This window comes from Equus quagga, chromosome 5, assembly GCF_021613505.1.
Source record: "Equus quagga isolate Etosha38 chromosome 5, UCLA_HA_Equagga_1.0, whole genome shotgun sequence".
Classification (NCBI taxonomy): Eukaryota; Metazoa; Chordata; class Mammalia; order Perissodactyla; family Equidae; genus Equus; species Equus quagga.
In genome coordinates, this window is record NC_060271.1 from 31502806 (window position 1) to 31574139 (window position 71334).

The following is a 71334-nucleotide window of genomic DNA, read 5'->3' on the forward strand; positions in this document are numbered from 1 at the left end:
TGCAGTCATTGTGAGGCGTGGTGTCCTCTCTCTCAGCACAGTGTCTTGTACAGAATAGAGACACAGTAAACACGTTCAGAGAATATGGGCGTATTTGGTGCCTTTTAGAAGGCTAGACAATACTAGTTAAGTTTGTTGTACATTTTTAATGCAACTGTTTACATTTTTGAAAATATTGACTCTCTCCGGAGAAAACCAGCTGAAATGCACGAGATCATACAGAGTGGCCCAGTCCTCTCTGCTCTCTGCCCCTCCTGCAGAGTCAGCCTGCTGTGCTCACCCCAGGCCGCCCCCCAGCTGCACCTCATCATCAGCTTTGCTGATCCACAGCCCAAGGCAGAGACAAACAGGCAGGAAGGCAAGGGGACCTAAGAGACTGTCCCTGCTCTGCTTCCTCCCCCTGCCACTCCACCCCCACACTCTTCCCTCTAGTCATACCCAATCCTGACCATTCTGCAACATGCTCTGTCTTTCACGCCTCCGTGACTTCGCACATGCTGTTCTTGAAGACTGGAATGCTTTCCCTCCCCTCGTTCTCCACCTCCAAGACTCCTACAGGCTTTGCAAGTCAGCTCAGATGTCACCTCCTCGGTGAAGCCTCCTCGCCTACCCCCAGCTGAGCTCGCCCCCTGCTCGGTGCAGACAAGCTAGCTCACCCGTGTAGCAGAGCAGCTGGACTGCAATGACTGTTCACAAGTCAGTGTGTCCCCCATGTCCCCAACTCCCTGTGCTGTGAGGAGGCTTCATCTCTGCTCCTAGCAGGGGTGAAAAGCCTGAGTCACTCCGATCTTTTTGATGTTCCTGGTATATTTGACAATGAAGCGATGACAAAGCAAGATCACAAACATTGAGGCATGTTTTTCAATGTGAACAAATTAATGCTCCTAATACCAAAAATTACAACATAATTGTGCTGCTCACAAGGTAATTATAGGATTTATTAAAATATAATTTATAGTGCTCCACAGGCACAGTGGTCGGTTAATAAGAAACAAGTTTACGCATCAGCAAGGAGGGTCTTGGGTCAAATTGGTCAGTAGATCCGACATAACATATAACGCTATTTGGAGATGATGTCAGAAGCCTAAACTGGAGACCGTGGCCGAATGGTTCCCCCGGCCCCTCTCCCCAGTGATAGGCTGTGTTGCTGCCTCTGCACTCAGTAGGTGCTCACTGTTTGCTGAACGATAGGAACAAATACAGCTTTCCCAGTTGGTTATTGAAAACTCATGCACAATAAGTATTCCTGAGAAACTATGAAGTCCTGAACAATGGGGCAGGAAGCCACCTCCTCCTCCAGTGACCCCAGCCCTCAGGGTCCAGCTGAAGGCTGCAACAGGAAGCCCCTCACCCACGGTCTTTCCTCCCCCTCTTCCCTACTACCCTCCCCCCACCCCCAGCCAGGGGCACCAAACGCAGTCCGCTTCCCATCCACTCTCTGCCTCTCTTCTCCACTCTCGGGAGGGTCCCAGGTGAAGAGAGAGAAAAGCACTTAGAGAAGGAGGCAAGCAGCCAAGCTGGGCTTAGAGAGGCGTCCTGCCCCCAGGCAGGCCTGAGGAAGAAAAGAAACAGCGAGAGGACAAAGGAGGGCTTAAAGCACAGGAACAAGGGGGAGAAAAGGCCCGAGAAAGTTTACAAAGCAATCTGTCAGAGAAGGACTGAAAAGGGAGGCCCGCTGGGCTGACGGGCCGAGGCACTCGCCTCACCTTAGGCGCGCTTGGAAACCTGCAATTACTTAGCCGAAGTCTGAACCAATCCCCCTCCTCCTCGTCCCAGATTTCCCTGAGCGTGAAGCCTCAGTTCGCTGGGTCTCTGGCAGCCCCAAATACCTCTGCTCAACTGGGCTCAAAACACCATTCGCTTGAACCCACCAAACTGGCCCAACTCCCAGATCCCTCTGAATTTCTAGCCGAAGCACTATGTGAGGAAAAGGTCACCAGCAGATCCTCACAGCTATGGCGCCGCTCTGACTTCCCAGACTTTCAGAGCCAGTGAAAACACCCACAGGCCTCTCTGGAAGTCTCCCCTGCTGCGAAAGGCAGGATTGATAATAATAACAGTTATCTGAGTGCCTATCCCGTGTGGAGCGCTTTGAGTCATCTCACTTAGTGCTCACCATCGCCTTGGGTATGGTTACCCCATTTTACAGAAAAAGAAATGGGCCTGGAGAGGTTAAATGGCTTTCCAAAGGATACACAGCCTAGATTCCAACCAAGTCTGTCTGCCCTTGCTGCCCACACTCTCCCCATTAGGGACACTGCCTCTTGGGAACCCTCTACGATTCCATTTTTTGTGGTACCCGCATCAATTTTAGATGGGGTAGGACGGTACAATTCTGTGCTATCTAAAGAATTCCTAGCCTCACAGTTGGGCGTGAGGAGTGGGAGAGTTTGCCTCATGGCTGGGTAGGGTCCTAGTTCTTTTTAGACACTTGAGTAATTTAACCATAAATAACTGGGCACTGGGAACAGGACACTCACTAATAAAAGCATAGCCTGGAGTCATGTTCGATAAAAAAAATTCAAGTCACTGAGTGGGTGGATGTATCTGCCAAACAAAAGAAAAGCCCCTTTCCCAGCCCAAGCAGAGAAGTCTCCTGTACAGTTAAGAGACAACAGGCTTCTGGGCACGTAGCCAAGGTTCTGGGGATATTTATAACTTGAAGAGGGTGGGAGTCCCTAATAAGCTGCTATATTCTTTTTCCATCACTTCCCTCTCCAAGGCTACAGCGAGCTCAGAGCTCTTCCCCACGCAGAATGCCTGCTTTCCCCAGTCCTCGGCTTCCATTGTCTAATTTTCTCATCCTGGCTGGGGAAAGGAAAGGCTGCAAGTCCTTCCGTTCGGAGGAACTCCAATTGAATGCAGCTTAGCTGCTGGTGGTGTTTCTTGGCTAGCTGCTGTGCTCTCAGGGATCTGCCTATGAGCCTGTGGTTTCTCTGAGTTGCCTAAGAGTCTGAGGTCTCGGGAATCTGCGAGTCTTTGGGATCTGCCTACGATCTCTGGGCTTTGCCTGCAAGTCTACGGATTGGAGAGCTACCTGCAGGTCTGAGATATCCGGGATCTGCCAGAGATCTCTAGAACCTTTCCGAACGCCTTAAGTCTCAGAGAACTCTGCCTGCGGATTTGGAATCTGTTCGAGGCCTCTCGGATCTTGGAGCCGCTGATCCAGCGGATTTTTTGCGGGCCAGGTGGTAAGTCTGTTGGTTCCCAACTCGGGTTTTCGGCTTCCTACCTCCAGCCGGTCAGGAACTGCTAACATCCCAAGGGCCCGCCCGGCTCAGGCCCTCAGAGGCGCACGATCCCAGCGGTGCGGGAGGCCACCAAGAACCCTTTAAGCAGACAACCCCTCAGGGATGATAAGGACAGCCCGTCCCAGCGCGGGGGCTGGCGCGCTCCTCCTTACGCGCCCTATCCCCCACCCTCGCTTCTGATTGCCCTTAGGGTCCCCCCTCCCCCTGCCCCACGCTGGGTGCAACTCAGCCCACTCCTCAAGGGGCGCCCTCTTTAGAAGGACGCAGTCGGACGCGCCTATAGGGTTAACAGCGATGGAGCCCGGACACAGCCTGGCCCAGCCGCTGACCGCACTCGCTCGCAGCGGGCCTTGCGGGGCCTCCTGGGAGTTGTAGTCTGCGTAGCGGGGAGCCAACGCCGCAGGCGCTGCCGGGAGATGTAGTGCATGGGCGGAGCTCAAAGTTCCAGCGCGGCCGCTGAGTCTCCCCCTGGGGAGTGGGCGGCTGCCGCTTTCCTCTCAGGCCTGGGCTGCCAAATGAGAGCTAATCCTAGCGGAACCCAACACAGGCCAGCGCCTAAATTAGGCCCGATGTCGCAGTTTAGGTCCGACTCAAGATAAGCTTCTAGTGAGGAGAGGAGAAGCAGGGCAACCGCCCTGGGTTAATCGGGCTGTGGTCTCCAAGAGAAGAAAGCAGCAGATACTCTGCCCTAGCTAGGAGGACGCGCTTCTTTCTTCACCCTTTTGTTCTTTTCCCTCTTTGGCTTTTGGCCTCCGACTGGCCTTTGTACGCCGGTACGGAACTCCAACTCCCGGCAGGCCATGGGGGCGGGCGCAAGCGTGGTAAAGGGGCTCAGCCGTGCTACAAGAGGCGGGCCTAGTGTTCGGCATCTAATTGGCAGAGCGTTTTCCGAGCTTTGCTCGCTGATTGGCTGAGGCAGCTGCCGGAAAGGGCCCAGCCTCGAGCTGAGGCGTTCTGAAGAGCGGAGGCGTTCTGTGGGCTGGGTTGAGAGCCTCCTCCCTGAGACAGCATCTGCTTGACCCCGGCCCTGGGAGGGACCGAGCCAGGGGGCTGTCTCAGTAAACTCCGGCATTGCCTGCACCCCATGGTGGCGGAGACACAGAGGGCGGGTGGCGCTCGAGGGTCAGGGAGGAGAGTGACCCAGCCCGGGTCCAGGGCCCTCCCCACCCGCCTGGCGGCCAGAACTCCAGCCCTGGGGAGTGGGCAGGGCCTGTTTTCTGTGCCTCACGCCCTGCTTTTCGCCTCCTCTAGCGCTGTCTGCTAGCTGCTTTTCCTGCTCTCTCTCCCGGGAGGCGGATCATTGAGCCCGAGATGGCAGCCACCCTGCTCATGGCTGGGTCCCAGGTAAGCCGGGGGTGGCTTCTCGGACCCTGCCTCTGCTTACCCATCTCGTCCCGGCGTTTCTTTGCTCTCCAAATCCCGATGGGAAATTCCCTGGAGTTAGTAATTCGCTCGCTTCGGTATTCTGCCTCCAGGGACCCAGTACCAGGCCAGTACAGCCACAGACATTTATTGAACACCTGCTGTATGCCTTTAAATAATGGGGAGACAAAAGATGGATGAAACTGGCCCGGGCTTTCCCCGCCTGCTATAATCTGTAGGGAGACAGACGCATCTAGTAAGCCGTGATACAACGTGATAACATTTGCCATGGAGCAAAGTTGTGGTGGTGTGGGAACCAAGAAGTGGGAGTGATTAATTCTATCTGAGGGGTCCAAGGGAGGAGTGGAGCAAAGCAGAGGGATGTGGGGCATTGAAGAACAGTTGGTACTGGAACAGGGCCTTAAAGAATAGCAGGATTTCACTAGTCTGAGAAAGATATTCCAGGTAAAGAGGAACATTGTGAGTAAAGGTATGGAGTGATGTAGCTGCTAAATGTGTTCTGAGAAATATATGACGAGGAGAAGATTCCAGAGTAGGGCAGGGATATCAGGTTATGAGGCCAGAGCAGTCAGCTTGTAAATTGCTCCCTTCTTTACCCCATCTCTTTTTTGCTTGTTTCTTTCTTCTTTGGACTCCCCAGATCAGATTTAATACCTTTTGCTTCCTCAACAATTCTAGCCATGTGTCTAATTTCAAGAAGAAAAGCTGGTACGAGCCTCCTAGATACCAGGTAATGAGGAAGCATTGTGTGATTTCAGGCACCTGTGACATTTGAAGACATGGCCATGTACCTCACCCGGGAGGAGTGGAGACCTCTGGACCCTACACAACGGGACCTTTACAGGGATGTTATGCAGGAGAATTATGGAAACGTTGTCTCTTTAGGTAAGTAAAGATTCTCCACCTTTCTTCAACCCACGTTTTTGAGACTGTGTCAAAAATGGCTTAGTTCTTTCAACACAACTTAGTAGTTTGATTTTTTTAAAGCGCTTACTTGGATATTGGCCTGAGTGGAGTCCTCAGGCAAATCTTTGAGTGTGGAAACATCAAGGTCATGTTGTCTAAAAGGAAAGAATGTTTCTGCACATGTTAGAAACGTTCAGATTTCTTGGGCCCTGAGTCATTTGCCGTTCTCCAGCCTGTTTGTACAGATCACTGACCAAACAGGTCTGACATAATGGTGCTTGCCAGGATATAAATGCCCCTGTAAACAGCGCTTTTACTAGAAGATGAGGGGGTTCAGACCCAGGTTCATGGGAGGGCAAAAGCCACCTCTTTGTGTTTGTTTTGGCTTCAGAGCCCCAGCTTTGCCTGAGGTCCTTTATTTACGTGGAGTAGGTACTTGTCTAGAGATGTTTCAGAGTTGATCATACATTTTGAGTGTGTCAGATGTTGTTCCAGGAGAATCTTGAACTAAATGAGATCACAAATTCTATTAGAGAGGGAAGCTAATTTTTTTGATCATCTGCAAACTTGTCTTTTGCCTATCCTTTCATCTGGGTGTAACTAGAATAGACAGTTAACTTCTTGAGCTGAACAGTCTTTGACTCACTTTATCTCCTGTTAGGACTTGACAGAAGTTAGCAACCATGGATGTTCACTGGGTCATCTGTCACTCATTAGGACTAATCCTTTTTCTGAGATCTTTATTCCTATAGCCTTTTCCAGGACAAAAGGCGACTGTGAAGGATTTTCTTTTTAACTTGAGCGCTCTCTGGTGTCCCAACTTTCTTGGATCCTTCCTTTAGAAAAGCAACTAGAAATGAAGTTATCTACCTAGATCTATTGCAGTCTGTAACCCAAATATTCCCTTCAATCCAACAAAAACAAGAAATGAGACTCTTAAAGAAATGTGAATTTATATGTGTATGGTCCAGCCCAAGGAGCATTTGTTAGAAGGATGGAAGCATGGAAGCACCAAAAAAAAAAAAGAGAAAAAAAAGTTTCTTGCCCAGATAAATTCAGGAGTGGGTTAAATAATGTTTACAAAGTTCCTTTACTTCAAGAGTCTTCAGACTCTTTAATGTGTTATGAGGCATTGTGAATTTCTAAGAAGAGGGACCCTTTTCTCCCAGCATACCTAGTAACCTCTTTCTGAAGAGTGTACCAAGAAACACAGCTTGTAAAATGCAGTGTCTGGTAGAAAGTCTCTTGTAGACAGTGGTTGTGTATTTTGATTTTCATTTAAAGACTGTACTTAGTCAATGCCAAGAATGTTCTGAGCCAGGTATCTTTTTTGCCTTCTCCAGCCTTGCCACCTCTATTTTCAATAAAAAGCCACTGGAAAGTAGCAAGTAACATTTGGCAGTCACTTTACCTGTCAACTAAGACTTGGTATAGGGGCCAGCCCCTTGGCTGAGTGGTTGGGTTCATGTGCTCCGCTTCGGCAGCCCCAGGTTTTGCTGGTTCGGATCCTGGGCACGGAGATGACACCACTCATCAGGCCACGCTGAGGCGATGTCCCACATGCCACAACTGGAAGGACTCACAACTAAAATATACAACTATGAACTGGGGGGATTTGGGGAGAAAGAGCAGGAAAAAAAAAAAAGATTGGCAATAGTTGTTAGCTCAGGTGCCAATCTTTAAAAAGAAAAAAAAGACTTAGTATAGATCGATAAAGATTCATTTTTCTCTGTGCTAACCCAGTAGGTTCTTAGTAAATATCATATAATAGTAATGATGAAGGCTTGACAAGAACATATACATACACACACATGCATTCACACAAAAGATATCTAGGCTCTTGGCTTTTAGAGATTCTAACTTAGAGTCTCTTCTATTTTCTATCTCTGGTTGTCTTCTTCTTTCAAAACCAGGAAGATATACAATTTTCATAAAGAACCATTTTAACTGTAATGATACAGAGCATGAACTTTTATTAGACATGCCTGGATTTGAATCCTAGTTCCACCATTACCACTAAATGACCTTTTGCAAGTCACTCCTTGGGTCTTGGATTTCTCATTCATAAAGTGGAAATCATCATAATGCCTCACTCTCAGGGTGGTTGAAATAATTCATGTAAAGAACTTAGCACAGTGCCTGGCACACAGTAGGTAATTTTTTGTGTGTATTTACCAGTATTATTATTTACCCTTTGTTACAGATTTTGAGATCAGGAGTGAGAATGAAGTGAATCCAAAACAAGAGATTAGTGAAGATGTGGAATTTGGGACCACATCTGAAAGACCTGTTGAGAATACTGAGGAAAATCCCGAAAGTGAAGAGGCCTTTGAAAGCAGGGATAGAGCAGAAAGACAATGGGGAGATCTAACAGCAGAAGAGTGGGTAAGCTATCCTCTCCAACAAGTCACCGATCTGCTTGTCCACAAAGAAGTCCACACAGGCATCCGATATCACATATGTTCTCATTGTGGAAAGGCTTTCAGTCAGATCTCAGACCTTAATCGACATCAGAAAACCCACACTGGAGACAGACCCTATAAGTGTTATGAATGTGGAAAGGGCTTCAGTCGGAGTTCACACCTTATTCAGCATCAAAGAACACACACCGGGGAGAGGCCCTATGACTGTAATGAGTGTGGGAAAAGTTTTGGAAGAAGCTCCCACCTCATTCAGCATCAGACAATCCACACTGGAGAAAAGCCCCACAAATGTAACGAGTGTGGGAAAAGTTTCTGCCGGCTGTCTCACCTAATCCAGCACCAAAGGACCCACAGTGGGGAGAAACCCTATGAGTGTGAGGAGTGTGGGAAAAGCTTCAGCCGGAGCTCTCACCTAGCTCAGCACCAGAGGACCCACACAGGCGAGAAGCCTTACGAGTGTAACGAATGTGGGCGAGGCTTCAGTGAGAGATCTGATCTCATCAAACACTATCGAGTCCACACGGGGGAGAGGCCCTACAAGTGTGATGAGTGTGGGAAGAATTTCAGTCAGAACTCTGACCTTGTGCGCCATCGCCGAGCCCACACGGGAGAAAAGCCGTACCACTGTAATGAATGTGGGGAGAATTTCAGCCGCATCTCACACTTGGTTCAGCACCAGAGAACCCACACGGGGGAAAAGCCATATGAATGTAATGCTTGTGGGAAAAGCTTCAGCCGAAGCTCTCATCTCATCACACACCAGAAGATTCACACTGGAGAGAAGCCCTACGAGTGCAATGAGTGTTGGCGAAGCTTTGGTGAAAGGTCAGATCTAATTAAACACCAGAGAACCCACACAGGAGAGAAGCCCTATGAGTGTGTGCAGTGCGGAAAAGGTTTCACCCAGAGCTCCAACCTCATCACTCATCAAAGGGTTCACACAGGAGAGAAGCCTTATGAATGTACCGAATGTGAGAAGAGTTTCAGCCGGAGCTCAGCTCTTATTAAACATAAGAGAGTTCACACCGACTAAGTCCTGTAATTATGATGACTGAGAAATGATTCATTTGAAGGTACAATTTTATTGATATCAAAGAGCTCTCTCAAGACAGCTCTCTCTCGGAGCTGCTTTTACCATACTGAGTTTCCTTGTTGTGGGCCACAGTTTAAAACGTCAAAGAAGACAAGCCACTTGAAATTCTGACCCACAGCTTTGGGAATGTTATCCGCTCCTCCAAAATAGTGATTTTTATTCACTCGAATTACTTCCTCAAAATCAGCCCCACGGGTAACTGGAAATCTGAAGACCAGGAGATGAATGATGATAAATTCTCAGGCCTGGAAATGGAGTAAATCTTTAAAAGTTCTTTCTCCTATCCTTGGCCCAGAGAACTATGCTAGGGGAAATATTGGACTGTGATAGGGTGGTCACAGCTGCTTTGGAAAAAGAAGCCAGAGACTTGGCCTGAATTGCCACACCTATTCACTCACCATGGTAGTTTGGTACACACATCTTCCCCTTCAAAGGGCTGTTTCCTTGAGTTGCTCATGCGTTTGTATCTTCCTGTCTTCCTGAGAGCAGGATTCTTCTGCACAATGAAGGCAATGATCATAACTTTTCTCCTCATTGTTTCTAATTAACTTTTTTAAAGCTTGCATCTTTGTGAAAGCTAACTGAAGATACAGATTGAAACAAAAAATGAGATACAGGTTTGGGGACCAAGGACTCATCAGCGGTGGTGACTTTAGCAAGAGATGTCCACTGTTGTTATTGCCATTAATCATAATTTATTAATTTTCTTTGGGGATCACTGTAGGGAACATTGTAGGGAAAATATCTTCAAGGAAAGATAGGACCATAAGTGATGATGGAGTGTAAGTGGAATTGACCACTTCAGGGAAGGAGGCACAGAGTCCCTTCCCAAGGAACACAGGCCATTTCTGTGTTCTTTCCCCTCTACCCTTTAAGATCAATTCTCCCTATACTGCTAACTCTCGAATTTGATAAGGGCCACATCCCAGTGTTTATCTTAGCTTGCGTAAGGGCATGTGTATGTACAGTAAAATGTGTGTTCCTGTGGTTTTTCCAATAGCAGAAACTGAATTCACACAGAATTAGCATGTTCTTGGGTGATGTTGATCATGTGACAGAACTACTCACGTAACTCCAATATGAGAAGTGTCCTTTGTTTTCATTCTTTATGAAAAAAAATTTCAACAGTAGTGCTCTAGTGTGCCCTCTCCTGTAAGATCTGTGTTTGTACTGAACTAAGCACTTGTTTATATGTATCAGTCGATTGTGGGAGATATGACCAAATAGGCTGATTGTCCTGTTCTCAGACTGAATTATCTTCTCTTCGGCCTAGTCACAAGGACTTAATAAACCTAGATAGGAATGTATTTCAATCCTTCCAGCCTACACATATAAGTGGTTAAAGTAAGAGTTGAACCAATTTAAACCCAGTAGTGTCAGTTTTCCTTATCACAGCCCAAATAGAAATTAAGAAATACCCCAAATGTTGATGGTTATCCAAGCATCTGGAGATGGGAGAAGGAAAGAATTTGATGCCCAGGAGATGGGACTGGAGTAAGGATTTTTTTTTTTTTTTTTTTTTTTTTGCGCGTGCCCCACGTTATTTCTACTGTGCTTTATTGTGAGTGTTGTAACATTTGAAGAATACTTTTGCCATAGCTCTTTGGTACTTGGTGTTAAAGGAACCAGTGGTCTCTCTTGGGTGGTGTACTCTAGTGAGTTATTAGGACCCACGGCTATGTGGGACTGCATCCCTTGCAAATAACACAACCCCGAAAGTAACAAAATAAAAAACCACTCCACCAAGGAGGTTTCTTTATGTTGCCACTCCTATTTAAAGACAAACTTGGGCAGGGAGCATGTTTTCTGTTCTATACAAAATCTAGCTGACTGTGGGTATTCCTATTTTAATTGTTGAGTGACTTACATGTTCTTGATGACTAAACTCAAATATGTCTTCTCGTATCAGTGTTGCTGATGGTTGCAGTGAATATCAGAGTTCTCCTGTTGTTTCTGTATGCCACTATGGGCATGAGCTTTGGAGTGGCCGTGGGAGACACCGTCTCCATGACCCAACTGTATTTCATCCCCTTTTCCTTCCCTACTCTCCTGCCCCACCCTAGCCTGTTCCTGCTGCTGCTTTTGGCTTCTAAATGCCCCAGCCATCTCTCCATACATCTACACTCCAGCTGAGAAGTTAAGAGGGCTAGGGCCAGACCAGCTCACTCTCCTCTCTTTCTGCCAGTTGCTGCCCATTTGCTGTGCTGAACTTTGTGTAGAAGTCATGCATTGGACTCTCTTTGCTAATGCTTTTTGCATGCCTTCTGCTCCCAAGTCGCTGCTGCTTCTGCACATCCCCTGAACACTTTGTGCCTGTTTTCTATGGTTGTGGAGAGTGAGTGAACAAGTAAGTATGTAGAGCAGTTTTCCTTATGGTATTGGTCACAGTTATCCTAGTGTCTATCTACATCTGTATTATTCTAATAATATTCTATAATTAAAAGTATAATTTTTAAAATCAAAAAACTGAGAATTATTTTAGTAATCCAGCACTGGTTCATAAAATGTCTTTTCATCAGATTCATTAAAATTGGGCACAATTGTCTTTACACGGATGCATTTGTACAGATGTTCTTGTGGAAATTTGGAAGTACAGTGTGTCTTCACACATTAGTGGGCTCTCTGGATATTGCCATATTTTGGGGAGATGCAAAAACTGGACAGTTTCCTATGAATATTAGGCTGGAGGCAAAGCAATGTGGAAATATTTGGTATGGGTGATTCATTGGCTTTGGAGAATGAAAAAAAAAGACAACAACAGAAAACAACCACATCCAAGAAGAAAAATGAGAGGAGGCCTTGTTGCTTTAAGGAGATTGTTTTTGAGTATCTGTTAAGAGTACTAAAACAATTTCTACGGAGCTGGTATTGGGATCCCAGAACAGAGATACTCTTAGAAACAGTCAAAAGCTCTCTATTCATGACATAATTGCACAGTCTGCCTAAGGCAGTGATTTGATTCTGTGCTACCAGGGTGTGGCCACAATTTTCAAATTACTTACAAGTAATTTTCTCTTATGAAGCCCTTTTTTTAAATGGAGAGCCAGTCTAGGCAGAGGTGGGTAGTGGAAGAGCTTTAAATTGGGAAAAAATGCAAATAGCAAAGAAAAAATTTCATTAACCCAATAGCCAAGACTTGGAAAAGAAAAAGATATTATCAAAACATTTTTTAAAACTCTTTTTCTCCTTTCTACATGTTCAGCATTTTTTATTTCTTGAGAAGGAAAGTTCAAGGAAAATGCTGATTCATCTGGAGAAATTCACCTGCAGCCTCCCCTCTAAGGGTATTTGATATGTTAATATTTCACCATTGTTATAAGGGTAGCAGGTTTCCTTCTGTGTGAGCTGTTCTCTAGGAGGCTAACAGTTGGTAGCGCTGTGCTTCCAGGCCATTAGGACACCACTGAGCGCACTGAAATGATAATTTGTTAAATGGTTCCCTAGTGTTTCAAAAGTTAGTGTTGTTCGAAAAGGAGTTCCTGTGCCCTGGGAGAAAGGGACTCTTTGAAGCCTTGGTTAGATGCCCATCTCTGCCGAGGAGTAGCAGGCTTGGCCTCTTATCTACAGGAGACTTCAAGATAAAAGGTCGTTAGTGGAAAACAATTGGGGAGTAAAATTAATAGAAGAAAACTACCCTGTAATGACCTAAAATTGTTTTGTAGCTAATCCTGTTGTATTATCTGTTTTCCTGAATGCTTGTGTCATTTTCAGCTTCTCCAAAAGTGGTTTTGTTTTTCCTTCTGGGAGAGATTGAGGCCGATGACATCAGAATCTCACTTTGAGTTTCACACCATCCCCTCCAGCTGCCTTGTGAACGTCTCCACTTGCAAATTACCCCCAGGCACCTTGAAATCCAACCCCACGCTGAATTGACCTGACCACTTTTTTCCACTACTGCCCGCCTGCTTCTCCTGCATTTCCTAACTCCATCATTGCCTAGGTATCCAAGCTAGAAAATTGCCTATCGTACTGGACAACAACTGCTCCTTTGGCCATCCTCCCAAAATCAACAATATAAGTAAAAATAATGAAAATTAATTGAATAATTAGTGATTCAGTCATGATCATACCACCTCCTAAATATTTCTCCAATCTGCTTAGCTCTCTCTCTATTACCATCACTTACCCTGAGACTTTGGGCAAGTTACTTTGCTTTTCTGTTCCTTGGATTTCCCATCCATAAAATGGGGATAATTGTATCTGCCTCACCGATTTGCAAAGATTAAATGAGTTAATGAGGCTCAAAACATTAGCTGCAATTATTCAGGCCATCAGCAAGCCACACCTCGGCTCGTGAAACAACCTCCTAACGAATCTCCTCGGTTCTATTTTCAACTCCTTTTGGTCTGTTCTCCCTTGCCGCAGCTAGAATGATCTTTCTGAAGGGCAAATCCCTTTGTGCTGCTCTTCTGTGTCAAACCTTCTCATGCTTCCCATTGCCAGCAGCACACGGTGAAACTGCTTCAGTGTGATTCATGAGGAGGTCGTCATCTGGCCTCTGCTGCCCTCCTCGGCTTCAGTTCTCTGCACCTGCAGCACTCTCCAGGCTGCATGTCTCTCCACTCTTCTGGTCAACTCCTGCTCTTCCTTCAGGTCTCATACCTAACCTGTTCTAAGAAACCTTTCCCGATCCCACAAGAGTGGGTCAGGTGTTCCTTTTCAGGGTTCCTTGGGTTCAGCCCAATTAAAGTGCTTTATCCCTGTTTTGTAATTGCTTGTTTCCTTTTTCATCTCCTCCATTAGACTTTGTTATCCTTGAAGAAGTCACTGTGTCTTGCTCACCCTTGTACCTTCAACCCTTGGCACAATTTGACTTAGAGTAGGCAAGCAACACGTATTTCTTGGATAAATGAGAGAAGGATATGTATAAACTTCATTCTCTTCAGCAGGGCTGGTGAATTCATTTCTTATTTGTCACCACACAAGCTACTCATAAAAGAACTGTAGAAATTCTGTCATTGTGTATCTGTGGGGCCTTATGCAAGAGGAAGAAGGCTCCCAGAGTCAATGTGACCCATCTAAGACACTGCCCCCACCCCCGCCCCAGGTGAAGCTGGGATAAAGACACCCTCACAGCTCCTGTAGTTGAGGAACCACTGTCATCTTTGGAGGGTTATCTAGGAATAGACTCTGACAACTTTGCAGACGTGTTGCAAGGCAGACGCTCAATACAGGGAGCTTGGGCAGGATTCTAAGCTCCCTGCTCTAGATTGGGCATTTGGTCAATCTCTGAATTCTCCAAGCTGAGCATATAAACCAATAGTTATTGAGGCTGGCCCCATGGCCAAGTGGTTAAGTTCGTGCGCTCCACTTCAGTGGCCCAGGGTTTTCCCAGTTTGAATCCTGGGCGTGGACATGGCACTGCTCATCAGGCCATGCTGAGGCAGCGTCCCACATAGCACAACCAGAAGGACCTATAACTAGAATCAACAACTATGTACTGGGGAGCTTTGAGGAAGAAGACGAAACAAACAAAACAAAAAAACCCCAATAGTTTTAATAGTATTAATATTTTGAGGAGGATCCAGATTCCTTTGAGAACCTAATGAAAGTTTTAGATCCTTTGTTTTTATTGAGTTTTGAGAGTTTTTTATATATTTTGGATACAAGTCCTTTATCAGGTATATGTTTCGCAAATATTTCTCCATCTTTAGCTTGTCTTTTCACTCTTAATAGTGTCTTTCAAAGAACCCAGGTTTTAAAGTTTGATGTCCAGTTTTCTGATAGGATTTTTACCCAAGGTTTCCTTTTCTAAATTTCTGTTGATACCTCTTGAGTCATAAAACTTTAACCTTTGGTTTTTAGGCAAGGGGGGGATGAAGCACGCTTTCAGTCTTGTTTGGTTACAGCTGCTCTATTGGAGTTTGGGTTTAGCCCGGGTAGTACTGCCATTAGACAGGGGCAATGGGGCCACGCCCCTGAGCCGGCTCTCCTCCAGTTGCACCTTTTCCCATGGGGCCAAGGGTAGATGGCCATCCAGAGCTCATACCTCTTTCTCCACTTCTGGATCACAAACTCCAAGTATCTAGGACCTTGGAATTATTTGCCCAAACAGCGTGCTTCCTCCCCAGGTTTGTTTTCTCGAGGGCAAACCAAGCCGCCTATGTGTATCTCTAGGCCTTCAGTTTGGGAGGATGGACAGAGCTGGGACTTGCAGGTTAGGTAGCCAGAGATGTGGACATGAGGGCCCTCCTGGAACAGGACAAAGCCAGAACAGGCTTCCCTTTGTGCTCTTGCTCCAGCCTGGTTCGAGGTATGCTATCAAACACTTCCATGAGTGACTTATGGTCAGGAGTCAGAACCTACAAAGTCCAGATTTCTGAGGTGAGTAATTTGTTGGATGGAGGAGTATGCTATGAATGGAACCAGGGCACACAAAGAGGAGGAGTCTGGGGCAGATATAAAGGTTACAAGTTAAGTCATTTAACAAAAATTTGTTGAGCACCAGCTTATGTACCTCAGATGTGACTGAACAAGATGAAGACTCTGCCCATATTGAACTTACATTCTGGTGGGGAGATGGACAATAAACAGACATATATAATGTCCAGTGGTAACAAGTACAATGAAGAAAAATTGAGTAAAAGAAGGGGAGTGAAAGGGGACGGCTATGTTAGAGACAGTGGTCAAGGAAAGCCTCTCTAAAGGGGGGACATTAGAGCAGAGTTCTGAATGAGTTGTCAGGACATCTGGGGGAAAGAGTTCTAAGTACTTAATTTCCTGAAGAGCGACTGTAAGGGGGCTGAGGCAGCGGCTGGCAGACTAGAGGAACCACCACCAGATTGGCATGGCTGGAACTCAGTGAGGAAGGAGGCATATGGTGAGAGAGAAAAACCATCTTTAGAGACGAGTTGTGAGTTGAAGGACCTGTCATACCCAAACATATATTCATATGCCCAGCAGGTAGTTGAAAATGAGTCCAGTGCTCAGGACCAAAAGCAGGGCTGCAGATAAAGAAATGGGAACAGCTAGAATGAGGATGGTAGTAGTGAAAACTATGCAAGGGAGTGGGTGGCCCTGATGGAGCATGAGAACAGTGTCAAGGATGGAATCCTGGGGACACCAAAAACGATAGGCAGAGGAGAGGACCTAGAAGGAAGTATTATTGAACCCAGAGAATCAGGAGAGGAGAGTCACAGGGTCAAGAATGTGACACATTTCAAGATGTCCAAAGGGAGCAAAGATGTCTAGTGAGATACTGTAGTTGAAACTCTTTGTACATGAAAAAATTCTACACAAGTATAAGATATTATATTATTGTCAATGATAATTAGAGAGCACTTGTCCCCTTCTTCTAATGGATATTTTAACTTAAGGGTAACGGGAATTTAGTTATGTACATAGTCTACTTATAATCTGTCAACCTTAAAAATAAAACAGCTCTGGGGCCGGCCCCATGACCAAGTGGTTAAGTTCGCATGCTCCACTTGGGTGGCCCAGGGTTTCGCTGGTTCAAATCCTGGCCACCGACATGGCACCGCTCATCAGGCCATGCTCAGGCGGCGTCCTACATGCCACAACTAGAAGGACCCACAACTGAAAATACACAACTATGTACCGGGGGGCTTTGGGGAGAAACGGGAAAAATAAAATATTTAAAAAATAATAAAACAGCTAGTTAGTTTACTAGGAAAAAGTGTTTATTTGGCAATACCTAAAGAATTGCAATTCAGGATATGCATGCTATGGCAGACTATAGGCAAATCCAACAAATGAGGGAGAGAAACATTATTTTACAGGGAAAAAGGAGGAAGTTGGGAGGGGTTGTTTTGAAGGAAAGTCCATTGGAGGAAAGTGAGAGTTTAGGGTGATAGGTTCTCATTGGCTTAGTTACTGGGGTAGCGGATTTCTGCTTGGGATGCAATGTACATTTCTTCCTGTAACTGATGATTCGTCTCTGTTGACTTCTTTCTGTTGGCGTCTATAACTGACTGTCTTCCTGTTAATGACTTCTTTCTGTTGGGGTCTGTAATTGACTATCTTTCCTGTAATTGATCTGGAGTGGTACTGCACGGGAGCTCCCCCTTCTGGCCTGCTGAGTCCATTTCAAATGAGATTTCCTTTTACTAATTTTCACAAATCAATTCTTCCTGTTTTATTGAATTTTCAGAACAAAACATAAGTAAGTTATAGTATGGAGGGAGCAGGACTCACAATCCTTGTTGAATCTGATTTGTGTTAAAAGTATATTTAACTTGTATATTTGAACATGAGTAATAATACTTACCTTAGAATTCTACTAGATTTTGGTTAAAAGCTTTTTTTTCTTTTTAGGAAGATTAGCCTTGAGCTAACTGATGCAAATCCTCCTCTTTTTGCTGAGGAAGACTGGCCCTGAGGTAACATCCATGCCCATCTTCCTCTACTTTATATGTGGGACGCCTACGTGGCGTGCCAAGTGGTGCCATGTCCACACCCGGGATCTGAACCAGCGAACCCCGGGCTGCCGAAGCAGAACGTGTGCACTTAACTGCTGTACCACCAGGCCAGCCCCTGGTTAAAAGCTTACAGTAACACTTCCATAAAAGATTTGCAGCGTATAGCTCTTCTGCCTGACTATAGGGAAGCCTTAAAATAATTAGAACTTAATGGACCAGATATTATGTTCAACAAAATCCTAGAATCTCATTTCTGGACTTTAGGAGCAGCTGCTGTTGCTGCCTATGCCTGTCTCTTTAAACAGCTGCAGAGTTCAGTGGCAGTGGGTAGATGCACCAAGGTCCTGCTGGTGAGCGGCCAGGGAATGCCGCTGCAGCCAAGCGAAAGAAGGCTGTGTTAAATTCTTCCATGAGACCAAGTGTCTATCACTCTTAAATTGGATTTAACAATCCTAATTGGACTCAAAAGTTGATTCTTGCTTTCTTGAGTTTGACTGAGGGAATGGAAGGTTGGAAAGGAGAGCTTACTCTGTTATCTTTCTTTTCTTACTTCACTTTATCCATAGTCCCTCAACAGAGTCCAAGGAGAACAGAGAACTCATGAAAAAAAAATTAAGGACAAAAGGAATTTTAAAATCAGAAACTACCAACATCAGGTTTGGAAATATAAAGACTTAAAAAGAGGGCAGTTTAACTTTATTCCTTTGAACTCACCCCTTCTAGCTGTGTAGCATGATGATTAAGAGATTGGTGTTTGGAGTTACGCCAGAGTTTGTCTCAGCTTTGACTCGGGCCTGGGTTTCTTCATCTGCAAAGGGGAGATGATATCTTTTGGTACTTGTGCTGTATGTTGTTGTGAGCATCCAATAAGATAACCTGGCAAGCACTCAACAAATATTAACTACTATTATGAAGTCCACGTAGTTATAATCTTTATGAGATGTCTTCTTTTCTAACAAACCTGCCCAAAGGACTGTCGCTCCTGAATGTTGAGACCTTGTGAGGCCACAATTTTGTTCTTGGATACTGTCATTTCTCGAAACAAGTTCAAATTGCATTGTAAAGCCAATTTGCAAACCACATAAGGAAAATGTTCTAATTATCTTATACCACAATTTGCTTTGGACTCTTAAATAGTATTTTCTAACTTATTCATAAAATTGACAATGGTGACTTTTTGACTGGTAAAAATATGTACCTCTACAAGTGAAGAATCTGCCAACACTGAGACTTTACTTGAAAAGTTGCTTGGTGAAGTAGCTTTGGAGTCACACAGACCTGTGATTGAGTCTTAGTTCAGCTGTGTGACTTTGAGCAAATGTGTTAACCTCTCTGAGCTTTGTTTCCTCAATAAAATGGGATAATATTACTAACCTTGAAAGTTTCATGTAAATATCAGCAATAGCCTAAGTAAAACACTTGACCCACAGTAGGAGCTCAGTAAATAGTAGTGATTTATTGTTTGAAACGTTGTGCCACTAAGATGGAGATATACTTTCTTTTCATATTAAAACAGCTTTGATGAATTTGAGAATTAGAAGGGAATTCAACAAGTCAGCTCAAGGATAATCTTCAACAGAAAAATTGCTACAAATATGATGATAAAGCAGGTGTGCATTAAGGTCTTGGGGTCAGTTGACTACAAGCTACTGCAAATCAGCCATATGCACTTTGTTTTTTAAAAGAAGCATAATCCATGGGGCCAGCCTGGTGGCATAGTGGTTAAGTTTGTGTGCTCTGCTTAGGCGGCCCTGGGTTCACTGGTTCGGATCCTGGGCACAGACCTATGCACCGCTCATCAAGCAATGCTGTGGTGGCATCCCACATAGAAGAACTAGAAGGACTTACACCTAGGATATACAACTATGTACTGCGGCTTTGGGGAGAAAAAAAAGAGGAAGATTGGCAACAGATGTTAGCTCAGGACCAATCTTCCTCACCAAAATAAATAAATAAATAAATAAATAAAATGAAAGAAGCATAATCCTAGGAGGTATGAATAAAAGACAAAGAGCCTTCAGCTCTGGTCAATCTTGATTAGAGCACCACGGCTTTGCAAAGTGCCTTAAAATAATAAAAATGATTAAAGTTTGAGGAAGAAAATAAATAGTTGTATTTGACATTGGGAGAATTCATGGTAGAAGTGAAGTTTTCAAGTAAGGCTGAGTGGACGACTCTTGGTACCTAAATGTTTGTAAGGGTTGGTTGTTGACACCCTTTCCACTAGCATTCCACACACGGTGTTTCTTCATCTTCCTCTCCTCTTTCTTCCATTCTACATTGTTTGTTTATTCCTTCCCCCTGCCTGTGCCTTTGAACTGTGGCTAGCATGGCTTATTCTTGTTAGTGGCAAGTGAAGGCATTTTGAAAAGGCTGAATTTATGTAATCTTGTTCGGAGTCAGAAGAATAGACTAAATGTTTCTTTAAGAATCATCTCAGGGACAAGATTAATCTAAGGATGCAGTAAAAAAGTTTGATAACTTAAACATTCTTTGTTACTTCAGGTTGTAAGTAGTAAAAGTCAGAGCTTCAATTTGAATATTCTGGTGCCCTGTAATTGTTTTAAAAAGCAAAGCATGTTCATTCACATACTAGCTCAGACCACAGAGTGGGTCTGTGACAGAAAAGGGTTGTGGAATGGCCTGGCTGCACCATTACCTAATCTCAAAAGATTAGAGATGTAGCTGGAGCTCTCCCTAGTAATTCATTTTTACTATGTTTATTTGTATACTTATCCTGCCTTGTCAGCTGGAGGACAGAGATGGTGTTTTATTCATTTTATATTCCCTACTTGTAACAGTGATTTTATTTATTTATTTATTTGCTGGGGAAGCTTCACCCAGAGCTAACATCCACTGCCAGTCTCCCTCTTTTTGTATGTGAGCCACCACCACAGCACGGCCACTGACAGATGAGTGGTGTAGGTTGGTGCCCTGGAACCAGCCGAGGGTTGCTGAAGTGGAGTGTGCCGAAGTTAACCACTAGGCCACTGGGACTGGCCCTTAACACAGTGATTTGAATGTGGAGGGCATACAATATTTGTAGAATATTGAGTTCACAAACACACACACACAATTTTTTTGGAAATGCAAAGATCAGAAGATCATGCTTTCCAAATTAAGAAAAAGTCAAGAGAGCCAGCCCCATGGCCGAGTGGTTAAGTTCATGTGCTCTGCTTCGGCGGCCCAGGGTTTCACTGGTTTGGATCCTGGGCACGGACATGGCACCACTCATCAAGCCATGCTGAGGAGGCATCCCACATGCCACAACTAGAAGGACCCACAACTAAAAATATACAATTATGTACCGGGGGAGCTTTGGAGAGAAAAAGGAAAAATAAAATCTTTAAAGAAAAACAAAGAAAAAGTCAAGATACATGGTCTGAAAAGGTGGAATATACTTATGAGCACTATATATGGCTAAATATTTGAAATATTATCTCGGAAAATATTGGGTGACAGAATCACTTTAATTGCAGTGTCCAGCCCAGGAGTTCTTATCCTGTGTTAAATGGACTTAAGAGTCTCTCAATGGAATTCATTGGTCCTTCAACATGGAAGGAAAAAAAAAATAACATCTTTATTTTCACTAATATCCAGATGAAATTTAGCATTTTTCCCCGCTGTGAATGTAGGCAACAAAGCACACTAGAATTAGCAGTACCTTTCACTCTGTCACCAATAGAAATCAGACATTTTCATATCACATTATGGTTATCATGGATTTCTTGAAATATCTTCTCATTCCTTTAAAATTTCAGTGGTTGTTTGATCTGCTACAAGATCTTGACATTTAATGTGTTCGATTACCATATCACAAATTTGTTTTTAAAATATATTTCCGTATTTCAATATAAAGTTTCTTTTGTAGTGCTATGTATTTTATTTAAAAACTTAGACGAGATCGAGCTTTTACCAGACTGTCAAATGATACAAAATCGGTGAAGAACCCTTTAGCTAGAGGCAGATTTATGTGAAGCTAATAAAGTTTAAGCTTCAAAGCCCCTTTCCCATGTCCTTCCAAGACTGTTCCTAAATTTGTCATTTTATATTATTTTCTTATCGATCCCAGCACTTGTGTAAAGTTTCACACCCCATAATACAAAACTTGGGTCCATTTAGCTCAGTATCGGGCACATAGGTTGTCAATAATTAATTTTTGTTGGTAGGTACTGGGAAATTTAAACGATCCTCGAAGTGTATCTGGAAATTCTGCAGACCTCTTCTCGACCTCCTCCCCTCGGAGAGCGGTGGTGCGTTGGGGGCTGGGGTTGGGGTGGGGGGCGGGCTCTCGGAAGAAAGCTTGGAGGGCTGTGGACGAAGGCGAGGACAGGGAACAAACCCGCGGGGTGGAGGGTGAAAAATCTCCTTTGGGAATAAGCCCTTTTCCCTGCATGGCTCTTTTGGCTTCATAGATACATCTGTCTGCCCAGCTACTTTATGAATGTTAATCAGCTACAAACCCTGTGGAAAAGAGGTCCCTGCTCTGTCATTTGTGGGCGCCGCTGCTCTGGAGCAACGGCCACTTTCGCGATTCCCCTCACGCTCGGAGCGGCCCTAGCGAGGCACGGAAGGCAGCCAGGGAGGCGGGGGTGCAGTTTTCCGATCGTCCCGAAGGGTGATTTTCTACCCGAAATTCTCCAGCAAAACGACGAGCCCAACATCCTTAACTCGGGCTCTACCGCGCAAAAGGCAACCTAGCGGGAGGCCCGACCGCGTGGCGGGGGCGTGGCGGGGCGCACGCCGGCGGCGGCGGCGCGAGGGGGGACCGGGGGCGCTGCGGCGCCGGCGAAGGGGCGGGAGGTCCGCGGCGGAGCAAGGCCGGCGCCGACAGGGGGGCGGGGCTCCGGAGGCGGCCACGCGGCGCGAGGCCTACGTCTTCGGCCTCGCGTCGGCGGCAGACGAGGAGGGAGGAGCCTCGGCCGCCCGGGGCCTGGTGCCCCGCAGCCTCGCCTCTACCCGGGGCTTCACCACAGACCCCTTTGTGTTCCTGCCCCCGCCCCGGAGGCGCCCCAGCCGGCGGCGCTGCGTTCCCCCATTGGCTCAGCCGACGGCCTCATCGATTGGCTCCGGAGTCGTCCGGCGTCGTGCGCCTCTTCTCGCTCCTATTGGTCGCCTGAGCTGCCCCTCAGACCGCCGCGCGACGTGATTGCCCGGCCGCTCGGAGTCCCTGGAAGCAGTTCCGGGAAACCCCGCGTGCTGCCGGGATCGCGTCTTGTCCATGAGGGGGGGAGGGGGTGGCGCGCGCGCCATTTCTAGTCGTTTTCAAAGCGCCTCGCGCTGATTCTCACGGGCCCGGCCGCCGGCCCCAGCTCTGCCCGGGTGAGTCTCGCGCCGGCCCGTGGGGGAAGGGGCCAGGCGCCCCGATCCGACCCGACTCGGCCCGGCCCGGGCCCGGCGTCTTGTCCCCAGTTTCGTTTTCGCTCCGAGGCCCCGAGGTGGGGGTGGGGACGGGCCGGGGGCGGCTTCGGCCTCGTCCGGCCGTGCGGCAGAGGGCCTAGCCCCGCCGCGGCGCCTCCGCGCCCTCGCTCGGCCTCCCCCGCCCTTCCGACTCCCGGCCCGCCGGGCGCCCTTCCGCGCGGCCTGCCGGGGCTGGCTGTGCTTTTCCCGCCTCCGCCCGCCGCTCCACGCGGCCCGGCCGGCGGCCTGAGGCGCCCGCGGCCCCCCGGCCTCCCCCGCCGAGCCGCCTCGGTCCGGTCGCAGCCGGCCCAGCCGCGAGTGGGATGTGTGGCTGAGCGGGGCGGGCGGAGGGCGCGGGGCGGGCGGAGGCGGGAGGCGAGTCCGGGTGCCCGAGCCGGGAGGAAACTTTGGTGCGAGCAGGAGGCGGGGGCAGCTCCGCGGAGGCGGCCTCCCCTCTCCCCCCGCGCGCCGCGGGCCGAGATTTGAAGGAAAAAATGACTGCTAGAGGCCACGCACCTTAGGGCCGGCGGCGCCCGAGGTCGCCGGTTCCGAGCATGTCGTCGGCGCGGCGCATCGGAAAGGCGATTCTTGGCCAAAATTGAAAAGTTAAAGCCGAGGGGTTCTTGAGCGGTCCGGTCCTTTCGCGCCACCTGTGCCGACTTTTGCTGTCCTCAAGAGGCCGAGCGTGTGTGTCCTGAGTCAGGGGTAGGATGAAGGCTTGACGCGCCTCGGCCATTAGGTGCCCGTTAGTTTTCATTTCGTGGGTTCTTTGAAGGCCCGTTCTTAATATGGTGCGTCGGCACGAGCGGTCCCGCAAAGGCCAGGGAGGGGCTGGGCTGACTTCCCGAATCTCCCGGCAGCCCTTTGAAAACCTCACTGAAATTTCTACTTTGGGCAGGAAGGCTTAGTATATTTGCTGCATCCAGAAATATGGTTTGGCTGTGTGGCATCGTGTGGAATTGACAACACGAGTTTTAAAACGGTCTCCTAGGACGTAAAAGTCTTTTTTTAAATGAGCACATTGTGGCTCGAAGAGAGAGGTGTTCCCCCTTGATCTGAAAAGTTTTATTATCTGCAGTCTAATTATTTTACTTTTATTCCCTTAAAAGTTTACAAACTTTTTTTTTTTTTTGAAAATTTCCGCCAGTTTCGGAATTCAGCTGGTAGAGAGCCTTTCCGGTGAAATGGCAGTCATAAATATTTCTGTCTTGTGCTTAATCCACAACTCGTCTTTTTGCTTTACACATACTTAAAAAGAATACCACCTTAACCGATGTTCATTGAACTTTTTTAAAAAAAATTTGCCTTCTTTCTGTGACTGATAGTATTCCCAGGTGCAATGCTGTGAGGGTCTTGTGGTGCTGGGAACTTGTGAGTTCTGATGATCTTACGGTCGTGTTTGGGGCGGCGGAGCGTGGGAAAGCAGAACTCTTACGTTCTCAAAGAGATTTCGGACTTTAGGGTGCATCTTTATAGAAATGGGTTGTATTAATCAGTAACGTGTTCATCTTAGACCGTGACTAGTTTCTTGATCAAAAGTGTGCCAGTTTCGAATGTTTTCGGTTTTGCCAGTTCATCAGAATTTGAGGCTTGCCTTGAGGAGCGTTCATCCACCCAGAGTTGAACCACAGAGTCTGCGTCTGTAGAGACATCGGTGGGCTATCAAGTCCTAATGTTTTGTGATCATAAGAAGTCATGATGATGTTTATCTCATTTTCAGAATAACCCTTTCTGCATTTTCCTCTCTTCCTACTCTATTACCTCCTACCTCTGGGTCCTCCTCTCTTTTTCATTAACTTCAAAGTACCAGGGACTTTGAAATGAGAAGACGTTGTTTTAAGTCAGAAAACTGCACCTGGTGCATTTGCACAGCGTTTGTTAAGCAATCTGGAAGTGTGGTTATCTTACAGGTTTTAGTGCTTTTTAGGAAACTTGCATTTTCTCTGTAGCTGACTAAGCATCTTGAGTTTCATCAAGAAAAGTACGCTTTTTCTTGAGATCCACCTTCATGTCCTTTATTTCAGTATTTGTTGCAATGTCTTTGTTCTGCTGCTTATCTTCATCACATTATGATTTCACAGACAAATGCACTTTATCTTGAATTCCCTCTTTTGAGGCAGTATAGAGACTGGCTTTGAATGGTTTTATTATTTAATCTCTCTTCAGAGAGGTGGTCCAATTCAGCATTACATACAGGTTGAACATACAGAAAGAATGATTTGGGTAGGTTAATCTGAGCCATCTGACCTAAGTTTACCCTAATTAGGTAATGTGTATTGAAACTATTTGGAAGAAGTTAGTTGTCCATTCTTCATTATGTTTTTGCAGCTTTATTTTATTGATATGAAAAATTCAATATGTATTCATGATTTTTTTTTTTTTTAAAGAAGCAACTCAATTATAGCTCACTTTTTATTTTGTGTGGACTTAAAACAATTGTTTAGCTTTCATACTTGGTCATTTTTTCTTTTAAATCTGTGAATGGGAATAGCAAATTAATTTTAGAACAAAAATTAATGTCAAGTTGTGGTTTTTTTGTTTTGTTTTAAGTGAGGCAAAGAAAACCCAAACCACCAGCATGTTGAACTAGAGACGTGTTGAACAGGGCATTTATTTTCCATCTATATTACATTTGAAGCAGAGCTAGGAAAATTTGAAAGTCCTTAAAACCTTGATTAAGTGATCTATGGGTGTTCATTCTGTTTTTAAACCAAACTTTTAAAAACTGTATAAGAATTGAGAGCTGAGGGGCTTTTTAGGATTTTGTGGTGATTTGTTGATATGCTCGTAAGGACACAACAGCTGCTTTTGTTAATCAGTGATTCTATCTTCAGTAAATTCAAGCCTTTATTTAACCTAGTGTACATGAAGTTCCTTAAAGATCTAATGCTTCCATGTACATTTTCTATGGTTTTACAGAATTATTGGAAATTTAGGTCAGATACATCACTAAAGGCATAAGATATTATTTTGACAGACGTTATTAGCAGCATGTATACAAATTAGTTTAGATAAATCATGCATTGTCCTACAAACTAGTTATTTCTGGCTTAATGTAATATAGCTCCTGAATTTTTTCCAGCAGCATAATAAAATGGCTAATCAGGTGAATGGTAATGCGGTACAGTTAAAAGAAGAGGAAGAACCAATGGATACTTCCAGTGTAACTCACACAGAACACTACAAGACACTGATAGAGGCAGGCCTCCCACAGAAGGTGGCAGAAAGACTTGATGAAATATTTCAGACAGGTATAATATGCATTTCTTGTTTCTGACTGGTTATGAAAGTGAGGGCAAACCACTTTGAATTTTATAGATTTTTTTAAGGTTAAATAATACTGTTTCTGATCTATGTAGAGCTGAATGTTTGTTACTTTCCCTTCGAGGGCATATTGGGTTTGATTTTGATATTCTTATTTCATTATTTTGAAGCCTTCTTAGTGTTGAATATGCAGTCTTAGTTGTTTCAGAACAGTACATCAATTTGTCTTAGATTTACCAATGAAAATGTATGTTTGAGCATACTAAATTTTACATTTTTTTCTTAATCTAAATCAGTCATCGTTTTGCTTTTAGTTTTCTACTTTTAGCTTCTTAAAGTGATTGTTAAATCAGCTTAGGTCTCATTAGGTGGCATAATAAGGGGACTAGTTAGACTGTATTGTCTGAAACGATAATAAATGTCACACTCCGTGAGAGTTTGTGGCCTGTCTAGTTTCTGATAGACAGAAATCCACATCTCTCAGTAATTTGAAAGTGTTTGGTGTGTAACAGCTGCTTTTTTTTTTTAATCCAGAAGTCCCATGGTTAAGGGCGTAAGCAAATTTGAACATCTTAATATGGTTGGTTGTAGGTGGTTTGAAGTTTTAAAGAGGGAGAGAAATATTTACCCTTAGGGAGTGTTGTTCATAAACAAATGTGTCCTCCCCCCTTGGGGCCAGAGATGGAAACTTTATTCCTCTGTGTTTTGTGTGCCTATCCAGATTCTGGGAGAGAGAACTGAATTGTCTCACAAATGTGTGTTAAGTACCGTAGTAACAAATATCTGTTTTTTTGTCCTCTTAAAAAAAGTTTAAACCTGAAAAGCTCAGGATAATTCTAGACCTTAAAATGATTTCTAAAAATGACTCCTGGGTGATGGTCCCATTCGAAAATCAGTCCTCAGGAACTTTCTGTGACATTCTGCCATAGAGAATTGGCAGTGATCTGCTTAGAGATGCTCTCTTGTAGAGTGTTTTGTTATTGATAAGAGGCTGATGGTTTGGGTGTAGGGTTGGATTGACAGAATGGATTGATGGGTGTCCTGAGTTGTGACTTTGGGTGGTGGTATTGAATATTCAAATGAGAAACTCCAATTATTTGGGCTGCTCGTTTTTTGAGCTTTTAAAACAAATTATGGCAACATTATTTTAAAGTAACTTTGCAAGTGGCATTACATTTATTTAAAATATATTTACTGTATGGAATAAAGTTCTTTTGGCTTTTCCAAAATGGAGTCACTTTTGATGTTAGTTCATATGGACTTGGAGTTTTAATCTACCAAATATTTCCATTTTATATTGGATCAATTCTGAAATGTATTCCTTATATACATAGAAAGAGAAAGATAGCAAACTTAACAGACTTAAGAAAGTATATGTTAAGCTTAGTAGATGTTCTGTGTGCAAGTTAAATATACTACATATGTAGAATGCAGTGAATATATTTTCTGTATAGTTTACTTGTAAGTCCATAGTAAAGTCCTTAACGCCATTTGAAGAAAATTGTCAGTGTTATGAATGCCACAGCATATTTAAATCTCAGCTTGACACTTCAGAAGTACAAAAAATGCTTTAAAATAGAACTTTCAGAATTGATCAAGCTGCACTTGAATTTGTAGAAGAGTTTAAAATTATGCCTTTCCACATTCTGACTGCAGCAAAGCAGGTGCTCAGATAAAAAAATGCATTTCATTTTATCTTTGGTACTAAAGAGGGAAAGCTACTTTTTGGAGAGTGGAAAGAATTATTTAGTAAAAATTGTTCTCTTATTTTTCCCCCTACCTCTTGTGTGGTTAGCAGCAGCTAAAAGAGTCCTATAATTTGAAGGTTGATCCTTGGGAAGTACAGTATTTTCTTACCATTCTAACATAAACCAGAATTTGTTACATTAATGCTTAATCTGTAGTACAGTGTGTACATCAGATTTAATTTCCAAGACTTAAACCATTTGGGGAGTGGGAAACGGGGTTAGGATTTTTGTGGGGTTTTTTTTGTGGGATATGGAGATTGAAATTCATGTTTATAGGCGTTGACGTTTTATCTATTTTCATATTTGTACTCTTGACCTTTCTTATAGTATTTGTATAGCTGCCTATATACATATAGTTAAATGAAAATGTAGTTTGTTAGTGATAGTATTGAATATAACAATTCTTGATTAAACATTGATAGACAGTTTAGATTATCCCTTTTGTTGCAATAATGTTATCCCTTTTCGATTTAATTTTAGGATTGGTAGCTTATGTCGATCTTGATGAAAGAGCAATTGATGCTCTCAGGGAATTTAATGAAGAAGGAGCTCTGTCTGTACTACAACAATTCAAAGAAAGTGACTTATCACATGTTCAGGTAAGGCCGCTACTCACAAATGTCTTTGAACAACTACTGATCTGAAGTTATTTTACCATTACTTTTTTTCCTGTGGAGCAGTGCTATTTTTTGTTTGTGAGTACCTCTGCTTCTTTAAAAAAGTTAGTTTAAAGAAAAAAAGGTCTGCTTATGGCAAGGAGTTCAGATATGCAAGTATAAAAGTCTCCCCCGCACTCCTTTGTTTGCAGTGTTACTTGAGAAACTTAAAATCAAAGCCAGAGTTTGCTGGTTGTCGTTATTAGGTTTTTACATGTTTAAATTACTCAGATTTTAAACATTTTTGGGTTATCTAGTTCTGTTTTATTTTCTTGGAGGAAAATAATGTAAGCGGGAGGAATAGTTTTGGAGCATCTGGCAAAGATAGTCTAGATGCATTTAAAAATCAACAAATGGAAGACTGTTGGCCAGCATAGAAGGTAAGCTCCCTGAGGTCTTGGCTGTCTGCTCCAGTCTCTGACACGTAATAACCACTCAGCAAATATTTGTTGAATGAATAAGTGAGTAAATATTCTGTTAAAATTCTGGTCCTCTGAAATTTAAATTTAATTATGTATTTGACCCTTCAACAATTTCTGTGATTCTTTTTCATTAAATTACTTGCCTGTTGTAGAACAAAAGTGCATTTTTATGTGGAGTTATGAAGACCTACAGGCAAAGGGAGAAACAGGGGAGCAAGGTGCAAGAGTCCACAAAGGGACCTGATGAAGCAAAGATCAAGGTAAAACTTGACTTGGATAGGTGCAATGGAATTAAATTTAATGAGATCGAATGCTGCTTTTCATGTTTCCCAGAAACAGTTTTTATAGTTGCACTTCTTTTTCTATAACTAGCGTTAAGAAATGAAATAATTTATGGAAAATTACATAGGAAGAATTTGAGGGGCAAAGATTCAATTGTATGTTTGGTGGAAAACCCTAATTCAGACTCTTCCCTCATTCCTTGTTCTTCTCGATATGAATGATATGTATTTATTGATACTTCCAATAATAGTTTTTTGTACTGATCCGGTCATATCTCTTGATTCGGTTTCTTTCCAAGTGCTTCCTTTTCTCTTGGCAAAGAGTTGTTTTTATAACTGCTTTCCTCCTTTTGAATTTTTATTTACCTCAGTTTCTTTATTTGTAAACTGGAAATAGTAATAGTGCCTATCTTATAGAGTTGCTGTAAGGATTAAAGGAATTAAGATATGTGAAGCACTTAGAGTAAGGCCTGGAATGTGGCAGGAGCTGTAAAACTATGAGTTGTTGTTATTATTACCATTATTATTACGATAAACTGCTCTGAAAGGTAAATACAGGGCTTTTAGTGGAAGACCAGTGAACCTAGTTGCTTCGTTAAATGCACGTGGTTATTTTGCTGCAGTGGTCGACTTTCCCATTTGAAGTAGTTATTTAATGTGAATGTTGTTTGGATAGTTCTATGTTTTAGACAGGGAATATAACTCGTACTTTCTCTCATTTAACTTGTTTATATAGAGCTCCTTTGTACCTTTTTTCGTCATCTGTAAAATAGCATAACCCCATTCTTACACTTTTTCAGATAATTAAATGTGTGAAAATTTTGTTTGACGTAATAGTTGTTTTTTAAAAAACCTTTCTGCTGTTCATTGAATAGGCCTATGTTATTTTCCTAAAGCTGGCTGCTTGCTCTTGGTAAGATGTGTATTATATATGTAATATGTGTATATTACATATTAAGCAAGTATTGTGTAAATATGTAATATACGTGTTATGTGCATATTATACATTACATGTATTCCTATGTTTAAAAGTAGAGCAGCTCTGCTTGAGTCAAAGGTAGAAGAACGGAGAGCCTCAAGTGACTCTGGAATCCCAGGGTTCCTCCAAAGACACTTTTGAAAACCACTAAACTTGGTGTCTAAAATCTCTTGTTGCTTTGGCATTGTATAGTTTTAAAAACCTTAAAAAATTCTGCCCTCCCCAGGTAGATTGCCTTTCTTCTTTTCCATTGTATCTTCATTCTCTAGGCCTTTCATGTAGTTACAAACGCTTGAGGGCAAGGATGTTATCTTTTTTCCTATGATTCTTCCTAATACCTAATATTGTGAGGAAGGTTGGTAATCAGGAAACATAAGGTTATTTGGTTTTTGAAACCTGAGTATACTCATTTGGTAATTGCCGAACATTTTGAGTCTTTGCTGTATGAAAAATGGTCTGGTTCTTATGGAGCTTATGGTATAGCAGGAGTACAAAACAAGTGATCAAACAATATAAAGGTTAAATTATTTGAGTACAATAGAAAGTCAGTATGAAGATGTGAGAAATAGTAAATGAGAGAAGCTACATAAAGGAGGTAGGGCTTTTGATGTTTTAAGAATACAGAACATTTTATTTGAAAAGAATCACTGGTGGACATAAGTATGGTATATCAAGGGAACAATAGGGAAAGAAGTCTAATTGAAGTAAAGTGGGATGCAAAATGAGGAGTACTTCAGTAATTAACCATGGATAGGTAGCCTGGGGTCAGCTTATGTCAAATTTTTAACGCTTGCTGCCTTTTTCTCTTCTCATTCATAACAAAGTGGTAGTGTGTGCTTAGACACTTAATTTGCGTACAACTCTTTCCATTAGATGTATGGAAAGGAACAGTAAAACAAAGTAGGAACAACATATGTGAGAGGTCCCAGTGTGCATTTTGCCGTTTTTTACCTAACTAAAATACATAGGCTAAGACGTTGGGGTACCTTTTGGGAAAGATTAATATACTGGTGTGTGTGTGTGTGTGTGTGTGTGAGAGAGAGATTTAATATTTAAGTATAAACAGATGTTTAATTATCTTTAGGCCTTGCTTGAGAGGACTGGTTATACTCTGGATGTAACCACAGGACAGAGGAAGTATGGTGGACCTCCACCAGACAGTGTGTACTCTGGTGTGCAACCTGGAATTGGAACAGAAGTAAGTGTTCTTCAGCTGTTTGCTGAAATCTTTCCAGTTTGTAAATTATTCTGTCTGCTGTTTGATGGTGGAAAATACTTGATTATTTTCAAAGTGTAGCTATTATTGTTTTTTGGATAACCAGCTGTGTTTTGCTGCCATCATAAGCAAGGAGAATCATGTGACTGGTAGATACCCAAATACTTTTTAAAAGGAATGAGGAGTTCTTGGAACTGGTTGCTAAAACCATACAACTAGCAACACACCATTTTAGGTGCTTGGGTTGAGGGTATTAGGGAGAAACAATTGCTTTGTTTTTGTTTTGTGATGTCAGTAATTTGGAACAGTGCTTGTCCTCCCTCCTTGACCCCCTCCCCATCACATAGAAGGTACTCAGTATTGACCGAGAGGTTTATTGATGGGGGTGGGTTGCACAAGGGAAGGATGTGGAATCAGACAAAAGGTTGGTCTATCCGTGAACAAAGAAGCACTTCCTCCTCCCTCTGTGCCTTCATAAAGGTTTCTTCATATGCCTTTATGCTAGCCTGTTCTTCTCCTTTAAATGCAGAAAACTGAGCCAAAATGTAAGCTCTGTTATAGTAGGAACCTTTTCTGATTTCGTGTCTCCACTATCTATATTTAGTGCCTAGCATAATGCCAGGAATATAGTAGGCACACAGTATTTGATGAATGTGTGGTTATGGTTCTTTTCTTTGAATACTAAAATCATGGCCTTGTAACTTAAAATTTAAACTAGATTAAATGATAATTTGATAAGATTTTCTTTAAAACAAACTGATGGTAGCTTCCTTAGGGAATGATGTCAGTTAAATATTTAAGTGGTTTTATTATGTATCTCCTGCTTATGTTAGAATTCTAAGAAATCTTAAAAGTTTACTCAGGCTCCTGTTTGAGTAACTTTAAAGGAAACAATTCCTTACTCAAACTTATCAATGACACCCTCCTAAAAGCTAAAACTTAACTTTTCAGGTAGCCAAAAGCAAAGATTATCATCTCCAGTTTGTGAATAAACAAAGATGGCACAATTTAGCATTATTTATTTACTTATTTATGTATTTATTTTGAGGAAGATTAACCCTGAGCTAACATCTGCTGCCAATCCTCCTCTTTTTGCTGAGGAAGACTGGCCCTGAGCTAACATCCGTGCCCATCTTCCTCTACTCTACGTGGGGACGCCTGCTACAGCATGGCTTGCCAAGCAGTGCCATGTCTGCACCTGGGGTCCGAACGGGCGAACCCCAGGCCACTGAAGCAGAACATGCACACTTAACTGCTGTGCCACCGGGCCAGCCCCAAGCATTAATTTTTAGATATATATCAAAACTAATTCTAGTTATGTTCTTTGTATATAGAATGGAGTTTTCATTAATTGCTCTTTGTTCCCTGAACTTCTTTTAAACATTATAACAGTTAATATTCTGTTTCTGAATATTTAGCATTATTGAAGGGGGCTCTAAGCCATTTTTATTTTTCATGATACCTGAATCAGCTGTGTATGATTGTTCTGAGTCTCTTAAAAAACTGCTCTAATTTCTTAACGTTATATAATTATTGATTGACTTAGAATTGGAACTCTAGGCCATCTGAGTTCCTTGCGGGAGCAAATGTCATTGAAACATCATGTACAAGTGAATAATATTTCAGCTTTTTTTTCACTTTTGTCCTCTCATGTACACCTCTCCCTCCCCACCCCCTGGCCATCCTTTCAAATCTACATCTGTGTTTTATTTACTTTGTAAACAATATGGAAATAGAGTTTAGTTCTCTTACTTGAACTCCTACAGCATATCTGTTTTTTCCTAATGGTTTTACATTTTGTTTTTAGTGTCAGGATTTTTTTTTTAGTGAATAAAAGCGGAATTGCTTTTTTGCCTTTTCTTTGTTCTCGAGGCAGCCTGCAACACCTCCAAGAGGGGAATACAATTTTTAAAAGTTTATTTATTTATTTATTTATTTAAAGATTGGCACCTGAGCTAACAACTATTGCCAATCTTTTTTTTTTCCCCTGCTTTTTTCCCTCCCCAAATCCCCCAAGTACATAGTTGTATATTTTAGTTGTGGGTCCTTCTAGTTGTGGTATGTGGGATGCCGCCTCAACATGGCCTAATGAGCAGTGCCGTGTCCGAGCCCAGGATCCAAACCAGTGAAACCCTGGGCTGCCGAAGGGGAGCACGCGAACTTAACCACTCAGCCACAGAGCTGACCCCTAAAAAGTTATAGTATACCATTCAGCATGTGAAATCCTTGTTAATATTTACCAGATGTTACATTTGTCTTAGTCTTGTTTTTTCCAACTAGTTATAAAATCCTTAGGAATAGGCATTGTCTGTAAAATTATTATGTTCTTACAGTGCCCAATACAGCCCAGTGTAAAATTAGTTGGTTGTATCTATTTCGTAGTTATGGAAATGAACTTTTTAAACCCATTAGATTGGTTTTATTAATGAGCTCATCAATGGAGATTTATTTTGTCTTTGCTTGATAAAGATAAGGAGTTTGCTAGTGCTCTAAAAGTTCACTGAAAGCATTTGAACAATTTAATAGGAGAAACTATTTTGACTATTCAGTTAGAAACAAATACTTGGTATGATAATGCTGAAGTATGTGTAAATTCTTTTATTGCATTGTATTTTATTGTATTGCATTCCTTACTCCACTGCACTGTCTCTTTAGGAGGAAGATCTATTTTCCTATATATGAGATATCATTACACACAGCAAATATTGTTGCAGCAAAATCCCTATATGAGATGATCAGCCTAAAGCCACTCCTGTCAAGCAATTTGTTACAGCAAAATCCTGGTGTAAAGTTTTTGATTCCTCCCATAAAATAAGATTTCATGAGATTTCGTTATACTTGTTGAAAACTAAAGTTTTGAAAAATAGATTTTTAATATATTGGGTTGCTGATTTAGTAAATAAATATTTTAATTGGTGTCACTTTTGATGCTGTGAGGTTCTGCTTTTTGTTCTTTTATGTTTTATTACACTTACTAAAAAGTTTTAGGGGCAGGCCCGGTGGTGCAGCTGTTAAGTGCGCACGTTCCGCTTCAGTGGCCCGGGGTTCGCCGGTTCGGATCCCGGGTGCAGACATAGCACTGCTTGGCAAGCTATACTGTGGCAGGCGTCCCACATGTAGAGTAGAGGAAGATGGGCACGGATGTTACCTCAGGGCCAGTCTTCCTCAGCAAAAAGAGGAGGATTGGCAGCAGATGTTAGCTCAGAGCTAATCTTCCTCAAAAAAAGAGAGAAATTTTTAGCTCTTGGGGCCAGCCCTGTGGTCGAGTGGTTAAGTTCCCATGCTCCGCTTCAGCAGCCCAGAGTTTCGCTGGTTTGGATCCTGGGCACAGACATGGCGCCACTTGTCAGGCCACACTGGGGCGGCGTCCCGCATGCCACAACTAGAAGGACCCACAACTAAAAAATATATACAACTGTGTATGGGGGGAATTTGGGGAGAAAAATCAGGGGAAAAAAATTTTTAGCTCTTGATTTAGGAAGTTGAAATTAGGGTCAGTGCCTGAGACTGACAATATTAAAATTAAGTTATGAGCAGACTCAGATTTCATCTTTGGGTAAAATCTACTGTAAATGAGCCCTATAAATGAGCACTCGTTAACAGACATTGTTGCTAAACGTCCTGAGATAAGAAATATATAAGAGGGGCTGGCCCCGTGGCCGAGTGGTTAAGTTTGCGTTCTCCGCTGCAGGCGGCCCACTGTTTCGTTGGTTCGCATCCTGGGCGCGGACATGGCACTGCTCATCAAACCACACTGAGGCAGCGTCCCACATGTCACAACTAGAAGGACCCACAATGAAGAATATACAACTATTCTATGTACTGGGGAGCTTTGGGGAGAAAAAAGAAAAAAGTGAAAATCTTTAAAAAAAAAAAAAAGAAGAAATATATAAGAATAATAGGTATTAATTTTGAGATGTACTTTTTAGTGTGCCTTGGCTCTCAGACCTAGTCTGGTTATAGTATCTTTGTATTCTTCAGCTGGTTTTGTAAAATTGTTTGGAAGTAAATTCTGTTTTAATTTGTTTCTGCTGACGTAAATGTGATATCCATGGAGATCATGGCTAGATAGACTCGTTTGTGTAAAGAGCATAGCGCTGATGTTCTGTGGAGGAATCCGAAAGAAGTGGTAGAGTGAGATCTGGTTCTTTGGTTTATTAACTGTTAGCAGTGGTTTGGTTTATTTAGTGTTACAGAGCCAGTATATTTAACAGAGACCTCTAAGTATATGACTTTGTAGCACCTGAATTAAATTATGTACTAGGAAAAGCTGCTATTGTTTGCCAATTAGCGATAGGAGCTAGATAATGGAAGAACCCGAGTAGATAGTCAAAACACTGTTGAGCTGCCTGGTTCTGTTCCTTTCAGAGACTTGAAGTGCTTCCTCTATTACTGTTTCAGTTTTCGATGGATGGGGAGTAGATCCAAGCCCTGATGCCTAGTGAGTACAGAAAGAACTGTTGTTATGGTAGTCACTAGATTCTGTTGGTTCTAAAGAGGGGGAGGATTTACCTGCACATGACTGAGTGCTTACTCTGAACAGCTCGTATGGAGCCAGAATGGTTCAGAGACCAGCAAGTTAATAAAAGGAAAACATTTCTATTTGATTTTAGTTAATTAAAAATTGAGCTTAGGGGGCCAGCCCCGTGGCTGAGTGGTTAAGTTCACGAGGTCTGCTTTGGTGGCCTGGGGTTTTCCCGGTTCAGATCCTGGGCGTGGACCTAGCACCGCTCATCAGGCCATGCTGAGGTGGTGTCCCAGATAGCAGAACCAGAAGGAGCTACAACTAGAATATACAGCTATGTCCTGGGGGGCTTTGGGGAGAACAAGAAAAAACAAATGAAAAGAAGATTGGCAACAGATGTTAGCACAGCTGCCAATCTTAAAAAAAAAAAAAATTGAGCTTAAAAACTTAAAGGAGTGATGCTGGGTTAGTTTTTGAATACTGTTTATTTTTAGCCTTTCTAAGCTCTTTTAGTGTAAGCTGATCTTGAAATGAAGCCATGTTCTGTTTTTCTGATAAACCAGTGTTTTTAGTTTGTTCCTTCATGGACTCCAATGATTATAATATTCGGGACTTTGTTGACCACAGATTTATTGGTATTCTAAAGTAAAACAATATTCTTATGGAAAATCTGTAAGTTGGGCTTCTAAAATTCAAATGATACTTTTTTTTTTTAAGACTTCATTTTTCCTTTTTCTCCCCAAAGCCTCCCGGTACATAGTTGTATATTTTTAGTTGTGGGTCCTTCCAGTTGTGGCATGTGGGATGCTGCCTCAGTGTGGCCTGATGAGCGGTGCCATGTCTGCACCCACGATCTGAACCAGTGAAACCCTGGGCCACTGAAGCAGAGCGCAAGAACTTAACCACTAGGCCACGGGGCCAGCCCCTCAAATGATGCTTTAGAGAACAAAGAGCTTGTTCTTAGGAATCCTTTCTGTAAAGTGATTAGTCAATCAATAAATTACTTTTCCTAAAAATACAGGTTTTTCACTTTAGGTTGCTTAATGAGGTAAACCTGTCTGGTTCTAAAAATATAGGCATAAGTGTTATATAAGTAGTGTAATATCTGACACTTAGCTTCCTCACTTAGCTGTGTGTCAGATTTTTTTTCCTTTTCTTTTCTTTTTTTTTTTTTTTTGGTGAGGAAGATTTGCTTGAGCTAACATCTGTGCCAGTCTTCCTCTGTTTTGTATGTGGGTCGCCACCAGAGCATGGCCACCGACAAGTGGTGTAGGTCCACACCCGGGAACCAGACCCAGACCACCAAAGCGGAGCACATTGAGCTTTTAACCACTAGGCCACGGGGCCAGCCCCCAGATATATTTTCATAGTACCACTGCATGTGCTCTTTCTTTGCTTTACTTGTATTTGTAATGGGTAGGAAGGAAGTATGTATGGTGAATGATCTAATTATGAAGCACCATTGCATTGTGTTAATAGAAACAATTTAAAGCAGAATTTACTTCCTAGATCAGTTTTTGAATATTCAAAGACAGATATCCTCAAATATAAAAATACTCTAACCAGACTGGGCCAGAGAGCCTAGCCATACCAAAAAATACATTTCAACATTAATGCCAGTTATCCTTGTGTATTTCTTGTCTCAGGACACCTTTTATCAGTAGTTTTTTTTAGTGCTATGCCCTGTTAATGAATGTTCATTTATTGAGTTGATAATACAGGGTGGTATAGCTAACGCCAGTAAGAAGTGGTCAGATTCTGGATATCTTGAAGACAGATCTAACAGGATTTATTGATAGGTTTGATATAGGGGTGTGAGAGAAAGGAGCAAAGGATGACTTCAAGGCTTATGACCCGACAGCTGGAAGGATTGAGTTGCCATTTATTGAAGTGAGGAAGGTTGTAGAGAAGAGCAGATTAGCAGGATTGAAAGATAGTAGTTCAGTTCAGGACATGTTATGAGTGAGATGTCTCTTACTCCTCCAAATGGAGCTATTGAGTGAGCACTTGCTTTTATGAGCCTGGAGTTCAGGGGAGAGTTCTGGCTGCAAGTTACAAATGTGGGAGACACAAGCATCTAGATAGTATCTAAAAACCATGAGTTTGGATGTGGTCACCAAGGAAGTGTGTATAGCTGGAGAAAGGGTCTGAGGTTGATCCCTGTGGCCCTTCAACATTAGAGTTTGGGAGATGAGGAGGAACTAGCAAAGGGGACTGGGAAGAAAGCTAGTGAGGTAAAGGGAAAACCAGGAGTGTGTTGTCCCAGAAGTCAAGTGAAGAAAGTTTTCACAGAAGGAAGGATGGTCAGTCATATCAAACTTTCCAAGTAAGATGAGGACTGAGAATTGACATTTGATTGTGACAACATGGATGTCATTAGTGACTTTGACAAGAATGGTTGTGAAAACCAGATTTGAAGATGATTTGAGTGGGAGATGAGGAATTTGAGCCTTTTTTTAGTACTTGTATATAAAGCAAATATGGACAGCTCTTTTGAGCAATTTTGCTATAACTGGTCATAGAGAAATGTAACAATAGCTGGAAGGTGTTGTAGTCAAGATATATTTTTGTTTTACTTAATTTTAATGGAGAAATTATACCATACTTGTGTGCTGATGGGTATGATCCATGTATAAAGGAGGAAATTGATGATAAAATTGTTGCTGGAGCAAATGTCCTTGAGTAGGAAAGAGGGGATGGCATCTAGTGCATAAATTAACAGTATGAGGTAAATTTCATTCATGCCTTCATTCAAAGATGAGCAGCTGTTACGTTCCAGGCACTGTTCAATGTTGGGAATAAAACGAGGAACAAAATGTGGGCTCTCTGCTCACATGGAAATTGAACCCTCCTTCTGGTGTTATTCCCAGATGAAGATATTGACTCCCTGATTAAGAAATTTGCTCGAGGTAACTAAAATGAAAATTTGAATCCAACATAACTTAAAATTCACTGTTTCTCACATTCTCCCTACCTTCATAGTTATCATCCTAATGCTCCAGGCAACCATCATCCCTTGCCTGGATTGCCCGGTTAACCTGACTGAGCAACCTGTTTCTCCATATAATCCATTTTCTACCCAGCTTCCAAAATACTCCCTCTAGAACATAAGTCATACCTAATCACTTGTCTGCTCAAAACCCTCTGATGTCTTCCTGACACATTTGGAATAAAACTCAAACCCCTAACTGTGGTTTAACTTGATCTGACTCATTCTCTCCTCAACACTTAGCTCCTTTGTGGACCTTCTATTGCAGTGACTGGCCTATATGCTGTTCTTCAGATATGTCAAGTGTACTCCCATGTTTTTGTACTTGTTCCCTTGCCTTGGAATGCTCTTTCCTCGTATTTTTACTTAATTTTCTTTCTTAGGTCTCAGTTCAAATTAGCCTCCTCAGGGAGGGCCTGCTAATTAAAATACCACCTCTCCTCCATCATTGATCACCTTTCCTTGCTTTTATTTTTCTTAACCCTTAACACCTGAAATCATACATTTTTTTAAATTTTTATTTGTGTCTATCAGTAGACTATAAGCCTCGTGAGTGAGATCTTGTCTGTGATGTTCACTGTATCTCTAAAACTTAGGAAGATACATGATACGTGAGTCCAAGGTATATGACATTTCGTGTATCATGAAACATTTCGACAAATTCTGTGAGTAGGGAGGAAGCCAGTTGTCTGTTGTCTGATAGGCTAGACATTACGAATTGGAACAACTTCAAGCTGATACATAAAAGATTAATTAGATATGGATGGGAATGGGAGGGATTCACTCTATCTGGGATTTCTGTTTATGGGAGTATTAATTCTTCAGTCATTTTGGGGGGAGGAAGGGGAGCATAAATTATGTTCTCCCCAGAGAAATGGGGAAAATCAGAGGAGCTGGTTGGTTTTAGTCATTTTGAGTTTTGGAAAAAGGAGACATTCGTTAGAAATGTATTATATCTTGACCATGGAATATTTAGGGGGCCGGCCCTGTGACCAAGCGGTTAACTTCGTGCGCTCTGCTTCGGCCCGGGGTTTTCCCTGGTTTGGATCCTGGGTGCGGACATGGCACCACTCATCAGGCCACATTGAGGGGGCATCCTACATGCCACAACTAGAAGGACCCACAACTAAAATGTATAACTATGTACTGGGGGGGATTTGGGGAGAAAAAGCAGGCAAAAAAAAAGATTGGCAATAGTTGGTAGCTCAGGTGCAAACTTTAAAAAAAAAGAGATTTAAAAAATATAAGGTAAAAGAGTAAAATTAGGACAGTATTTTCATGCATTGATAACCACTATTAGTATTATTCTGATACCTAGTCATCCTTATCTATACGTACACCTATAATCAAAAAATAAAAATTGGCATTGCTAGATTTATTGATGGTTTGAGGTAAAATCAAGACAACCAAGAGAAAATGTTTTATAGACAGCTAGAGATAGAGAATTAGATCTTGGGAGAGATCACTGTATAGTTGTAGGCTTTGGGAATGGATATGATCTTTATTTTGTTTTTGTTTTGAGGAAGATTAGCCTTGAGCTAACATCTGCCGCCAGTTCTCCTCTTTTTGCTGAGAAAGACTGGCCCTGAGCTAACATCCATGCCCATCTTCCTCTCCTTTATATGTGGGATGCCTACCCCAGCATGGCTTGCCAAGTGGTGCCGTGTCCACACCTGGGATCTGAATGGGTAAACCCTGGGCCACTGAAGCAGAACGTGTGCACTTGACAGCTATGCCACCAGGCCGGCCCCTGGATATGATCTTTAAAAGTGAAGAAAATATAGTACAGATTAGGAGATAGAGCCATAACTTTGGGAAACAGGTAGATGATTATTAGGTTGATAGAAGAATCACTATGGAAAGGACAGAGAAGTAATTAAAGGTAAAAAGACCTGGTTAGTGGAGGATTCTGAAAACTTAAGAGAATTTTCAGAAGGTGGCATCACCAGTGTAAATGCTTGTTGAGAAGGCAAGGATGATGAGGCTGAGGGAAAAAAAGACTTGAATTTGGTCACTAGAACGTTAGTGACATTTGGGCATACAGTTTAGTGTTAGAGAGTTAAAGACAGCATAGATGCCAAGTGCTTTTCAGAGTCAGTTTTCACTAGGAAGATGCTTCTCTAGGGATATCACTCAGCTGTCTTATTTATACTTCTCTGTAGCTTCGCAATACCAAGCATATTAGTTGATTAGATGAAAAGAATACCCGCATGAGTGAAATAAAACAGACATGGGCCATGTGTTCAAAGCATTTAGAAGTGAAAGGAAAGGGATACATACACACACACACACACACATAAATATGTATAAAATATAGGCTAAAGTAAGGAGTTGGTTTTTTTTTTTTTTTTTTTTCGTTTGGGAGATTTGGTATGTTTAAAGATGGAGGAAGGAACCAGAGGGAAGGAAAACATGTTCTGAGCAAAATAGGAGAGTTGCAGAAATAAGGTTTGCAGTTATTTCCTAAAGAAGGTGATGAAAAGAAAGCTTATTTATTACGGTTAAGGAGTTAACCTTGGAAAGGAAGTAATCTCTGTCTGTGAGGTATAAGGAAAGAAGTGAAAATAAATAGATTTCGGGAGAGGTTTTTTTGGGTGTTTTTTCTTTTTGGTTTGGTTATTTATTGAGATCATAATGGTTTATAACTGTGTATTTCAGATGTGCATTATTATTTATCAATTTCTGTATAGACTGCATTGTGCTCACTACCAGTAGTCTAATTTTTATCCATCACCATACATGTGTGCCCCGCTTTGAGAGAGATTTTTAAGGCTGAGAAGAAAGAATGTGAGGAAGCCAATGACCTTCCCAGAGATGTCCTTAGAATCAGACTTAGTGAATGAGAGTTGGAGAATTTCAGGAGATAGATTAGGAATAGCTGTTATGTGAGAATCATGCTAGAGATTCAGAAGAAGACCTCAGGTTTTACCAGACAGCAGTGAAGGTGAATCTGATTATTTTGAAAAGGATTGTCTTGAGATAGCACAACTGTTGTAGAGCTTAACATCAGAAACTTAATATCCAGTAATAATTTTGGCATCTTTTGGATTAATCAGGTCATTATTTTGGAATATGAAATGTTGATGTAGTTGACATTCATGAGGAAATTAATCTCATGCAAATGGTAATTTATTCTTTAAGACTTGGTGTGTGGGTTGCAAATGTTTTAACAGAAAAGATTGTTTTTGAAGTTGCTGATATGGTGGAAACTTGAAGAAAATTGTGGTCTGATATTAAATATTGAGAGGGTTTCTGATTGTTTAATTTATCATTATTGCATATTATAATTTAATCCTACTTAATATATAATTTTAATTAAGATAGAGCACCAAATCTTCAAATGATAAAGAGTTTCTTTCATACCGTAAAATGTAATATTCTGATAGAGAAAGGGATATATTGAAGCATTAGAGTTTTCAGTAGTAAAGATTTTAGAGTTGAAGAGAACAGTTCATCACATGAAGATGAATGACCACATCAATCTTTGATTCAGTTATAGCTTTTATAAAAATGCAGACATCATATTTCCGTGAAGATACGTACATGCCCATTATTCTTTTTTTATGAGAAAAAGACATTATACAAATTCAAAATTGAGTTAGTACAGGTTTTGCACATTAAATAGTTTCCATTTTTCAATATAGAATATTGATCTGTGTTGATGGCCTTAAAGTCATTATAATAAAAATTAACATCAGCTCCACAGGATTCAGATCGTCCCTGTTCCTCCATAACCATCTTTGTGCCCCTACTCCCTTGAAAAAGACTGACAGGGGTTGGCCCGGTGGCGCAGCAGTTAAGTTAGCACGTTCTGTTTCTCGGTGGCCCAGAGTTCACTGGTTTGGATCCCGGGTAGAGACATGGCACCGCTTGGCAAAAAGCCATGCTATGGTAGATGTCTCACGTATAAAGTAGAGGTAGATGGGCACGGATGTTAGCTCAGGGCCAGTCTTCCTCAGCAAAAAGAGGAGAATTGGCAGCAGATGTTAGCTCAGGGCTCATCTTCCTCAAAAAAACAAAAAAAAACAAAAAAAAACACGGCTTTGGGGATCGAAAATCAAATGCTTACATTGGGATTTCTAATACAAAGGTTTTATTTCAGGTCTTTGTAGGTAAAATACCGAGAGATTTATATGAGGATGAGTTGGTGCCCCTTTTTGAAAAGGCTGGTCCCATTTGGGATCTACGTCTTATGATGGATCCACTGTCTGGTCAGAACAGAGGGTATGCATTTATCACCTTCTGTGGAAAGGAAGCTGCGCAGGAAGCTGTTAAACTGGTACGTGATAAACAGGTACCCATTGTCTAGCAAGTCGTTATTTGAGAGAAATACTTCAGTTAAAAATGTTTGCAGTCAACATCGTTTCATTTTTTTTCCACTTTTTGCTTTGAATGTTTTTATGTTGACTGAGTTGGTATGTGACCTTTGCTCTATTTTTCTGATTATAAAAGTAAAATAGAAATGAAAATACCCAAGAAATACTGTTAAAGTCTCCCATAATTCTAAGAAGTTACTCATTAGAATGATTAGTATCTAAAGTTTCATTTAAATATTTGGCTTCTGCACTTCTCTCTGGATTTTAAACAAAAAAGATGTCAAGTCTTACTGTTAAACTTTAGGGTAGGATTCTTAAAGTGTAATGAAGGCTGGGATGGGTTCTAGGGAGCATAGCAATGGGCCACGGTGACTTTTAGGACACATTTCTGGAAATGGTTGTAAATCTACTGTGTATTATTTTTGTCACAGCCTAACACAATTTATTTTCTAAGTGTATTCTTGTTCTTTTCTGTCTTCTTGTTTCCAGGCCCTTCAGTCCTGTCTCTAATCTTTCTCCTTTTCTACTATGTTATAACCAATCTTCTAATAATTTCCTTCCTGTAGGGCCTCTTTTACTCTTTGTACTTATTTCAGAGGAGGAGGAGGAAGAGTTACAAAGTTCTGCACATTGAGTATATCTTCACTTTGCTGTATTAAGATACAACTATCTCACTAGCTTAAAATAACAGTATTGCTTTTTGGCACACTCATTTGCCAGAGAGCTAAAGCCCTCACTTAGTCTAATTCTAGTCCTTCTAGAATTGTAATTCTAGAATGGTATTTCACCAGGGCTTCTGGTTTCATTAGTTGCCTCTAAATTAGTTCCACTTCTAACTGACCCAGATTTTAGTTATTATGAACTTTTTCTTCCAGTTTATTTTCTTAATATTGACAAGTTTTCAAAGCTTTATTTCTTTTTTTCTGGCAACATATGGATGATTTTATTTTTTAATAATCACATATCTTTTAGTAAACTAATGGGTAAGTAGTGTTAAAACACGAGAAGCTAAAGTTTATGAAGAAACCATCATAGTGATTTAAATAAAGCATTTTTTAGTCCTATTTTATATAATTTTGAAAGTATTGTGTTTGATATGCGTTTTAAAACTTTATATATTTAGAATTCTGTGTTTTGTGTAGAGTGTGAACTACTTCTAAATTTCTGTCGCATTGATTAAACATAGTTGTTACTCTTTATATATTGCCTATGACTTATCTGTATCTAATTTCATCTCCAAGGGCCCTGAATGATCATCAGTATTCGGTACCTTTTCTGAAATTCTCTGGAAAAAAATTTTCAGATAGATAAAATTGAAATATGAAACAAGATACTTTTAAAAATAGAGTAACTGAGTCATTTATATAGAGAGGAGCAGTATAGGTTAACAAAACCAAACTGAAATGAGAGACTGTAGCAAGTTTAAAAACACACATTTCTGTTATGGCAAGCATGAGGGAACTCAATGAGTTCACAAAGCAGGGAGTGTTTGACCTTAAATTGTTGGATTTTTTAGATTGAGATCAGTTGTCCTGAGTTTGGGGTGGTTGTGGGGTGTCTGGTTCTTTTCTTCCTTGCAGTGTGACAGCTATGAAATTCGCCCTGGTAAACACCTTGGAGTATGCATTTCTGTGGCAAACAACAGACTTTTTGTTGGATCAATTCCGAAGAATAAGACTAAAGAAAACATTCTGGAAGAATTCAGTAAAGTCACAGGTAAAACAAAAATGCATTTAGATGTTAGTTTTGGGAAACCTGTGGTACTATTTATAAGTGGGGGAAAAAAGGAGACCCAAGAATTCACGTCTCCTCAGTATCTATTAAATTGCCTCCTTTCTGCTTTACAGTAGTTTGGACTAAGTCAGTTCCCTCATAACCTCAGTTTCTTAGAACGTCCCCTTCATTTCTTTGCCTTAATTGAGCCTTGGCTTTTCCAGAGCCTTTGCCCTGCAGCCCTTAAATGAAGGCTTTCTCTCCCTGACAGTCAGTGTGCTTTAGGCCAAGGGGATGAGAGTTCTTAGCTTTCTCCTTCCTGTTGCCTTGTATAGATCAGATTTTTCAAAATTTCTGATTCTTTTTTTTTTTTTTTTTTTTTTGAGGAAGATTAGCCCCGAGCTAACTGCTGCCAATCCTCCTCTTTTTGCTGAGGAAGACTGGCCCTGAGCTAACATCCGTGCCCATCTTCCTCTGCTTTTTATGTATGGGACGCCCACCACAGCATGGCTTAGCCAAGTGGTGCCATGTCTGCACCTGGGATCTGAACTGGCGAACCCCGGGCCGCCGAGAAGCGGAACGTGCTCACTTAACCGCTGTGCCACCGGGCCAACCCCTAAAATTTCCAATTCTAAATCCGTGGAATTGATTGAGAAGTACATTTTATATCACAGGTCTATGTACATTTATATGTAACTGAAACGAAAGTTACCAAAACCATGCTTTCACTTATTACACATAATCTGTCCTGTTTCACTTTTTTAAAATGCTGGTGGACATCCACTAATGCCAGCTATGGTTTTAAAAGCATTGTTTTAGACCATTACTTCACCTTATAGAAACCACTGTTCCCTTACATTTTTGTCATCCAGGCATACTGTCCTTTCTTTTTCTTTCAAGCTGTTGTCTCTTGCTCTTGTGCTTTCAGTCTTTCATTAATTGAAGATTGCTTCTGGCTCACAGTCTTCCTCTTCTGCCCTAAATGAACTTATTCTTAGTACTTTTAACATGTACATGGAAGAACCATCCAGTACCCTAGCCTCTCAGTTTTTATGATCACCTCAGTCCAGTCCTTTACTTCAGCTCCCCCATATCCAGATCACATTCTGGATCTTGCCACCAGAAATTTCTACCCTCTCTGAGATTTTGATTTCTGGCTTCCCACTTTGTAACCACTGCTGCTGTCTCATAATTATGTTGGTCTAATACTCCTAATGGCACAGTTCTTTATCCTCATCACTGTTTTATTACCTACCATCTCCTTTCTGGCTTCTTATGCATTTATTCATTCCTTCTGCAAGCCTTTATCCAGTACTTCGTGAGTGCTGGCATTGTGCTATGTGCTGGGGTACAGTGGCGAATAAGATCTTTCTCTGCCCTTGAAGAGCTTACATTCTGAGAAAGGAGATGAGACAAAAAATTTAAATATTTACACATTGTGGTAAGCCCCGTGAAAAAGGAAGTAAAAGATATTTAGCTAGAGAGTAGCTCCTATCCATTTCATTGGTTATGGAACACTCACTGTTCTGATAAGGTGACAATTCATTCCAAGACATAAAGAATAAGGAGGATGTAGCATACAAAGAGCAAAGGGATGTGCATTCCGAGAGAGCAGTACATGCCAAGGCTCTGAGGCAGAAAGAACTTGGTGTATTAAAATGACTGAGAGAAGGCCGGTGTTGATAAAAGGTAGAATTAGGGGTAGCATTATATGAGATGAAGTAGGCAGGGGTTTTATAGGAGTTTGGATTTCATTGTATGTATAATGAGAAGGTATTTGAAGGTCTTAAGTAGGGAATAATATCTCTTTCATGTTCACAGAATATTATTCCTATTGCTATACAGATAATGGCTTGGAGGGGTTGATAGTAGAAGCTAATGAAGTAGTGGAGGCTGTCATAGTAGTTCAGATAGAAGATTAGACTAGGATAATAGCAGTAGAGATGCAAAGAAGTAGGTGTACTTGAATCAGAGCGGGGAGACGGAGTAAAGGAAGCAATCACGAATGAGTCCTCGGTTTCAGGCTTGAGAACTCGTGAGGTGGTACTACTGCTTAGTGGATAGGAAAGTCTAGAAAATACAGATCTGGGGAGTGGTGGTGCAGTTTTGGATATGTTGCATTTGAAATGTCTTTAAGTCTGGGCTAGAAATAAAATCTAAGCATTCTTAAGGCTATAGATGGGTATTTAAAAGTAGGGACTAGCTGATATTACCTAGAAAGAGAGCTTGTATGGAAAGATGAGGGCACAGGACCAAGACCAGAGGGACACCAATATTTAGCAGTTATTTTCATTCTTGGTAAAAACAGTAACTTTTAAGTTAGATCCAAGGATAGTTTTCGGTCATAACTAGTTGTTAAATGTTATTTCTCTTGGATTTATGTTAATAATTTGGTTTTTAGGCTCCTTAGTAGTGTTTTCATAAATTAGAAGGTCATTTAATGTCAACACTCTAAAATATTTATATGTTAAAATACAGTGGTTGGCCCTTTTGTTTATGGCTCTACCTTCAGGATCTTTAAAGTTAAAAGGGAACATAAAATGCTATCCCAAAACTTTGTATCTGATGCTGATTTGTTTACTAGGTAATTAGTGGATCATTTTGATACTTCTTCAGTTATTTTTTACTCTTCGGCAAGTGGATTTAGGTCTGCCTAATTGCTAGATGTGTGGTGGATGCTTTTGGCTTATATATCTGGCTGTTGGTTTAACAGAGGGTTTGGTGGACGTTATTCTCTATCATCAACCCGATGACAAAAAGAAGAATCGGGGGTTCTGCTTCCTTGAATATGAGGATCACAAGTCAGCAGCACAAGCCAGACGCCGGCTGATGAGTGGAAAAGTAAAAGTGTGGGGAAATGTAGTTACGGTTGAATGGGCTGACCCTGTGGAAGAACCAGATCCAGAAGTCATGGCTAAGGTAAATGCAATTTCTTGGCATTGGGAGTGCAGTTATTTAAAATTTATACTCAGGATACAGCTCAAATTTCTAAAGCTTAATAATAAATATAAATTGTAGCTCTTGATCCTGACTTGGTATGCAGGAATTCCTGTTAACCATCCCTTTTCTTGCAGATGAAGTGTGCAAAAGGAACTGAACTGAAATCACGTCAATTAAGTATTTCTGTACACACTGAGAATTTATTTAGTGCTAAGTACTATGAGGGATACAGAGGTGAAAAAAGGAAAAGAAAAGAAAAAAGAGCAAGATCTTGTTCAGTAAAGAGAGAAGTGATGTTTTGGAGATGGTGAATTATTATAATCTTCATTGACCATACTGTGACTTTCATTACGTCACCACAAATAGTATTTTATTTAGGTTTATAGCTAATTTTTGTTTTTTTAAGCTTTTCTTTTTTAATGATCAAGTTCTTTTAGAGTATTGTCGCCATGAAGAAAAAGGCATGCTCTTGTTTGCTCTAACATAGTAATGGCAAAATATGCATGGCAAGTCTTGTAGAGGTCCCCCGCTTTCCTCCTAAGCCCTTTACTTGCATTGCCAGGACCTGTGCTTCTTAAAGGATGGTGCCATGAGTCCTGGTTCGTAAGCTTTCCTTTGGGTGACCCCTGGGATTGAAGAGACACATCAGAGTTGCGTCTCTGCTACTTTCAGTAGGTTTTTGAGTGTTTTGGTATGTGTCTCTTTTCTTCTCAAGGAGGCAACAACTCTGTGGATGACCATAAGTTAGTGGTTGGATTCTTCTGGATTGAGAAATCTTCCTCAGGCTTTTTATTCCAGATGCTGAGAAGGCAGTCGTCTCTGTGATTAGTTTGGAGGAGAGCCCTGGTTTTTACTAGTATGATAAAGTATTTATAGGCAAAGACATCTTTGAGTTAAGCAGAGAAGATCCATTGAGAATGAACTTGAGAGGCTCTCAGATGTGCTGCTCAGCATCTTTTTCTCATATTCCTTGAGTAGATGAGTGTCAAGGAAAGGGAATGGAAATGTAAATAGCCCTGATTTTTTATTTTTTATTAGAATGATTTTTCCATTTTTTATTCTAATACAGTTGTGACTTTGGGCAAACTTACTGATTTTGGATGCCACCTATTTTATTGGGCTGGGTAAATATCTTAAGATCCCTTACAAGTTTGAATCTACCCTGTAGAAACTGAATATAGTCAGTATTGCTTTTCCTATAAAAAAAAGTTTTTAAAATAGCATTATAGATACATTACATATTATAAGAGGGGAGTAAAATCCTCAGAAAAATCTAAAGTGTAGCTAGTCATTTGTTTATCAACCGCTTTTCACATCCTTCTGGTAATTTCAGATTGAATTTCATCCTAAAATTTTTTGTAGGGTTAGAAAACCTCAAGATTTTCTTCTGGTAACTGTTTTTCCTGGATCAAAAACAAGTTTCAGAATGAAAAGGAAGCTTCTATAAAGTTGAACAATACTGACTGAATAAGCTTGATTGAGTAATACTGACTCCTTTATTGTTTTCTAGTAGGGCAGGGAGTTTACCCGGTAGAGTAAAGCTTCTGCTGTTACTTCACTCTATCAATGTTACAATTCATTGAAGATTTATTGCCCAATTGGGCCAGTTTTATAATCAAACAGGACCTAAGAGCCTAAATGTAGCTTCTGAATGAATTGTAACGCAATTTCATCAAGTAATTTTTATATAATATGTTATGGTTTCACCTCAGGAAAGAGTAAAAGATCCATATTGAGTTATAAAAAATAATAAATCGGTGGAGGCTTGTCTAATGTACAGTTAGACCTCAGTATTGACAACATTTGAGAAAAGGAGGGTAGAGATGGAAAGTGTTAGATTTTTTCCCCCTTGAATTAATATCTTCTCCCCAAATCCTTTTTATTCGTTTAGCCTTTTACACGAGGCAACAGTTTGTTCAGTGAGTCTCTTACTTTTTTTGTTTGAATAGGTAATATATTTCTTCAGCTCAAAAATCGAAATTAGATAGAAATGTATAGATGAAGTAGTCCCACTTCCACCCCTAGCCCCATTACCATATCCCCCTTGTCCCCTGTAGGCGTCCAGTTTTAGTCTCTGGTCTGTCCTTTTAAGCTCTTCCTTAGGCAAATATGAGTGCTTATTCTTACTTTCCCCACTTATTCAAATTGTTGCTGGTAACCTACTGTATTCACTGATAACATATTTCATCACTCTAAGGAAGATACCATTATTATATGTACCACTAAGAAATTTAAAAATGTTGCCAATTAAATTCTGACACCGTGCTTGCATATCACATTAAATGTAACTTGGATCCCTGTTTTGGAGATGTAAAAATGGGGGGTGAAAGTCTTACCAAAGGTGTATCCTGACAATCTCTATACTTAGAGTTCTTCCTCATCTTTTGTGGCTACATAATATTCCATTCTGTGGATGTACCAAAATACGTAATATATTCAACCAACTGGACATTGAGTTGTTTTTAATCTTTTGTTATTAAATACTGTAGTAACTAAACTTCTGTAATGTTAGTTGATACAGATGCATGGATATCTGTGGGATAGATTCTCAAGGATAGAATTGTGGGCCAAATGGTGAATGGGTCTGTAATTAGTAAGATTACCACATTCCCCTCTGTAGGAAGTGTATCATTTTACCTGCCCACCAGCAAAGTACAAGAGGCCTCTTTTCCTTTCCTTGTCAAAATAGTGTATAGTCAGACTTGGATTTTGCCACTCTGACAACAAATGGTATCTCAAAGCCATTGTGATTTTCTTCTCTTACTATACGTGAGTTTTAAGTTTTTAATATGTTTAGGGGCCATTTGTGTTTCTTCATAGGGACCATGTATTCGTGAATTTTGCCTGTTTTTCTATTCAGTTGTTTTTCTCTTGAGCTTTTTCTTGTTTTCTTACTTTCTGATATAAAAGAGAGAGGAATTGTTTATAAGTTTGTTTTTTGACTTTGCTTATGATATTTTTTGTCATGTAGAAGTCATTTATTTTTACTAGTAGAATTTATTACTCTGTAGTTTACAGATTTTGTCACAAAGCCTTCCCCAGTGCAGTGTTATGTGGAGGAGTCACCCTCATTTTCTTCTAATACTTTCAGTCTCCTCCCCACCCTCTTCTCTTTTTTTTTAATTAAAACTTTTCATCTGTTTAGTTTCTTCTGGTGTATAGTGTGAGGTATGGATCCACCTTTTATCTTTATCCAGATTAACACTACACTGATTCAATGACTTAATCATAGTTTGTTATATCTAGTAGAGCTAGTCTTTAAAATTTGTTCTTTTTTTGTTGGCTATTCTTGCTTGTTTATTTTTTCTTATAAACTTTAGAATCAGCCAGTTCTAGGGGGGAGAAAACAGGAAAACTTGTTGTTTAGAGGGCATTTAGGGACCATGTTAAATTTGTACATTAACTTAGTAATAATTATCTGTTGGTTCCTTGAAGGTCCTCTTCACAGTGTTAGGTACTTTAAGGACAGGGCACAAGAAAGAACCAATAATTTATATAAATTGGTAACTAATATCAGAATCATTTTCTTGGCAGTTTTCATACTTTCTGTGATAGCACTTAATGTTTTAGAGAAGAAAAACCTATGCCATAAAGATAGGAAGAAATACTTTAAGACTTCAGCTAAAATGAAGTAGCCAATGCCAACTTTGTATATTTGTTGTATTAGGTGAAAGTTCTGTTTGTGAGAAACTTGGCTACTACAGTGACAGAAGAAATATTGGAAAAGTCATTTTCTGAATTTGGAAAACTCGAAAGAGTGAAGAAGTTGAAAGATTATGCATTTGTTCATTTTGAAGACAGAGGAGCAGCTGTTAAGGTAGAAGTTTTGAAATTTTGGTTCTTGGTATTTGAATTTTATTGTTGAAACTTGCTAAACACAAAGCAACTTTTAAAAACTGAAATAAAAATGGTTTTCAACTTTTGCTGAACCTTTATTTTAATAATCTCTGTGAAGTGTAGTAGTGTAACAGGTAAGACTCTGTATTTCAAAGCCTGATTATTACTAACTGGGTTTGTGATCTCGGGCAGGTTATTTTTAATCTGTTTTGTTTTTGTAAGCCTAAGGTTTGGTAGCATGATGCCTTGGAAATATTCTAAGGTATAGTAATTAGCTACTGTAAATACTAAACAGGTAATGAATGTATTATAACTACTTTGTTTACCTTAGTTTGTGGACCTATGAAAGAAACTGAGCAGTGTACATGACTACATACCAGCATATTTAATTCAGCTGATATGTTTGAGGGAATGGTTACTTCTTCATGGTTTGCCTTTCTTTGGTGATTTTAGAATTCTAATAGCGTTGACTATATTTTGCCAGTTTCGATAGTTGTTAGAGATGTTTCTTGCATATAATAGTTGATTTTCCCCTGAAGATAGTAATGAAAAGTGTAAAAAAAGTATTTTCGTATGGTATCTAGAACATAAAACCTGAGTACTCTGATGCTTTCTATTGATAATTGATCAGCACCATCTTTGATGGGTGAAATTTCCAGTTTCTACTTCCTCTTGTTCCTCTCTCCTTTTCTGGACGAGGAAAAGAAGACAAAATACTAATAAAAGTTTTTTTATGTAATTGGGAAGATGAATCCAGAATCCTCAGTGACTCTGCCTTGGTTCTTTTTCTCCATGTTCTGTCAGTGGAGTAGTGCCACCTCTTATTGGAGCAGTTTTTGTTTTTGTTTTCTGCCCAGGCTGCTGCTTTAAAATGTGCCTTACAGAATCTTTGACTAGTTAGAATTTATTGGTTAGCTTTTTGATGGTAGTGAGACATAGAAATAATGAGTCAATACTGCTTATAAAATTCAAAGCTTAGTACAGACTCTGTCGTCTGCCTTCTGAAATTGCCGTGATATGAAACACAGATAACTAATAAATTTGTACCTTCTAAGTATTTCTTTGGATTCCGTTGGTATTAACGAAGTGGTTGTCCCTAATTGAAAATAATTATAAAAACTGGTAGGGTGCTTTACCAAAGAAGTCTATGAAATTATAAAGTTTCTAGCTCGGCAACTGGATATCACATTCTTTAGGATGGCCAGGGGAAAGAGGAGGTGCTTCATTCTTTTGTTTATAGCAGGAAGCTTCTGTGGACTCATTTGTTAGCTTTTTCAGCTGAAGTGGCGGAAAGCTAAGGTGGTAAAAGGGGAAATTAGCATGTAGAGGAGGACTGATTTAATCTCCATCTAGATACTTTATGGATAGAGCATTATATTGAGTGTGTCCAGAAAGGAACAGGTTGTATAGGGCACCAGAAAAGCTGTGATGAGGAGGTGACACTTCCTTACTGACTTCCCTGAATCTTGAAGAATGGCAGGCCGGTAGGTGGAACAACTTACAGGGCTAGAGCATAGAATGCGTGTGATTTCTGCTTTCCGGGTGAGTGCTTGAATCTTGGTTAGTCCAGGGCTTTTCTGGGCTCTGCGCTGTGTGTGTGTGTGTGTGTGTGTGTGTGTGTGTGTGTGTGTGTAAGATTCACCCTGAGTTAATATCCATTGCCCCTCCTCTTTTTTTTTGCTTGAGGAAGATTCACTCTTTGCTAACATCTGTGCGAATCTTCCTCTACTTTGTATGTGGGATGCCTACAGCATGGCTGCTGAGTGGAGAAGGTCCCAAAGCAGAGGGCATGAAACTTGAACCACTTCGCCACAGGGCTGAGCCCGGGGCTCTGCGCTTTTAACTGTTAAGGCAAAATATGTTCCAAGTGAAGTGTAACGGGGGAAACCTAGGCTTTTTTTGGTTAATATCTTGTTGAATTTTACTGATGATGTCATTTGTATTTCAAATCCTTAAAATTTTTATGGAAGAACAGAGTAAGACCTACATGTTGAATGCTATGCGTTTATTTAAAAATTTGAGTCCTGAAAAGTTGGTGTTAATGCTGGCGTTTTTCCCAGATGTGGCTTTGCTGCTTTGGTGTGGGTAAGCTTTGAGGAGTTAGTTTTTTGGAATTAAGGAGCAGCAGTAGGCAGCTCTGGCAGCTCTTTTACCTTTTTAAATATAATAATAGGACATAGGATTTGTTCTCTATAATTTACATATAAGGGGGAAAGATTGAGGAAAACAACTGCTTTTTGTGTTTTATTACTTTCTGGCTAGATTCATCTTTTGCAAATTCTAATAGTTGTGAAGTAAGTTGTTTTTTAAGTGCATTAAATAGCACAGACGTGTTTATGTAGTTATGTTTTAAAATACTATTACTTGTAAAATAAATCTATTTTTCTAACTTTGTATAGGCCATGGATGAAATGAATGGCAAAGAAATAGAAGGGGAAGAAATTGAAATAGTCTTAGCGAAGCCACCAGACAAGAAAAGGAAAGAGCGCCAAGCTGCTAGACAGGCCTCCAGAAGCACTGCGTGAGTCTGCATTTTAGTAAATAGTTCTTTCAACAGAGAATAACTTGATAACAGAGATCAGGTCAATAAAATCAGGAAGATTCTTGAATTAAACTAATTTGTTTTTTCTTTCTCCCTTCCCTCCATTGCTAGGTATGAAGATTATTACTATCACCCTCCTCCTCGCATGCCACCTCCAATTAGAGGTCGGGGTCGTGGTGGGGGGAGAGGTGGATATGGCTACCCTCCAGATTACTATGGCTATGAAGATTACTATGATGATTACTATGGTTACGATTATCACGACTATCGTGGAGGCTATGAAGATCCCTACTACGGCTATGATGATGGCTATGCAGTAAGAGGAAGAGGAGGAGGAAGGGGAGGGCGAGGTGCTCCACCACCACCAAGGGGGCGGGGAGCACCACCTCCAAGAGGTAGAGCTGGCTATTCACAGCGGGGGGCACCTTTGGGACCACCAAGAGGCTCTAGGGGTGGCAGAGGGGGTCCTGCACAACAGCAGAGAGGCCGTGGTTCCCGTGGAGCTCGGGGCAATCGTGGGGGCAATGTAGGAGGCAAGAGAAAGGCAGATGGGTACAACCAACCTGATTCCAAGCGCCGTCAGACCAACAACCAACAGAACTGGGGTTCCCAACCCATCGCTCAGCAGCCGCTTCAGCAAGGTGGTGACTATTCCGGTAACTATGGTTACAATAATGACAACCAAGAATTTTATCAGGATACTTATGGGCAACAGTGGAAATAGACAAGTGAGGGCTTGAAAATGATATTGGCAAGATGCGATTGGCTCTAGATCTACATTCTTCAAAAAAAAAAAATTGGCTTAACTGTTTCATCTTTAAGTAGCAATTTGCTGCCATTTGTATTGGGCTGAAGAAATCACTATTGTGTATATACTCAAGTCTTTTTATTTTTTCCTCTTTTCATAAATGCTCTTGGACATTATTGGGCTTGCAGAGTTCCCTTATTCTGGGGGTTACAATGCTTTTATCGTTTCAGGCTTCATTTTAGCTTCAAAACAAGCTGAGCACACTGTTAAATCATGATTTTGCAGAACCTTTGGTTTTGGACAGTGTCATTTTTTGGATTTGGGATAGATCACATAGGAGTATGGAGTATGCTGTAAATAAAAATACAAGCTAGTACTTTGTCTTAGTAGTTTTAAGAAATTAAAGCAAACAAATTTAAGTTTTCTTGTATTGAAAATAACCTATGATTGTATGTTTTGCATTCCTAGAAGTAGGTTAACTGTGTTTTTAAATTGTTATAACTTCACACCTTTTTGAAATCTGCCCTACAAAATTTGTTTGGCTTAAACGTCAAAGCCGTGACAATTTGTTCTTTGATGTGATTGTATTTCCAATTTCTTGTTCATGTAAGATTTCAATAAAACTCAAAAATCTATTCAAAACATTACCTATTTCAAATTCAATTGTGTCCTAAAACATTATTTTATTCGTAATTCTTGCAAGGAATATTGTTTTCAAAGTATAACTGCCTATGTGAGTGATCAAATTCTTGCAAAATTTCTTGTCTATTCCAGTATGTATCGTGGTTATCAGACTGAGGATTAGTCTAAATTCTAGTATTTATTCCAAATAGCACTTCATTGATTGGTGTTCTCTCATAGTCTTTTCTAATTTTGAAGTTTTATCCTTTATTTTTATTAAAAACAGGTTCAAAGGCTTTTGAACATTCTTGCAGGCATTGGATAATTTGCATTAAATAAAACGGGATTGAGAAAGCAGACTGCAATTTATTTTGACCCACATTCTTTCTATAGAGGATAATTTGTTGTCTGAAGACCTTATTTGGTGGATCATTGAATGTATATAACAGAAAGTAATGTTAGTACTGTGGCGTCAATTGCACTGCAGACTAAACTCAGTTTAGTATATGTGATCATGACTACCACTTTAGTTATTGGTTTAGGAATATAGTTTCCTATTGCTATGTAAATTTGCTTTGAGAAACACTCATGCCTTATAAAAGAGGCTTAAGAATGTCCAGTAGTCGTACTTCTCACTTTTCTGTTAAATACCTGTTATTTTTATTGTTTTTTACTCTCCCTAATGGCTAAAGTTTTTGTTGGCCAAGTCTTACCTCTATTTCCCTGTTTCCTTTAGAAATTCTGATATATTGTAATGACTTTTTTTGCTTGAGAATAAGAGGAACAAAAGAATCCAAACTTTACAGTGTAGATAAGTCTGGATCACTCTCAAATTACCATAAAATTTTCCCTTCCGTTTTATTCTTAGGTGGGTCTAAACTGTTTTTAAATTATAAAAATTAGCCATTGGGAATAATTAAAATGGACACACCTATTTTGCGTTTTGTTCCTGTTTGGTGTCTTTTATGACAGCAATATTAGATTTCAAAATTATAAGCCACTTGATTCCTTGTGAGCTTGGTTAGATCATATTTTGGGTTTCATGGCTTCTCTTTTGATCTTGAGTAAGAAAATTAATATTTGCCTATGAAAGTCTATATCTCATTTCTTGTTAAAAGTATACTCATTACATAGGACAGTAAGTTAACAGGCCTTTTTAATATTCCTATGATGTTTTTGGAAACTGATAGAGGAATCATATAGTTTGTTTTATAGTAGTTTCAAGTTCACATGGGTATCTATTTGGTGAAGCTTAGATCCAGTTGTTCTTACGCCCATGTATGCAAGTAAAGACACCAAACGTTCTTTAAATGATGCTTTTAAACTTTGAAAATACAATTTGAAGCTATAACTACAAATTAGACTTAAATAAAACCCTGATTTTTCTTGGAAGAAAGAAAGGGTCTACAAATAAAATTTGAGTTGTTTGTATTTCTTAAAAATTAGGTGGTACCAGCTACAAAGTTCTCATGAAGAAAATTAGGAATGGGACTAGAAGTGATACTGAAGAAGTAATTTATTCTGCTTCCCCCACCCATCCTAAAATAGAAACCCTAGTGAAAGCATAAGAACAAAACATGGGTTCCCTGTCAAAATCCTTTCCTTTAATTGCAAATTCTATTTTACTCTCACCAATTAAAAACATATCTATGGAAATACTCCTCTAATATTACTTGATAGGTTTTTTTCTGGCTATTTTATTTAACAGAAAAACAACTTTGGAAACATTAAATATCACTTGAGAGCTTTTCTCTTCTTGATGTCTTGAAACTTTTACTGTGGCAGCATTCAGAGAAAATAGATTCAGAGCTTAACTTTTCACAGAAAGAAATCTAATGTGTAAACCTAAAAAATGTCAATTGAGGGAGGTCTTTATTCTAAATTTGCTTAGGTGTTTTTTTTTAAATAGGCACAAATTATGAGTTCTGGGAAATTTTATTTCCTGTTCTGCCATCGTTTTTCTTCCCGAACCTAGTTCGTTTGGTTTTACTTATGAGCCTGGTACAGTAATGTCTGTTGGGAAATATATTTACTTTTTATTGAGGTAGATCTCTTTTATAGATACCCTCCTGAGATTGACACAAATATACCCCTTCCCCATAATAAAGAATGCTAATTTTTATTTGATCACTCATTTATAGCAGTTGCTTAAATGTATGTATTTAAATGACAGTTTTAATTTTTTAAAAGCAAAAAAGTTTTAATAAGTTGCCAGATTTCTAATAAATCCATGTTTATTTGGTCAATTGATATGGAAGTTGAGTTACTATGGTTCTGTAGTTTTTTTAAACAAAAAGAGTTCAGCATATTTGTTTTTTAGTTTTCTTTAGTTACTGGGGTTATTCTGCATGAGAAAGCCCAATGCTTTCTGTTAGTAGGTAATTTTTCTCTCATTTGATTTTGAAATCTGACTTAGGAGGTGAACCCTCTTTTTGAAAAGGTTAGCATGCATCAAAATAAATTATATATTTTAAGTTCCAAAATACAAGGGACATAAAATTCCATTTCTAGCATAAAGCCATATAATATTCTTGAATCTCATTACATCATTTGCCTCCTGCCCATTTGGATAATCATACCTACGTTTTATTAATTGTGTATTATTTGTAAAACCAAACCCTTCCAGTGATACTTGCTATAAGGCTGTTAACTTGCCATTTATAAAGACTTCTAAATATGTTAAAATTTCCTGTTCTGATTTTCCAAAGAGAATTTTATTATACTGAGTTATCCGATACTGTTAAAGAAAACCAACTGAAGTATGTAGAAGAAATGTTAATGTTAGTGTTGCCCTTTATTATCTGGAGTCTCTTAAGTGAGCAGCTAAGAAAAAGCCTTATAGAAAGAGTGCACTGGATTTATAAGTGTGTTTATGTTTCTCTAAGAATGGGAGCTTCTGTTAACTTAGTTCTGAGTAACCCGGTGGATTGGGTGACTGACTAGAGAATCCAGAATGACAAATCCGTTAACCAGGCATGTTTACTTGTGCATTAGAAGTTTGTTGATTATTCTTATTTTTAAAATACAAACACCAAGCTTTAAAAATGTATATTTAATGTATTGGTCAGTAATTTAAATACAAATATTTAATTTGAAGTAGTTACTGTTAATCTTTCTAGAGAATTTTTTTCTTTTTATATATATATATACATATATATTTTTTATTTAGAGGTTACCAGAAGCTCTGGGTTTTTTGTTTTGTTTTTACTTTTTAATCATTTTCAGATGTTATCCAGAAATCTGCAAGTGTACTTTTCCTGTTTTAACTCCTTCCTTTTATCACCTGACTATCAGGGAAGCGAGGTTGAGGCTGCCCTGACCTGACATGTCATGATGTCGACTTGCTAGGTGGGGTTCGCTGGGGACGATAACCAGTGGAATTGTTGGTAAGAACTTTTTTTTTCCTATTTTTTTTTTTTATCTGTAGTGGGGTATTTTAAGTGTGGGAGAATGCCCATGTACCATAAGCGGGCATTTATGTCAGTCTTGTAAAATAAGACCTTAAGTAATTCTGTTCTTCATAGGGACATGTAATAAGTACTTCATACTCTTTATTCTCAGATTGGTAGATTAGCAGGAAGGGCCTGCAAGTATGAAGTAATGAAATACTCAGGGTATATTTGAAGTGATCAGAATAGATTCTAAATAAAGTCTCTTGGAGAGACAATAAATTTGCTTTATTTTACTATGATTTAAATCCCCCTAATATCCTCATTGTATTAACATCATATTTCATTTTTATTGGCTAGATTAGCATATAATGCATCTTAAGAGATGTTTATTGCACACTAATATTAGTAAAAATAGGAAAGTGTTGATAGAATAGAGGGAGAAATTGTTTTTTAAAATCCTCCAAAAGACATCTTAACATTGTAAAATGAAACTTAAAAGTTTTAGCAATTTGATAAACAATAGTGGACTCAATTTAAAGATACATTTAATAATAATGACTCTGAGTCAAAAGGAAATTACCTAGCTAGAATATTAGAATCTTGAACATAGCAGAAACACGAATCTATCAACAACTTGTGTTTTATCTGAAACCCAGGGCAGCTGATGGAATTAGTAGATATGGGTAGAATTCAGAGTCAGTTTTTACATGATTGCTAAAGATTAAAATCTTTCATACTCAGAGATTCCATGATCGTAAAGTATAAATGGAGGAAATTAAATTTAATAACTAGGCATTTCTGACCATACCATATAAAAAATAATTGTAATATAGCATAAGCAGTGATTAAAAGTAATTATGGATTTTCATGACTGAAAAACCTCCTCAGTATTATGCCTTCTTTGTTGGTTGGGTGTATCAGTCTAGAAAGAATCTCCTAGATGTTAAACATGTGCTAGCCTGAGTCATGACTATAAACCCTTATCTGTAAGCTTGCTGTAGACTAGCTATACATCGATACAATGAAGTTACACCTTAAGAATTGCAGTGATTGCATTATTGTGTTAAGGCACTTGTTTCTCCTCTGACATGTTTTATGCATGTATCATTGATAGAAAAGTCAAAGTATAGAACTTTAAAGGTTGCACTTCATAATGTGCTCCTTCGGAAGTTTTAAAGTAAGCAATAGGAACACTCAATTCTGTGGAATTCATATAAGTTAAGGAAAATGCAGTGCAAATTTGTTGGTTTTTATACACTAACAACAAAGTACGTTTCATGGGACCAGAAAAGGAGGAGGCATTGTGGCGGAAATTTTAAATTCCGCAAATATAAGTAAGGGCTTTCATTTTATATAGAAACTTTGTCAGGATCCCATGAACATTGCTAATCTTGATTTCTCCTTTATGATGCTTGGACAAAAGGGACTTCTCTAGCTTGTTCAGTAATATAGGTAGAATTGTACTTTAATGAATCCTATTATGATGTTTAGTACTATGTTATAAGGCTATTTCTATAATTGAACTGAAAGCTCCTGCAAACATTACATTGCTGATATGCATACAGTAACATGAATATATTAAAGTAGGAACATTTGCAAGACCATTTAATCAGCAGTTTAATAAAAATCATGCTTTTGGTACAGTGTTCAGGTATCATAACTGTATTGAAATATTTGTAAAATGTTAAATATTTTTAATAAAATCTAACATGTTCAAAATGTTGTGTTGGTGATTTTGGGTGGGGTGTGATGGGTTCAATTGTGCAAAACAGATTCAGTAGTTCTCTGATTGAGACTTTCGTAGTCAAATGGAGTTCCTGTCCTCAAATTTAATACTGCATATTGGGCACCTGTTCAAGGGAAGGTAGCGAAGGAGTGGGGTAGTAAAAATAAAAGTACTGAATTCGAGGGGGTTTATTAAAGTGTCAGGAAGTAGCGTTATTGGGGTCAGAACTGGATCCACAGGCATCAGATGGGAATATTGACTTTGGCATAACAGCCTGCCATAAAAGATTTTCTGATGAACTTGTGGCATATCCACATTGGAAATGATCTTAGAAAACATAAAGAAGTGGGCAAAGGGAAACACTTGTACAGTGGTTTCAGTAGACATTTTATTCCCCCAGTGTCCTTGACCCCTTAACGTGACGTGCCAGCAAGTCAAGGAGAAGTGGTGAGAGAATATTTGAGGAAGGCTGTGTTGGAGTGTTTAGATGCATCATCAGAAAATATCTCCAGTGTACGAGAAATACCACATAGAGAGCCTTCTCTTTATTTCTTAAACTTTCTAAGGGTTTCTGTTTTCATACTGATCCCATTCTCTTGAAGATAGCTCTAATAAAGTAGTTTTTCTTGGGTCTACTTTTCCCTGAGGGTATACTTAGTTCCTTACGAGTCAGAAAGGTAGAAGTTCAGCAACTCAGAATGGAAATTTACTTGAAGTAATGTGCTCCTTCCTCCACAGACTGTACCATTAATAACAAAATGCTTTAGGAGGAAAGTGCTGGAGACCTAATGATCCATAAACAAGTTGAGTAAGAAACTATTTAGAAATAGTAGTAATATTTTCTGCCTTGTCTCTTTTGGATGAAGACTGTTAAGTAAATATGGGATATAGGGAAGAAAAAGTGATTACCTTACTGTTTTAAGATAAGAAAACAGTAGACAGGAGACTTCCGTTAAGTCAGTATTTTCCAGGAAGAGTTTACTGTTTTTGCTTCTTTTCCTTTTGTCCCAAAACAAAGATCGCTCTCTTGAGACAGGAGGGAATGTTCTAACAGCAGAAATATCTAAACTTGGGCACATTTAGGTGTTAACAGAGCCTGGGGGTAGAGTGGGACAGGATGGGGGTGGGGCAGTGAACCAATTCATAGTATGTTTTTTCCAAAAATAAAGGTTTTTGATCATTTTAAGGTTAGGCTCTATTAGTGTCTTTTGGCTCTACCTAAAGCTCTAAATTTATTTAGTTTATTTTTAGAAATGACAAAATTTTATTAGCTGTTTTCCTGTGGAGAGTATTATATTCACATAGGGGAATATCTTCTGCCTATGGCTATGAAAAAAATCATATTTCTATTTATTTAGACTGGAAACTTTTGACTGAAATCATGACTGTGTATAGACATTTCCTCAAAAATCTAATGAGTAGTGTTTAATTCAATTACTGACTTATAATTCCCAGAGGGTGATTTTTAGGCCTAACTCCATTTATTAACAGGGCAGAAGGTTAAATTAGTCATAAAATTGTACAGTTTAGTCATGCCTTTTAAAATAATGAGATTTGATCACTTTAAAATTCTTTTCCACAGGGGTAAAGATGAGGATCAGTATTGTCAATATGGTAACTGACCAACAAAGGGGCTCAACCTCAGTCTTCAAAAATGTAAAGGAGAAAATGTTTCCTTAAATAAGGAAATACTACATTATCGAAGATCTCATATCAAGCACTTTTTTAATAGATTAGGAGACAGAAACATCCCTATACAGGTGTTCTTGGAGGATTAATCTCGTACTTCAACCAGGAATCCTTTAAATCTGCAGGTTTCAGTTCCCTAGGTTTTAAGGAGGTTAAGCAGGGATTAGTGTATTTTAGAAGGCCATCACTGTTTTTATCAGCTAAATCACTTTTGGAAATTTTGTATCTTATATTGATCAAAATATTATCAAAACAAATTCTGGTTTCATTCGAACCTATTGATTATAATGGTGTTTAGATATTTTTCTGTTGTTCAAATTAGTTTGGTCAGAAGGTCTTGGGTATACCTCTTGCAAATTGTTGTATAACTAAATATTTTTGGTTAGATGGTACATGTTTAGCATTGGCTTGTCATATTGAAACTTTCCGTGCTTCCTTTTGAGAAGTAGAACCTTACCAGATAATCATATTTAAATGTAAGCTATGTTGAATTGGTGTGGAAAACAATTTAATCTGTTTAAAATACAACCAACAATATATATTCTTATTGAAACTTCTTTCTAAATCATGAAGAGTAATGTAGGTATGTTTGTTAGTTGTAATGTTATTTCTGTTTGACTTTCCAAAATGTGGGAAAAAAAGATGAGACCATTTGTTGCATTTATCAAAATAATTTCGAAAGAACTTCTGGTGATTGTTTTAATTGTCTAGTTTACACTGTTTAGGTCACAGTTCACCACTCAACAGTTTTTCTCAAACTTTAATGTGGATGGGAATCCCTGGTAATTTCGTTAAAATACAGATTCTGATTCAGTAGATTTGAGATGAGGTGCAGGAATCTGTAGGGGGCCAGCCCAGTGTCCTAGTGGTTAAGTTTATGCACGCGGGATCAGATCCTGGGTATGGACCTACACACTGATCATCAAGCCTCGCTGTGGCAGTGTCCCACATGCAAAATAGAGGAAGATTGGCACACATGTTAACTCAGGGCCAATCTTCCTCATCACCACCACCCTCCCCCCAAAAAAGAATCTGCATTTCTAGCAAGCTCTTAGGTGATGCCAGTGTCCCTGAATACACTTGCAGTAGCAAGGTCATAGATTGTTTATCTCATCTTTGGCGGGAATTTCAGAGTAGACCTTAGTGGAAAAGATAACAAATGTTTGCAATGATTTGCAGGATCTAGTTGGATCTAATTGGAGATAAAAAAAACTTTGGTAAAGGCCACCGCAAATGTTAATGTGCTTAGGATCCCAAAGAAAGGTTAGGAGCATAGTCAACAAGAAAATAAAATGAATTTAGAAAAAGAGGCTTTAATAGTTTTAGGGAATTGAGGGAAAATAACAGTTGGAAGAAAAAAGCAAAAAAGATCAGGTCACTTGAGGAAATGTCCTGGCATGTGTATTTAGGAATTAGTACAGAAAACAGGTTACAACAAGAGTCATAGAAGATAGAATAAAAATAACTTCTGAAAGCTCAGAAAGGGGAGGTTAATCGGTTACTAAAAATACACATGTGGTTTTATTTATTTGAAACTTCTAACTTTGAAAAAAGGTTATAACATTCACCAGTTAGTTCAAAGTAGATCTTAGGTGGTGAAAATCTGCATCAGATTAAAGAAAAAAATCATTAAAAGTGACTTTTAAAAAATAATTTATACAGATTAAGATCAACAGATGGAAAATGCTCTTGAAGAATAGAAATGGCAGGTATCTCCATTATATAAAGAGGGGCTAAAAGATAATTCCTGATAACTGTGATGAAATAATCTGATTGTCAACTCTAAAACTTTATTTTGAAAAATAAAAACATAGACGAAGTATGAAAAACAAATACTCTGCTGTTTTTCTTACGCCAAGCTTTTTTTTCATTGTGGGTTAATAATACATACTAACTGTTGTGTGACTACTATGTACCAGGCACTGTGTTCAGGAATTGCTTTACATTCTGTGTATCATGTTAATAATCCTGTAAGGTAGATAGTATTGTCCCTACTTTACGTATGAGGAACTCAGAGATTGAGATTAAGTAATTTGTTATATGTAGTTAGTGGTCACCTATCTGTAAAAGTGGCAGAGCCGGGGTTCAGACACTGTTCTGCCTGACTCCGCCTGACTCCAAATATACACTGTTAAGTACTAGATTAGAAATTAGCCTAATGTGAGGTTAGAATGAAATGTTTTATGTTTACTTTAAAGCTCTCTCTTATGGCTGAAATAAAGCCAACCAATTTGAATTTAAAGTAATATAATTTCGTCCCAGATTAATTTGGATTGCTAGGGTGTTTTGTGTGTGTGATGTTGACAGTTCAGTTGTCATTTGTTTTGTTTTTCTCCCATCATTTCGTTTCTAAAAATTTAGGCCAAAACATCATTGGATTTTGGTCTCTGAGAAAGCCATTATTTACGTAGGCGAGCTTGTACTTAATTTGGAAAGAGGTGCCACTTTCCAAGTGACTTAAAAATTAAAAATTTCACTCCTACATATTTTATTCACAAAATCCATATTTATCTTCATACCTGAGTTCTATCTGGTGCTTAAAAATTTTTTAAGTGTTGGTTTATTAAACCATTCCCATCATCCAGTATTGGATTTCAGCCCTTCTACTTTTTGAAGGACATAGTGGAAGAGTTTGTTAAAGGGCTTCACTTTTCAGACCTGAATGTGTGTGTGTGCGAGAGACAGAATTACACATAGAGAAGCCAGTATGCTTAGCCCTAAGATTGGTGGTGTGGAGAACCTGCTTTCCTTATGCACTCTTACAGAAAATGTTGTCTTCCCTGAAACAGAAAGAAAGGTGGTTTTAAACCGTTTTTTTAAAAGTAAAATAATAATGGTTTTAGATTATTCAGGGTATTTTCTGCTGTTGTGTTTCATGAAAATTTGAGCCATTTGGAAAACAATATATAGATCAACAGATACCAACATTTTTGTTAAAAGCCTGTTAATTCTTAAGGATTGTAACACTTTGCTTCTAGAATTCTGTGTAATTTGGTCCGTTGCTTTTCAGAGTAGAATCGGGGATTCTCAGTACTCACCGGTCCTGAATTTAAGGTCACCAGGACAGTAGTGATGTTCTATTAGGGAAGAGCTAAAGGCCTATTATTCACCATGCCTAAGTTCTCAAGTAATTTCTTTGAGTTTATAACTGATCAGTTGATCTGGCTCCAAGAAAACTAGCTGTCTTGAAGAAAATTTTTCCAAGGTTAGTTTCATTTAGTGTAAACTAAATGTCTGCCAGAGGGAGATTATTAATGATGTGAAATATTATATTATTAACACATCTGATCAATATTTTCTGAAAAGTCACTATGATTCCTCTCTTAAAAATGACATTTGTGTAGCAGTTTTAGTGTTGCTTTATATTTTAATCTGGAAAATGGGTCACAGTAATGATAAGTGCTTCTTAAAATTTACCCAAAGATTCTGTCGGGCAGAATATTTAAGTGTCTTTAGATGTGTAACATAATAGCCTTGAAGAAATAAGTTTGAGTAACTACTCCAGCAGCTGAACACTTATGTGAATGCTCAGTGTGTAATTTATGTGATCCTGCTTATCAATAAATGTTTAAATAATTTTAGTAAGGTAGCAAACCCAAATTGATGATTCATCATGTCTTGTGTTGAAAATTCTTATCTTTAATTTTGTTTTTGTTAACGTAACATGTTTTTCACCTTAAAAAGAGGATTGAGAAAAATATATGACAGTTGCTAGTTTATTTCTCCGCAGTGTGAGCTTCCAGTATGATAGTAGGAATTACTAAAAATTAACAGTTTGGATTTGTCCTTGAGAAGTATTATAAAGGTAATTAAACTTTTTTTCTTCTCAGAAAGTATGGTAACATCTCAATCAAACTGTAAATGCCTAAGAAGGGATATCATTAAATGGATTGATCTTGTACATCATTAACCAAATCTAGATAATTAGCCGAAAGTCAGTTATTTATTGAAAAGATTTAGTCTGTACCTAACACTGATAATATGTCATCCATTCATTTCACAACCATTGAGTGTTTTCTATTGGAGTTGGGAAGACAAAATAAGTCATGATCATTATCCTCAAAGAATTTAGAGAAGATTCCAGGAGGCAATGGTAGATTTATAAACAGTAGTGGTAATCATCGCAAGTCTTCCGGAAACACCATTGGAAGTTCAAAAGGTGTTCTGTGCTCCTAGTAAGATATTCAGCTTATAATTGGAATACGTGGATAATGTGTCAGATTTTGATTACCCTTGGAGAGCAGAAAAGTTTGTGAAATACATATATCACGATTTTTAAATATTTTTTAATTTATTTTTTTAGCTAACTAAAATTAAGTTTAGAGTCCACTGGATATGATAAAGATAACTTGATTTTAGTATTTTTCATCTATACAGTTCAAATTTTAATTAAAGAAGACAAAAATATAGTGAGTGAGTGAGGGGCGGCCTTGTTGCCAAGTGGTTAGCACGCTTCGCTTCTGTGGCCCAGGGTTTTGCCAGTTCGGATCCCAGGCACGGACATGGCACCACTCTTTGGGCCATGCTGGGCAGCGTGCCACATTCCACAACTAGAAGGACTCAACTAAAATACACAACTATGTACTGGGGTGATTTGGGGGAGAAAAAGCAGGAAAAAAAAAAGATGGGCAGCAGTTGTTAGCTGAGGTGCCAGTGTTAAAAAAAAAAAAAAAAGATTTGAGTGAGTGAGTGTGTATAAATCTGAAAACAAATGTAAGGGTACATGTTCTTATATTTTTATCTATTTTTCCATTACTGAAAACTTTAACCCTTTAAGTGAGAAATCCCTGGTCAATGTTGGATTCGTGAGCAGTTCTTTGAAACATTTCTTTCCTCCCTGAAGACAAAACAGACATACAGATGGTACTTCACTCAAATGGAGTAGGTTTACTAAAAATAACTTTTTTCTCCGTTCCTTGTAATGCATAAGGTTCCTTATGAGGTCAGGTTGTTTCATACTCCCTTATGTGTTATGAAACTGGTTAATCTAGTGTCTTGATTCTGTATTTTTTTGTTAGCAGTATAGGACATTAAGACATTTGACAGGAGTGACTGCTGAGGTGATTTAGAAAGAAAAGATAGATAATAATAGCTCATTTGGGGGAAAAACTCAGGACTACATGTCTCATAAGAATACATGGTTTAACCCAGTGGCTTTCCAACCTTTTAAGCTGTCGATCTCTTTATTTTTCACCTGTGAACATTTTCTTTTTAGAAAAGTTCTAAGGCCTATAACTACCAGCTGAAACTTTGAGTCAGGAGGAAAGAACTGAGGTTAACACGTTGAACTGGTTATAATTTCAGTCAAAAATAAGTTTGACAAAAGAGCTAATACTGAATATTTCGAATGAGTTGACATTGTCATAAGTTGTTTAAGCTTACTAACCCTGTAAAGTATAAATGTGGAGACCACAGCTATTTTGGTCCAGGCCTCATAACTAGAAGTGGCCAATCTGGTATTGAACCCAGGTGGGTCTGATGCCAGAGCTCGCGTTTAACCCCCGCTCTGTACTGCCTCCTGGATTTTACTTGCTCTGTGCAGTCTTATCAGGTAAATGTCATTAGGCTTCTTTGAAATATGAAATAACTGAGATACTACTAACTGGTTGGTTAGACTAGCTCCTCAGCTCAGAACTGTAAGTGGGGCCAAGGACTAGTTTTATAGAAATAGGAGCATAAGAATTTTGTGTTGTGATAGCAAGGTTAATGATAGCCTCTGAATACCTCAGGAACTTCCTGTTTGTGGGTAAATGTGCTCTCGTTGCAGCCTCCATTAATCGAACAGTGTTCTTACACCTATTTACGGTTTTTCAAACTACTCTTTTTTTTTGCCCTTGTGACTTTTGTCACAAGTTTACTAAACATCTTGTGATTTGAGATTTCCTTTTACCAGTTTTTTTTTTCTAAAGATTTTATTGTTTTCCTTTTTCTCCCCAAAGCCCCCCGGTACATAGTTGTATATTCTTTGCTGTGGGTCCTTCTAGTTGTGGCATGTGGGACACTGCCTCAGCGTGGTTTGATGAGCAGTGCCATGTCCGCGCCCAGGATTCAAACCAACGAAACACTGGGCCACCTGCAGCGGAGCGCGTGAACTTAACCACTCGGCCACGGGGTCAGTCCCCCTTTTACCAATTTTAAAACATCGAATTAGAGTGTTTCAGGATTTGTTTTAAATTACTTTTAATAAAATGGAGCCAGGCTGTGGTATTTTGTCTGCAACCATTGTGATTTTACGTGGGATTCAACTTTATCGTCTTAACTTCCTTTCCAGATTGGAGTTCTTACTCTTTGAAGGTAAAAGCCACTTTATTTCTGTAAACTCTTCTTAGTTGCCCTGTTGTGTACTTTCCCTGGTTTCCTTTTATGTCTTTGAAGTGGCTACTGGAAGGTCATGAAGTATGCTGGGTGCATACATAACCATGGCTTTGTGTAGTGTTAGCTTTTTTTTTTTTTTAATATATACCTTTCTGATTGTTCCCAGTTGTTATCTTTCTGTTTGTGTGTGCTTTGAAAGTGGGGCATGATTGTTTCCATTTCACTTTATAACTCACATGGTTTACCTAGGGTAGGGTCATAGAATAAAGATGGAGCAGAACCAGAACTTATTTCCGGATAGTTTTCCAGTCATCTTGATTCCTGGCGAAAGAAGCCTTTGATATATATAAGCAAATTTGAATGGCATCAAATTTCCTGTTACCTTTGGAAAACTCTGTTCTCTGATAGTAACAGCCTACACACACACACACACACTTGCAGTCACACACTAAATAGTTGAGCAGTCTCTGAAGTGGGAGGGTATTAATCAAAGTCAGTCTGGCTCTGCTTATACTCAGCTGCAAAACCAGCTTCAGAATTCCAGATAGATATTTGACAAACCCGTGTGCCCTCAGTTGCTTTGGGGTTCCATCTACTGTGTTCTGCCTAGGAGATTCTTTACAGATCATTTTAATTGCTCTTCAGTCAAAGCAACAGTGCAATGGCAGCAATGATCTCAGGCCGTTTGGGTTGCCTTTTTTTCCTGATCATTATCCTGGATCTTTTTGTTATTTTTGTTACAATTGAGTAAACATTCAAAACTCATAGCTTTCCTGGCTCTGTTTGATCCACAATTCTGTGCGTTTTCTTGTCCCCTGTAGTGCCTCCTTCCTGTGTCTTTTGTCCCTCTATAGGAACTTCAGCTGCTGTTAGGGCTACTGGATTTTATATCCTCCCAAATCATATCTCTGACTCCAGTCTTTCACTCTGTAATCTCCTCTGTGCCTCCAATCACCTGAAACTTGATAATGTTGAAGAAAGGTCAGCAGCATGGGTTCACTTAACAAATGTTTAGTGAGTACGTGTACTCCTGGCACTGTGCTAGCACTGGGGATAGAGCGGGAACATCTGGTAAAGGGAACAAAACCTTACAGATAAAGCCTTGAAGAATTACATGTTTGGGGAGCATCTCTTGCTCCTACAGGTTGCAATCCTAATAGTTCTGTTGGATTTTCTGTTAATCAAGTCATGCTGATTCTTCTATGATGTCTTTTCCTTAATTTTTCTAGTCATTAACCTACTACCCTACAGTGCCGATTCTTAATCTTACAGGAGAATGACTGGGAACCAGTGTCAGAAAAAAAGACCAGCCATGAGAACTAACAGCTGTACTTGAGTATTTAAGTTGACTAGAAAATTTGCATTGAAGGATTCTAGACATTCAGTGATACTTTTAAAATGAATTAGATTTCATTAATTACAACAGCATTTACGTTCAGATTTAGACAATAATTTTAGAGAGCAACCTTTATGCTAGATAATGTTCTAGGTACTGAAAATATATCAGTAGATATAAGATAGTCTTCTCCCATTAAGGAGGTAATGTTCTATTTAGGGAGAAAATTTACATTTAGTCTGCTTAGTCCCAATCCAAGACTTAGAGGTCAGGAAGTATTGCTGTGTGCCTGACAAGTCAGGTCCTGGATTATTGCAAATCGTCCCAATTTTCCTGACTAATCTCTCTTACTTCCCTTATTTGTCCTACAGAATTGCCATAATAATCATCACACAAACACCAGCATTCCCATTACATCATGGTGTCAAATCTAAATTCTTGAAATTTGAGACCTTTCGTAGTCTTCTCTTTTGAGACTTTTTGTATACTTCCTGTCTTATCTTTCCTTTCAAACCTATTAGTGCTTTCCCAATCTAACTGATTGTGCTTAAACATTTACTATTTAGCCTTAGGCAAGTTACACTGTTTTTATCCATCTTGCTTTAACCTGTTACTTCCTAGCAATTTGGAGATTATTCCATTTTCCTAAGAGATGTGGATTGGAATGTGACAACATCATTCATGAAATAACAGGAATATATAGTTGAGCTATCAGAATTGCTATATACAAAATTATTGCTAGACTCCAACCAGTGGCCCACTTCAAGGAGCCCTTGAAATCACTTTAGTGGCAGTTTGACAACAAATCTGTAATAAACCTTAATATCTAGATACTGTGGATAACAATATCTGTAAGAATGCAGAAGGGTTAGAATTAGTCATTTGGATCTGAGAGTTTGCAGTCAGGTTTTGAGGCTGAACCTAATGACTCAAAGGGAACTTCAGAAGACTTTCTGCTGTTAACTATTACAGAGCAATCTCCTGCTTCACGGTCATCGGAATTCTGCTTCTTGAAAGTACACAGACCAAACAGTATTAAAAAGTAGCCCTGTTGGCCAGTCCTGGCCTAAAAATTACACAGGTGGATACATAGATTTTCACATGCTCTTGTGTTTTCTGAAAGCAAAGGTACTGTAATATTTTTGCAGTGTATGTCCATATTGCTGTGTTCATGCATACAATGGGTGAAATTGTTTAAAGAGCTCTTTGCTTTAATCATGGTGTAATAAACTCCCTTAGACAAAGTCTGTTAGACTTGCCTCTATGTGCTAGCTGTCTCTCTTTGGGGAAATTAAAGTACAACAG

At 39.8% G+C, this 71334-nt stretch overlaps 2 protein-coding genes across 8 annotated transcripts; both read left to right on the forward strand.

Moving 5' to 3' along the window:
• The first annotated feature begins 2733 nt into the window (after positions 1–2733).
• On the forward strand, positions 2734–11522 carry ZNF436 (zinc finger protein 436). 3 transcript variants are annotated; one of them, XM_046662611.1, is made up of 4 exons: positions 2735–3191; positions 4503–4595; positions 5393–5519; positions 7744–11522. In XM_046662611.1, the coding sequence occupies exons 2-4, from the start codon at positions 4563–4565 to the stop codon at positions 8994–8996; spliced, it is 1413 nt and encodes a 470-aa protein (XP_046518567.1). In that variant the 5' UTR covers positions 2735–3191; positions 4503–4562; the 3' UTR covers positions 8997–11522. The 3 variants fall into 3 exon arrangements, with proteins under 3 accessions (XP_046518569.1, XP_046518567.1, XP_046518568.1); XM_046662612.1 differs by lacking the exon at positions 2735–3191 and adding an exon at positions 4285–4309; XM_046662613.1 differs by lacking the exon at positions 4503–4595 and having other exon boundaries at positions 2734–3191.
• Positions 11523–22146: 10624 nt separating this feature from the next.
• On the forward strand, positions 22147–55597 carry HNRNPR (heterogeneous nuclear ribonucleoprotein R). Of its 5 annotated transcripts, none has more exons than XM_046661052.1 (11): positions 22147–22756; positions 25917–26085; positions 28327–28445; positions 29077–29184; positions 31269–31382; positions 42957–43133; positions 44751–44886; positions 47588–47802; positions 51491–51640; positions 54060–54181; positions 54314–55597. In XM_046661052.1, exons 2-11 carry the CDS (start codon positions 25929–25931, stop codon positions 54924–54926), a joined length of 1911 nt encoding a protein of 636 aa, XP_046517008.1. In that variant the 5' UTR covers positions 22147–22756; positions 25917–25928; the 3' UTR covers positions 54927–55597. The 5 variants fall into 5 exon arrangements, with proteins under 5 accessions (XP_046517008.1, XP_046517007.1, XP_046517009.1 ...); XM_046661051.1 differs by having other exon boundaries at positions 22148–22756; positions 25920–26085; XM_046661053.1 differs by having other exon boundaries at positions 22156–22756; positions 25920–26085; positions 47597–47802.
• The last annotated feature ends 15737 nt before the right edge of the window (positions 55598–71334 follow it).

What these genes read in the sequence shown, in the direction of transcription:
- HNRNPR (XM_046661052.1), top strand. Translation starts at nt 25,929, where the DNA reads ATGGCTAATCAGGTGAATGGTAATGCGGTACAGTTAAAAGAAGAGGAA. An exon ending in TGATGAAATATTTCAGACAG is followed by an intron (nt 26,086 to 28,326) that starts GTATAATATGCA and finishes ATTTAATTTTAG; the next exon opens with GATTGGTAGCTTATGTCGAT. An exon ending in CAGGCCTCCAGAAGCACTGC is followed by an intron (nt 54,182 to 54,313) that starts GTGAGTCTGCAT and finishes CTCCATTGCTAG; the next exon opens with GTATGAAGATTATTACTATC.
- ZNF436 (XM_046662611.1), top strand. Translation starts at nt 4,563, where the DNA reads ATGGCAGCCACCCTGCTCATGGCTGGGTCCCAG. An exon ending in TGCTCATGGCTGGGTCCCAG is followed by an intron (nt 4,596 to 5,392) that starts GTAAGCCGGGGG and finishes GTGTGATTTCAG; the next exon opens with GCACCTGTGACATTTGAAGA. An exon ending in TGGAAACGTTGTCTCTTTAG is followed by an intron (nt 5,520 to 7,743) that starts GTAAGTAAAGAT and finishes CCTTTGTTACAG; the next exon opens with ATTTTGAGATCAGGAGTGAG.